The following is a 51,008-nucleotide window of genomic DNA, read 5'->3' as shown; positions in this document are numbered from 1 at the left end:
GAGATTTAAGAAACTAGAAGTTCAGCTGAAACTTGGAGATCAAGTCGGCAATAATTGTTTTGTGTTCTTCCTTAGCTTTTAATTTTCTTGTTACTTTCAGTGGTTAAATTTATTATAATGTTATTTTTTTTTTGCAATTATAAGTGGCTAAACTTTCTTTTTCTAGGATTGCAATTGAACTCACATGTAATTTAAATTTTTAAATCTCTTTCTTACTTATTTTAATGGGACTTGAATTGTTTATTCCAATTTGTTCTTACTGCTTTTAATTGTCTGATCATCAATTAGATTGATCTAGGAACCTAAACAAACTTGAGAAAGAGAGTTTAGAGTAGACTAAAATTGGGATAGCATATGATCAAATTAATTGATTTGCGTATAAGATAGGGATATACTTATAGGCCGTATGTAGCCAGATTAGAGCCTGAACTTAATGAGTCAGTTTTAATTTCAAATCACATAGGGATATAGTGTTTTGGTTAAAATAGATATTTTTATAGGCTGAGTCGGGAGACCTTTATAAATAATTTAGGACTTTAGGTTAGCAATTCAACCCATTAAAATAACTTAAGTAAGAGAAGGAAGATTTAGATAAAGTGTGAGGGATATTGTGATCCTAAGCTTGTTTGATTTGATATTTTCTCAAGTTATTATTACTTCGATTTTTCTTGTTGGTTTTAATTTTAGTTAATTACTTTTAGTTAATTAATAAATTTTGATTGTTTGGATAAGATTGAATTGTTCTAATTTTAATAATTAGTAAAGTTTTAGATCAATTCTCTGTGGGATCGATACCCTGTTTGCTAATATACTATCTATTCGATACGTATACTTGCGTAGTAGAATTTTAAATGACAGCAACCAATAATATAATATAATTGCAGCCAAGATATAAGCAATGAAGCTAGCAGCTAAAATATAAATAGTAAAACACAACCAATATAAAAGCGGTGAAGCTGCGGCTGGAATGCTTTTCATTAAGAAAAAGTAAATCATGTATTTTGCATACAACAAAGAGTGGAGTTAGAATCTCATACATGATACTTCTTTATATATTGAAAATTGATTGGAGCAATGATGGCATTGTTTTTCGAATTTATCAATTTACTATATCCACTCTCACTCACCTCATGAACAATATATGGTCATTCCCATTTTAGGCTAAATTTAAAAGCTAGGGTTCCTCTTCTAATATGCTCAACTGCGTGTAGTACCAGATCACCCTCTTCAAAATTCTTTCTCTTCACTAGCTTGTCATAAGCTCTACTCAACCTCCTTTGATAGTGTCAAACCCTGCTTTGTAAAATAATTATAATGTCATTCACATGCTCGATAGAATGTTTGTATATTTAGGAAGTTCGAGAAATCGTTAAAAGATGATATTGCCCCTAATGGTACTATTGAGTCGATTAAGCCTCGAACTAGTTCAAATAGGAATTTTAAGGTGAAATTAAGAGTTTCACAGTTCAGGGATGACTCAAAATGGTAATTCGGAGTTTGAGGATCAATTCGGAGTCAAATCGAAATTTTCACTATCTAGGGGTAAAATCGTAATTTTTCCACCCACGGATAAATTTTGAGATTTTGAGAGAATTTAGATCACATTTGACAAATTGGAGAATGATATGAGTATAAGGGATGAAAAATATGTCTATGGGCAATTTTTCAGTTTTTGGGGCAAAAACGTAATTTTTCACTTTACGGGGGCAAAAGTGTAATTTTTAAAAATTTACCCCACCAAAACTTTGGAAAAGTCTAGAAATTTCATGGAAGACATGGATAAGTGAAGAGGATTGAGTGGTAGAAAAAGAAAGTAAAAAAGATGGCTAGAAAAATATAAAATAATAAAATATTCAAAAGGTAAAAAAAATAATAATATTTTATTAAGCCTATTAAAAGGCTTGAAAATTCCAGAATTATTCATTGGGAGGGTCAGCCAAAACCAGCAGGAGAGAGAGAGAAATAAGAACAAACCCTAGAGTGAGAAAATTCAAAGAAAAAGTGTGATTTTTCAAGGAATCAAGTGTTTAAAGGTATGATTTTTCAAGCTTAGCTTAAGATTTATCATTTCCATGCATTTCTCCTTATTTTCCATAGTTAAATTATGTGGTTTGGTGATGGATTCAAATCTGATCATATGGGTTTAGAGAGAGAAAGTTGTTAGATTAATTTGATTTTGAACTATGTTAGTGTTTAGTGTTAGTTTAGCATGTTTATGAGTAAAACAACAAGAAAAATATTCATTTTCTCCATGAATTTCTCTAGCCCGAATCTAGCCAATGGTGTGTGAGGATGAGGTTGACTTTATTTTAAGAGAATTAGATGGAAAAATGATGAATTATGAGGTTGAAAATTTAATGGGAATTTTTGGTGCAAAAAATTAAAATTTTTACCCATTAGGGGTAAAAGTGTAATTTATGATCCGAACTGATAAATTGGACCACATTCACAGTCATTGAGGTATTGTGGATATAATTGGATAATTGAAATTGAAATGGATGGACTTGGAGTTGAATTGAAGATTTTAGAAATTTACACTGTGTACAGGCGAGTTAGGTCGGACACTGTGATTAAGCGATTGTCCAAACATTTCACACCCTATCTAGTGCATACGCATGGATAAGAGCCTGAAATAATATATATTGATTTGACACAAATTATTGAATTTTTTGTGTCATGTATTGTGGATAGGTGGTGAGCTATCTGATACGGGTAAAAGACTACACCCGAGGATTGAGAATAAGAGTATATCTACTCCTAGTACAGTGAGTAAACTTACTATCGTCTTAATTATCTAGAGTAGATTTATTTAATTGTGTGATTTTATGGAAAAATGGTTTAATTGGAAAATTATTGTGTTTTATGGGAAAATGAGACTTTATAAAATAATTTTATAAAATTTTTGAAAATTTAATAATGATTTCAAAAATAGAGTAATTGGAGACCTATACTATGATTGTGTTGTTTATCTATGATTTTACATTAAATGGCTTATGATAAATGTGGGTATGACTGGTTATTTTTTGATTTAAAGAATATGTGAACTACTTTGATTTGCCTTGAATGTGTTAAGTGAGCCATGTCATACTGTTGTGATTTTATTGGTGGGTGGATTATAAAGTGGGCACTGCAGTGACGGGGGTTCCGTGGGCCAGCCTAATTAGAGGGGCACGGTTCTCAATTATTAAGCTTACCTCGATTGGAGAGGCGCGTAGGATAACTCTCGAGGTAGGATTTGAGTACACTTCACGTTGGCCACCACGTGAAAGTGGGACTCAGCCAACGCCAAGGAACGGCTGTGTTATCAGAGGTGAAATGTGTTTGTGTGTGTGACAATAAACAGCCTTGGCGGTCTCGGTAAGATGCTTTCGCGAGGTATCCCCGAGAATGGATTTTTGGCAAGGGCCAAGTTTTTGAAAAGTGCATAAGCCATGTTGAGTAATTAGATGAAATCTAATTATTTATATGGGTTGAGATGAATTATTTTAATTGTCTCCTATTACTCGGCTTTAGATTATTTTGATGATGTTTGTCTACTCACTGGGATTTTATAATCTCACCCCTTCTTCCTATACATTTTTCAGGCTCAGAATAGGCAATAGACTATCAATTGCATCGAGAAGTAAATTTCGGAGCTGCATCCTAGAAAGTGTGGTTATGGACTTAAACCTTCTCAATTATTTGGGGGCTCACGTGTCATTGTAATTTAAATTACATACTCCAATTTTCTATATTACAGTATGTATAAATTTATTTTGTTTTTATGTGCAGAAAATTAATTTTTGATGTTTCAAATATATATATATATTGTTTTACATTAAAATAGATTATTTTAATTAATATTTTTATTTTATTTTATTTTTCAAAAAAAAGAAAAGAAAAAAGAGAGAGAGAAATGGAAAAACTGGTACGAAAGCCTTGCGAGGTCTCAAAGGGCATTCGGGGGAAGAATGTCTGTCGAGGCTTCGCGACGGTTGTCATGGGCTCGATGGGAGTTCCGGGTCGTGACACGTTTATTTGCAAGCACATTTTTCTGACTATGTAATCAAGACAATTCGTCTTGATAATGTTAGTGAATTTACATCTCAAACCTTTAAAATTGCATATTAGTTGGAATAACTATTGAAGAACCTGTTGCTTATATTCATACATAAAACGGTCTAGTAGAATTGTTTATTAAACACTTCTAATAGATTGCAAGGCCATTACTTATTAAATTTAAACTTCCAATTTCTATTCGAGGGCATACCATTTTAGATGCAGTAGCATTTGTATGCATCAGGCCAAACGAGTTATTATAAATTCTCCCTTATACGATTGGTTTATGATAAAAAAACAAATATTACTCATTTAAGAATTTTGGGGTGTGTGAGTATATGTTTCAATTGCTTCACCACAATGCACAAAGATGAGTCTTCAAAGGAGATTAGGAATAAATGTTGGATACGAATCTCCATTTGTAATTAAATATTTAGAATTATTAATAGAAGATTTATTCATGGTAAAGTTTGTTGATTATCATTTTGATGAAAAAAATTTTTCAACATTAAAGGGGAAAATAAGCAACTGGAAAAGGAAATTTCTTAGAATGAATTATCATTATCTAGTGTTGATCCTTGCACAAATCAATATGAACTTGAAGTTTAAAAGATATTTTTTTTTTACAAAATATAGTAAATTAGTTACCAAACATATTTACTAACCTAAAGAGAATAATTAAATCTTATATACCAGCTGCAAATGCTCCTAGTAGCATTAATGTCTCTATATGACAAGGCATGCCAAAAACGTGGAAACCAATCAGTTCCAAAGATAAAATTCTCGAAAAAGGAAAAGAGCAAATATTCAAGATAATTAGAAAGAGAAAGTAAAAACTTTAGAAGAAACCCCTGACATAATTGATAAAGGTTTCAAAAGAAATTCAAGTACTTGAAATCATTGAAAATGAAGAGATCTCAATCAATTATATCATGATGGGAAAAGATGAAATTGGAATAAAATAAACATCAATGATATTTTTGTATACAATATAGAGCTCAATACTATAAAACAAAAATGACGATCTTGAACTTATATTTATTGAAGAATGTAGACAAAAAAATGATTGGCCAATGTCGAAAGATACAATTAAGGAGGTATTGAATTTGCTTGCAAAAACATTAAGTTTTTGGACTTGTAGTCCGTACACCAAATTGTATAAAACCAATGGGATATAAATAGGTATTTGTGCAAAAACAAAATGAGAAAAATGAGATTATGAGATATAAAGTATGACTTATCGCATAAGGTTTTACCCAAAGACCTGGTATTAAGTATGAAGAGATATATTCTCTGTGATGGATGCAACAATTCTATATTAACTAGTTTGGCAATAAATGAGAAAATTGAAATGCATCTAATGAATGTAGCTACATCCTATTTATATAGCTCACTTGATAACGATATCTATATGAAAATCCCTGAAAGATTTAAGTTGCCTGAAGCACAAAATTTGAATTCCTAGGAAATTTATTCGATTAAATTAAATAAATCTTTATATGGATTAAAGTCATTAGACACATGTAGTATAATCATTTTAGTAAATATTTGTTGAAGAAAACTATAAAATGATCATATATGACCATGTGTTTTTATAAAAGGATTCATATATGAATTTATGATAATTGTTGTTTATGTTGATGACTTAAACATTATTGAAACTCTTGGAGAGTTATCAAAAGCTGTGGATTACTTAGAGAGAATTTGAAATGAAAGACCTTGAAAAAATAAAGTTTTGTTTGGGTTTTTAGACTAAACACTTGACAAATGAAATTTTTGTCTATCAATCTAATTATAGAGCAAAAGTGTTAAAATGATTTTATATGGATAAAGCATATCCATTGAGTTCACCAATGGTTGAAAGGTCACTAGATGTGAAAAAATCACCCTTTCTAACCTTGTGAGGATAATGAAGAACTTCTTCATGCTGAAGTACAGTATCTTATTACAATTGGAGTACTAATGTATCTTGCTGGCAATACATGACTTGATATATCATTTGCTATAAATTTATTAGCAAGATATAATTTTTTCTCCAATTGAAAGACATTGAAATGGAATTAAACGTATACTTCGATATCTTCGAGGAACAATGGTTATGGGCTTATATTATTTAAATGCATTAAAATCAAATTTGACTGGTTATGCAGATGTAGAATATTCATTTGATCCACACAAGGCTCGATCCTAAACAAGTTTCTTATTCATATGTGGAGGTATGACTATTTCATAGTGTTTTGTAAAACAAACTATAGTTGCTACTTCTTTTAACCATGCAAAAATTTTAGCAATTCAGGAGACAAAGTCTTGAATATGTCTAGTTAAGATCTATAACTCGATATATTCGAAAAATGTGTGGCTTGTCAACTAAGAGGGAAATGCTAACAACATTATATGAGGATGATACTGCTTGTATAAAATAGATAAAGGAAGGATACATTAAAGGCAATAAAACTAAACATATTTCATCAAAATTCTTCTTCGCTCATCATCTTCAAGAAAAAGGTGATATTGGTGTTCAACAAATTCAGCTAAGTGACTGTAAAAGAGGTTCTTGTGATAAGAAGAGGAAGTGTTGCAAATAAGTAAGGGATGTACCAGAAGTGGCAAAGAGGAAGATTGGAGCAATTCTTGTAGTCTTGAGTGTCGTGACAAGTGGAAGAGAACAAGAAGAGAATAGGTGCTCTGAGTGAAAATAAGCTAGAAAGAGAAGCTTTGAGTGAAAGTCAGGTAGTTCTGAAGGTGATAAAAAAGTTCCCCTTTTGAAATGTGAAGCCTTTATATATAGTGTCAAAAGTAACGGTTGCAAGAAAATGCTTTAATACATGTAATAAATGATATTATTAAGGAAAGTGTTAATGTTAGGATCGTTACTAAGAGTTAATGTTGAGTAACAGTTGGAAACTTATTATGTGACTTTTGAGGTAATTATTTATAATAAGATTTATTCTCAAGTAGAAGCTAATAAAGAAGAGCTGTACGTGAATAGGCACAAGAAAAGAAGTTGTACGTGAATAAGTACAAGAGAAGAAGTTGTACATGAACAGGTACAAGAGAAGAAGTTGTACATGAATAGGTACAAGAGAACAAGGAAAAAGTAAGAAACACTTGTACTTCAAGAAAAGGTTAAGAGAGAGACATCTTAACTGCCTCCATATCTGAGACACCAAGCCAAACTCTCCGGAACATCTCCATATGAATGTAACCCATCTGCCACTTATTCCGAATTACTTTCACTATCATCTATGTGAAATTGTTATTTCGAGTGAAGTAGTTCTACTTGTATTAATGGTTCCACATGGAGTAATGCTCCATTTATTCTAGTTGTTCTGCGTGAAGTAGTGCTTCACTTGTAATGGTTGTTTTCATTATTATCTATATAATTTTACGTGATAAAATAATTCTTTAGAGAATAAGTATTAACCAAAATCGACTATCTACATTTTGCCCCCTGCATAAGAATTAATTGCTAAAAATAATTCTTATTTATTAATTTAAAATGTAAAAGTTTTATTTTGTACTATAACGTATTGTATTGTATCACTTTGAGTAGTATCGCCTTAGACAGTAACATCTTAGCCAGTAATGCTTTAGGTAGTAACATGTTACTGTCTTGTGTAAGGTGTAATACCAATATTTTTTGTAATATATGATTGATTATGCAATAATATTTTTTCATATAAAATAAGATTTTCAAGATACAAATGGTAAAAGGAAAGTTAATCTTTTTCTTAAAAACCTTGATTTTGTGTGCTTTATAAATATGAAACTACTATAGACAATTTTCTTCATTCAGATTCAAAGTAAAGGAAAACAAAATTCAGAGCAAAGTTGGTTCTTTTGAGAATCTTTTCAAGCAAGTAAATTTTTCTTCTTCTTGTAATTGATTTTTTTTTAAAAAAAATTGAATTTCTTTTGCTTGTTGCCCCCTGCATGACTTTTTTTTATTGAAATATGAGGAAGAAAAAAATTTTCATGCATGAGATGATACTTCTTTTTTTTTATGTATATATATATATATGTTCAAACAAATAAATATATTATTTGATTTTAGAAGAAAATCACAAAACAAGAATATTTATGTTTCAAAGGAGGACTAACTTGATAAGCAAAAGAAAGAAAAAATCCTGCTTGATACGGGGATTTGTTTCAATCCTTTATTACCTATAAATTATAGTTTATAGCTAAAGCCTAAAAGCAAAAGTGCCAATGGTTGGGATTTTTTTTAATTGATTAATTGATTTTTTTAATTGACTCTTTGTCTGGAAGCTTGTTTTGATATTTCTGTTTGTTTTTGAAACTCACAACTCAGAGTCACAAGCTTTTTGTTCTAAATCTCTTTTTTTTTAAGTATAGTTTATTATTTTATCTTGATGTATAGCATTTAATAAAAAAGAGAAATATTAGAATAAAAGAAGAAAGCAAAGGCTAAAGTGAAAAAAGCAAATAAAAAGTACCACATGTCAACTTTTGATAGAGAGAGAAACGATAGAATAAAAAAACAACTAATAAATAAGTACATAAAAGCTAACACATGTCATCTTTTTGGTTTCTTCTTTTATTTATTAGTAGCATAAGCTGCATGTCTCTCCTTTTTTTTTTTCTTTTATATATAACTTGACTTTGACTTTTGTAGTGTCTTTTGTTTTAGTGTGCTACGAGCCTTTTTCTTAAGAGCTCACGGCTTGAAGCTTGTGGCAAGTGTAGCAAGCTCTTTTAAGTAAAGCTCACGAAAACTTAAAAATTTAGGATCGAGGTACAAAATGACCATTTTACCCTTATCATGAAAATTATCAGTATTTATATCTTCTTCATTTATTTTACCCTTATTCATTTATTCCTTAGGCCTACTTAGACCTTAATAACGTCTGAAAGCCTACTTCTAGAGGCTCACCATGAGAAATGATGAAATTACCCCTAGCTTGTGTTATTGCGTCTACACCTAGTTACGGGCCTATAGAGGTCGAGGTCTCACATCTTCCTTGGAAAATGAGTTAGAAGACATTGCAGCGAAGATAGCTTCACTAAAACAACATGAAGCTAAAGTACGAGAACAATTAGATGTATTTTGCCAATAATAACTTTTTTCTATGGAATATGTAATTTGCTAGTCTTTTGCTTTTCCTTTACTCTTTTTGAAAGCTCATTTGAGCTAGCACTTTGCTATTGATATATCATATTTCTTTTTCTTTTGCAATAATAATAATGCTATAGGCTTGTTGCGTACTTATTCACATTTCATATTATCGTATGGGGCCAAAGGGTAACTCTCAACTTCTTATCAAGGAGATTAACTCTAACTTGACATGAAGGAGATTATTTCATCCCTTTAAATAAGCAAGCGTAAGAGTTGCAGCCAATTTATGAGTATTAAGCAAAGGCCAAAGGTGAGTGATGAAGCTTGCGGCCAATAACATAATATCATTACAACCAAATTATGAGCGATAAAGCTAGCGGTTGAAATGTTAATGGTAAATTATGGTCAAAGATTGAGCAATATAGCTTGCAATTGATAATTCTATTTTATAGAATTATTTTACTCCAATTTTGTTATTAAATATTAGCTAAGTCTTTAATTTTCAATTGTTATTTTTTTTATTTTTAGTAGTTTTTATAATTAGGGTACTTTAAGTTAGTTATTTTAATTTTATGTTTTTCTTGTTAATTTGATTATTATTTATTGGTTTTTATTTGTAGGATTAAAGGTGATTGGGCTTAATTTTGGAAAGTAAGGTGTAGACAGACCCAAAATCTACTTGCATATATTTCGGTATTTTGGCTATATCTCGAGCTACAGAACTCCAAATGATTCAATTCTTCGACCAGTGGAAAGATAAGAGACAGTGCTACAACTTTCATGAAGATTACTTTTCCCATTTCTGCTTCAAAGATAGATAAAATCGTGTTAGAAAATGGCTAGATGTACTGTGCCGGGAATGGAAATTTGTAAAGACTGATAATTGATTTTTGGGCCTTTCATTACACTTTTATGCCCAATTAAACCCTAGTTGAAGGAATTTTACGTTTAGTCTATTAGTATAAATAAGATATGTTTAACAACATTAGAGACAACCTTTGAGAGATTTAAGAAACTAGAAGTTCAGCTGAAACTTGGAGATCAAGTCGGCAATAATTGTTTTGTGTTCTTCCTTAGCTTTTAATTTTCTTGTTACTTTCAGTGGTTAAATTTATTATAATGTTATTTTTTTTTTTGCAATTATAAGTGGCTAAATTTTCTTTTTCTAGGATTGCAATTGAACTCACATGTAATTTAAATTTTTAAATCTCTTTCTTACTTATTTTAATGGGACTTGAATTGTTTATTCCAATTTGTTCTTACTGCTTTTAATTGTCTGATCATCAATTAGATTGATCTAGGAACCTAAACAAACTTGAGAAAGAGAGTTTAGAGTAGACTAAAATTGGGATAGCATATGATCAAATTAATTGATTTGCGTATAGGATAGGGATATACTTATAGGCCGTATGTAGCCAGATTAGAGCCTGAACTTAATGAGTCTGTTTTAATTTCAAATCACATAGGGATATAGTGTTTTGGTTAAAATAGATATTTTTATAGGCTGAGTCGGGAGACCTTTATAAATAATTTAGGACTTTAGGTTAGCAATTCAACCCATTAAAATAACTTAAGTAAGAGAAGTAAGATTTAGATAAAGTGTGAGGGATATTGTGATCCTAAGCTTGTTTGATTTGATATTTTCTCAAGTTATTATTACTTCGATTTTTCTTGTTGGTTTTAATTTTAGTTAATTACTTTTAGTTAATTAATAAATTTTGATTGTTTGGATAAGATTGAATTGTTCTAATTTTAGTAATTAGTAAAGTTTTAGATCAATTCTCTGTGGGATCGATACCCTGTTTGCTAATATACTATCTATTCGATACGTATACTTGCGTAGTAGAATTTTAAATGACAGCAACCATTAATATAATATAATTGCAGCCAAGATATAAGCAATGAAGCTAGCAGCTAAAATATAAATAGTAAAACACAACCAATATAAAAGCGGTGAAGCTGCGGCTGGAATGCTTTTCATTACGAAAAAGTAAATCATGTATTTTGCATACAACAAAGAGTAGAGTTAGAATCTCATACATGATACTTCTTTATATATTGAAAATTGATTGGAGCAATGATGGCATTGTTTTTCGAATTTATCAATTTACTATATCCACTCTCACTCACCTCATGAACAATTTATGGTCATTCCCATTTTAGGCTAAATTTAAAAGCTAGGGTTCCTCTTCTAATATGCTCAACTGCGTGTAGTACCAGATCACCCTCTTCAAAATTCTTTCTCTTCACTAGCTTGTCATAAGCTCTACTCAACCTCCTTTGATAGTGTCAAACCCTGCTTTGTAAAATAATTATAATGTCATTCACATGCTCGATAGAATGTTTGTATATTTAGGAAGTTCGAGAAATCGTTAAAAGATGATATTGCCCCTAATGGTACTATTGAGTCGATTAAGCCTCGAACTAGTTCAAATAGGAATTTTAAGGTGAAATTAAGAGTTTCACAGTTCAGGGATGACTCAAAATGGTAATTCGGAGTTTGAGGATCAATTCGGAGTCAAACCGAAATTTTCACTATCTAGGGGTAAAATCGTAATTTTTCCACCCACGGATAAATTTTGAGATTTTGAGAGAATTTAGATCACATTTGACAAATTGGAGAATGATATGAGTATAAGGGATGAAAAATATGCTATGGGCAATTTTTCAGTTTTTGGGGCAAAAACGTAATTTTTCACTTTACGGGGGCAAAAGTGTAATTTTTAAAAATTTACCCCACCAACACTTTGGAAAAGTCTAGAAATTTCATGGAAGACATGGATAAGTGAAGAGGATTGAGTGGTAGAAAAAGAAAGTCAAAAAGATGGATAGAAAAAAATAAAATAATAAAATATTCAAAAGGTAAATAAAATAATAATATTTTATTGAGCCTATTAAAAGGCTTGAAAATTCCAGAATTATTCATTGGGAGGGTCAGCCAAAACCAGCAGGAGAGAGAGAAAAATAAGAACAAACCCTAGAGTGAGAAAATTCAAAGAAAAAGTGTGATTTTTCAAGGAATCAAGTGTTTAAAGGTATGATTTTTCAAGCTTAGCTTAAGATTTATCATTTCCATGCATTTCTCCTTATTTTCCATGGTTAAATTATGTGTTTTGGTGATGGATTCAAATCTGATCATATGGGTTTAGAGAGAGAAAGTTGTTAGATTAATTTGATTTTGAACTATGTTAGTGTTTAGTGTTAGTTTAGCATGTTTATGAGTAAAACAACAAGAAAAATATTCATTTTCTCCATGAATTTCTCTAGCCCGAATCTAGCCAATGGTGTGTGAGGATGAGGTTGACTTTATTTTAAGAGAATTAGATGGAAAAATGATGAATTATGAGGTTGAAAATTTAATGGGAATTTTTGGTGCAAAAAATTGAAATTTTTACCCATTAGGGGTAAAAGTGTAATTTATGATCCGAACTGATAAATTGGACCACATTCACAGTCATTGAGGTATTGTGGATATAATTGGATAATTGAAATTGAAATGGATGGACTTGGAGTTGAATTGAAGATTTTAGAAATTTACACTGTGTATAGGCGAGTTAGGTCGGACACTGTGATTAAGCGATTGTCCAAACATTTCACACCTTATCTAGTGCATACGCATGGATAAGAGCCTGAAATAATATATATTGATTTGACACAAATTATTGAATTTTTTGTGTCATGTATTGTGGATAGGTGGTGAGCTATCTGATACGGGTAAAAGACTACACCCAAGGACTGAGAATAAGAGTATATCTACTCCTAGTACAGTGAGCAAACTTACTATCGTCTTAATTATCTAGAGTAGATTTATTTAATTGTGTGATTTTATGGAAAAGTGGTTTAATTGGAAAATTATTGTGTTTTATGGGAAAATGAGATTTTATAAAATAATTTTATAAAATTTTTGAAACTTTAATAATGATTTCAAAAATAGAGTAATTGGAGACCTATACTATGATTGTGTTGTTTATCCATGATTTTACATTAAATGGCTTATGATAAATGTGGGTATGACTGGTTATTTTTATGATTTAAAGAATATGTGAACTGCTTTGATTTGCATTGAATGTGTTAAGTGAGTCATGTCATACTATTGTGATTTTATTGGTTGGTGGATTATAAAGTGGGCACTGCAGTGACGGGGGTTCCGTGGGCCAGCCTAATTAGAGGGGCACGGTTCCTAATTATTGAGCTTACCTCGATTGGAGAGGCACGTAGGATAACTCCCGATGTAGGATTTGAGTACACTTCATGCTGGCCACCACGTGAAATTGGGACTCAGCCAACGCCAAGGAACAGCTGTGTTGTCAGAGGTGAAATGTGTTTGTGTGTGTGACAATAAACAGCCTTGGCGGTCTCAGTAAGATGCTTTCGCGAGGTATCCCCGAGAATGGATTTTTGGCAAGGGCCAAGTTTTTGAAAAGTGCATAAGCCATGTTGAGTAATTAGATGAAATCCAATTATTTATATGGGTTGGGATGAATTATTTTAATTGTCTCCTATTACTCGGCTTTAGATTATTTTGATGATGTCTGTCTACTCACTGGGATTTTATAATCTCACGCCTTCTTCCTATACATTTTTCAAGCTCAGGACAATTTGTTGATAGTTGATTGAGACGAGAATTAATCTCGGAGTTGCATCTTAGAAAGTAAGGGTTCGTAGCCCTACATCTTCTTAGTCAGTTGAGGGCCCACGTGTCACTGTAAAAGTAATTTTATTCTTCAGTTATTTAATTTAAAATACGTATGAATATATTTAGCTTTTACACCATGTTTTTGGCGAGTTTTGGTATTTTCGAAGAAAAATGACGAAAATGCCCCTATGAGCCAGAAAGTAATATTTTATTGTTTTGATTTGGAAATGACTTATGATTTTTTTGAAATGTGAGATTTAATAACTGTCGCTCACTGGGGAGATGCAGAAGCTGATGCTAAGCCTTGCGGGGTTTCGATCGGCATTCGGGGTAATGAGTGCCTATCGGGACGTCGCGGCGGTTGTCACGGGCTCGATGGGAGTTTCGGGTCGTGACAGATAGACTGATAAATTCTTCTTTACTCTATCTCTTCTTTCCTGTAGCGCTTTTAATTCTAACATACGTAAATTATCACTATCAAGTTTAGCGTCTAAGGCTAATCTTGCAAACGAAACTAGAATTTTCTCAGGTAGTACTGCCTCTGTTCTATATACTAGTGAAAAAGGAGTTTCCTTCATAGGTCCATGCTTGGAAGTCCTATATGCCCATAATGCTACTGGAAGTGCGTCATGCCACATCTTTGGTCCTTCATGCACCATTTTACTAAGTACTTTGAGTAAAGTCTTGTCAGTAGCTTTAGCTTGACGATTTCCTTTCAAGTAGTAAGGAGTAGACTTCACATGATCCACATCGTAAAGGGTAAATAATTCTCTTACACTGGCATTAAGGAATGGAGTACCATTATGTGAAAGAATACGTCTAGGTATGCCAAACTTGCAAATGATGTTTTCCCTGATGAAATTTGCCCCAGCCGGACCTGTCGCATTCTTCAAAGAAATAGCTTCCACCCATTTAGTAAAGCACTCTATTGCTGTTAATATCCAAGTATATCATTTAGAAGGAGGATTGATAGGTCCAATCAAATCAAATGCCCAACTATGGAATGGCTATGGAGTAATGATGTTATGAGGTTGTACAACCAGAGCATGTATAACATTCCCATAAATCTGACACGGATAACACTTTCTTGCATAATTCATTGCAGCGTTTCCATAGTAAGCTAATAATACCCAAGATCCAAAAGCTTTTGATAAAGCTTCCTTCCACCTTCATGCTCTCCGCTACTACCTACATGCATTTCTTCCAACAATGGATTAACATCAGTTGGTAAAACAGACTTCAATGGTGTTCCTACAAATGAGAGTTTGAACAAGTCATTTCTTTTGAGGAAGAAACGTTGAGTTCTTCTCTTGAGTTGTCTTGCATCTTAAAAGTTAGTTGCTAATATTACATTTTGGAGAAAATCAATATAAGGCCTACGCCAATCATCAGCACTTCCCACAAAATTGCACTCTTGTACATCTAGTGATTTAGAACATCTAGTGCAAGCCTTTTGAAGCTGCAAAGCATCTTTGGACATAGATGGCCAAAAATATCTTGCTCTTTGGAGTAAGCGATGTAAAGGTGGACCTTTCTCCCCACACCATTGTTCATGGGCTATTCTCAATCTTTCTTTTGCCTCTTCCTCAAAAACACATCTTGCTAGAACTCCATTACTTCTTTTGTGGTAATGTGTACCATGAATAAAAAATAGTGCTTCAAGCGCAAAATAGCAGTAGAAGCTAGATTAAGTAGCTGTTCTATGATAGGTTTTTGCCAATCCTCATCCTCATAAATTGGAGGCTGTAATAGCTCAATAGATGGACATGGGATAGTCCTCTTGAGTACAGCTACAGGAATACTTCGTTCTTTCTCCAAAATATGGATTTTAGAAACTAATGTAGCAAGTGCATCTGCATAACGGTTTGTTGTTCTCAAAGTATGTTCACATCTCATCGCTTGAAATTTCTCTAACGAAGACTGAACAAGAGTTTTGTAAAAAGCAAGCATAGGCTCTTTCAAGGAAAACTCACTATTAGTCTGCTTTACAATAAGATTAGAATCTCCATGAATGCAAAGATTGCTTACTCCAATTGTTGCTATCACATATAGCCCCAAAACTAGTGCTTCATACTTAGCTTGATTATTTGTGCATGGAAAATCTAGCTTGAAAGCCAAAGAGATAGTTTTCTACTTGACTCTAAGGAGTTTAATTCTAAACCTAAAATCAAGGAGTTCCCATCTTTACTTGATGCTTTCAAGACACAAAGACCCTTTTTCTCCAAAGAGATGTGACTTCTACTAAAATGAGAGACAGTTAATTCATAACTTTGTATCAAGGAATTATCTTTTCTACCCGGTGAAACGAGAACTATTCTGGCACCTCCTCCAAAATTGTTTGAATAACCATCAAAATATAAACTCTATTCCCCTTCTTCTATATTCACTGCACATACTTCTTCATGAAATTCAACTAGAATGACATCAGGAATAACTTCTTTAAACTGAGATGGAAAATACGCTAACAAATTTGAAAGTGCTTGATACTTGATAGCTTTTGGCTGAACAACTGATTTATCAAATTCTCCCAATAAAAGAAGCCATTTTGCTATTCTTCTAGATAAAGTTGTCTTAGAAAGTAAGAACTTGATGGGTCTAACTTTGTCACAATTATGCGCTTGTGTGCTAAAAAATAATGTTGAACTTTTGAGTTTCGTACACTAAAGCAAGACAGTACTTTTCCACAAGTGGATAGCTCACTTCTGTGTAAGCATCTACTGAGGTACTACACAGGTAAGGCACCACTACAAGTAAGGTACCAATTGAATATGGAGTAGAAGTAAAATACAACATCATTGGTTCTCCTTTGATAGGCATAATCATCATTACTGGAGAAGTAAGAATCTTCTTAATCTTCTTAAATGCTTGTTGTTGTGGTTCACCCCATGTGAATGGAACGCATGTCTTAAGCAAGACTTGGAAAGGCACAATGATTTCTCCTAAAGCTAGAATGAATCTCCTAGTATAAGAGACTTTTCCCAACAAGCTTTTGAGGTATTTTTGATTCACCGGAGATGGCATGGATTGAATAGCCTTTATTTTTGCAGGATCAACATCTATACCTTTTCTGTGAACCACAAAACCCAAGAATTTCCCAACTATTACTCCAAATGCACATTTTAAAGGATTCATGCGGAGATTATACTTTCTACATTGTTCAAATATTCTTTTCAAGCTTTCAAAATGATTAGAAGTCTTCTTGGATTTCACCACTATATCATCCACATAATCTTCCATACAATAATGCATCATGTCACGAAAGATAGCTGTCATGGCACGCTGATAGGTTGCACCTGCATTCTTTAATCTAAATGGCATTACAGTGTAATAGAAATTACCAAATGGAGTTCTGAAAGTCGTTTTCTCTACATCTTCTCAAGCCATCTTTATTTAATTGTAACCACTAAACCCATCCATGAAGGAAAACATCTCATGACTAGCTGTAGCATCCATTAAACTATTAATATTAGGAAGAGGAAAATCATCTTTTGGGCATGCCTTGTTCAAATCTCTGAAATCTACACACACCCGAATTATTCCATTCTTCTTTTTCACAAGAACTACATTTACTAGACAAATAGGATAATGTGTGGGTTTGACGGATCCAACCTTGAGGAGTTTATTAATCTCTTCTTTTATCCGGCTCTCTATCTCATGATGGAATACATGAGCATGTTGTTTCACTAGTTTACTTTGTGGAGAAATGTGTAACTCGTGAGTAATGAGATTCTCATCCAATCTAGGCATCTACTCATAAGTCCAAGCAAACACATCTTGGAATTTTCTCAACAACTCAATTAGCACAACCCTTTGCTCATAAGAAAGACTCTTGTTTATGAAGAGTGGCTTAGTTGTCTCTCTTTCTTTCGCCATATTTATTTCTTCCAACTCATTACCTTGGGGTTTGGGTTGATCTAGGAGTTGTTTCTTCGTAGGTAATACTTCCTGTACTTTTTCCTTATCTGCTTCCACTTGAAAACATGATGGTGATGTATCTGGTGGCTTCCAAAGTCTGGGATTAAGAGAAGATGTTTCCTCAGACCCCACGTCTCATCATAAGTAATACATAATTTTTCATCTTCACGTGCATAGGAAGTTACCTTATTAGACGTTTTTTCTTCATTTATTTCTCTATATGTGGAAGTGTCTCCCTTTTTTCTCTTCCCACCTCGCTTCTTTTTCTTGCCATTACTCTTTGCCCTATTCCCCACATACTCTTCCCATCGCTAAAGTGGAACATCGATAGGTCTAGCAATAGCTGTTTCTCTATCTTCTGCTAGATCTTCAAAGAAAAAAGCCTTTGTATAACTTATCTCATGCCGCTCAAATGAAGCTTTAGTGGCTGGAATGAAAATCTCCTTCCCTTTCCAATGTCCTTTAATACAATGATGGCGTGAAGAAAGAATGATATTACGCATGTGCAGGAATTTTCTTCCATTAGAGCATGATAAGCCACATTTGCAATAATAACATGGAAACATGTCTGATCTTGAATCGGCCCCATTTTGAAGTTCATTGTCACTTGCCTCAAAGTCATAATCTCTTTGTTATCAAAGGAAGTGATAGCCATAAGACGATGTAAACTCTTCAAATCTATGTTTATAGCTTTCAAAGTGGATAGAGGTATGAGGTTCACAAAGAAACCATCATCAATGAATGTTCTTCTAATAGGATATCCATTGATAGTACTTTCCACATAGAGAGGTTTATTATGATAAGGATAAGGTGTACACATGTTTACCTTTGTAAACACAATAGCATTCTGATATGCACCAACTGTCTTCCCCATAGGTCGTCCTACTAGGTTACACTCCCCATACTGTTCTCCAACTATTTGAACTAGTGATATAGCTGCTACTTTCTTTGCTTCTTCTGAAAACCCAAACTAGTCAAAGAGATGCTTGAAACTAGGTGTCTTCATAAGTGAATTAGCAATCAAAGAAGTAACCATAATAGCTTTACTTGTATCATTGAGCTGGGTGTTTGAAGAAGAAGAGTCATCATGGTGATCATGAATTATTGCACTTACTTGCCCTCGAGGATTTGGATGAACAAAAAAAGGGTTATTCTAGACTTTGTTATTTCCAATCAATACCTTTCCTACTTGCACTCGTCGATGGAACATTCTCCGAAGGTTTCTGAATTCAGAAAGTGGATGACTAATTGCTCAATGATAATCACAATATCTTGGATTATCCTTCTCCTCCTCTGTTAGTGGTTGTGGGGTGTAAGGCAAGTTTATCTGTCCATCCCTGACCCATTCTTGGAGAAGAGCTCTCACTCTATCTAGAGGTATTGAGAATGGTGGAGAAGAGTCATTCTCCTTATATGGCCTTCTCCTTAGGACATCTCTTCTAGGGTATAAATTTGTTTAGATTGGACCTTTTCTTTCTCTACGTCCTCCTTGTATGGCATTCACTATTAGGGTGTTCCTTCTACCAAAACCAGTGAGTCATTTCTATCTAAGAACTGTATTATTCGTCCTTTGTGCAGCTTCCACTAGTGTAGCAAAGGTTGGAAAAGGTAGATTTACCAAGTGTAGCCTGTATTCATCAAACATCTCTTGAATCCACACTTTTACCAGCTTTTTCTCCTCATGAGATTCTTGTATGTCCAGTGTTGGCTCCATTAGTTTTTGATGATAATAAAACATTCCCATTCATTTGTGTCTAATATTTCTACTTGAGTGTGCAGGACAAAAATTTGTATGCCAAGAATAAATAAATCATTCAAAGGCACATATAAAAAATCATATGAATAAGGAGCCACAATTGATCAACAAAACAGAAGCCTCTTAGTTAGATAATGAAGGGTATTAATCAACTAAAATTCAAATAAGAAGCTCGTGGGCTCAAGAGGTTTGAGAGACAAAGAAGACTTAGTCGACCAAGAAGTAAGTCAATTGACTAAGAGCCTACTACTAGAAATCTGAACTTCAAGATAGAAATAACTTAATCGACTAAGAAGGAAGTTAGTCGACTAAGTGCTCACTGTCAAAAAATGGGATCAGAAGACAGAGACAACTTAGTCAACTAAGAGCGCAGCTAGTCAACTAAGATCATTCTGTCAGAAAGTTTGAATTAAGTACTAAAAGACAGATTAATGGCTAGAACTACCACCAAACTGTTTCCAACAGTCAAAAACTGCCTAACACCTATTAGAGTTGATTTCTCAAGTATTTAAGAGGCTCCCAACGGCTAGAAAATTAATTAAGGCTTTTAAGAACAAAAAGAGCTCAAAAATTGCAAAAACCTTTAGCATACTTTCTGCACTTCCCTTCTATCCTTGTAAAAGATTCAAGCACTTCACTTTGTACTAATTAGATTAAGTCAGTGATCATAGGTACACCTTTATTTCTCTTCTTCTTATATACTTAGAGTGAGCGAGTCACTCTCAAGGATTTATTTAAGCTTGGATTGCTTGATTGAGTGTATAGGTTCTAACTTAGCCTAGTAAAGTTAGTTGTTGGGTTTTGGTTGATCCCAATAAAAACCATTGTGAAAGGTTTTGGCTGAGCCTGGTAAAAGCCTTTGTAAAGCTTGGTGGAAGCTTTTGAATTTCACTTTTTATAGTGGATTGATTTGGAAAATCCTTGATTGAACAATCAAGGTAGTGGATGTAGGTCTTAGACTGAACCACTATAATTCTAGTGTATTGTCTACTTTGTTTTTGTTTTTACTTTTATTCCTTCTTAAATCATTCCCTCATCTTCCATAGAACAAGTCTTTATTGATCTTAAACTTGTCCTCAACGTAGAGCCAATTTGAGTAAGAGCCAAAAAGTATTATTCACCCCCCTCTAGCACATTTACTTGGGATCAACATTCAGCACCCTTTCTCTAAAGCATTAGATATACTCCATTAAATCCTCCTTAAACTTTTGAAACTCTCTTCCAAGATCAACGAAAGTAACTTTCTCTTGAGTAAATAAGAACTTTTCCCCAAACATCCTACACATCTGATTTCAAGATTGAGTAAAACCAGAAGTGAGGTTAACATACCATGTATAAGCCTTTTCAATGAGAGACTTAGAGAACCCTTTCAACTTCAGGTCATCATCCAATCCAGCAACTTCAAGAGTCTCCACAAATTTCATGACATGTTCTTGTGCATCTCCAATCTTTCCATTGAATTGTTTGAATTTGGGGCTAGTATAGTCCTTAAGGTATGGTTTTGCAACTACACTAGCAGGGTAAGGCAACTTGAGATCAAACTCAGAAAATTCAAGCTCTTATTCTTCTAATCTAATAGCCTTTGGAGCTCTTCCATTGTCACAAATCCTTGAGTAGGAGCAGGTGGGATTACTATAGTAGAGGTAATTATTAGGGTGACTACAGTAGTGGTATTGGTTGGATTAGGGTTTGTAGCAACTACTACATAAGCTGCACTTTTTCCATTTTCTCTATTCCTCTTAGTGTTTGTAACTAGAGAAGTGACTCCATCAGGTGCATTCTCATTAAGGTGCATAAGTTGGGCTTAAAAAGTGGTGGCCATAGAGGATGCAAGTTGAGATATAGTGTCCATCATTCGCCTATTATTGTCCTCCAATGTTTGCATCCTCTATTGAGAAGTTTGGATCATTCTCATCAGATCCTGAATGTAGGAAAGAACAAGTGCATCTTGGTTGCCAGTGGAACGCTCCATCTTTTTCGGTAACAAGAAATTGTAGCAGTAAAAGTCTTACTTAATGCAATCACTCCTCCCCAATGGAGTCACCAAAATGTAAAAGAGGTTCTTGTGATAAGAAAAAGAAGCGTTGCAAACAAGTAAGGGATGTATCGGAGGTGGCGAAGAGGAGAATTGGAGTAGTTCTTGTAGTACTGAGTGTCGTGGCAAGTGAAAAAGAACAAGAAGAGAATAGGTGCTCTGAGTGAGAATAGGCTAGAGAGAGAAGCTTTGAGTGAGAGTCAAGTAGTTCTAAAGGTGAAAAATAAGTCTCCCTTTTGAATTGCGAAGCCTCTATATAGTGCCAAAAGTAACGGTTACAAGAAAATGCTTTAATACACGTAAGAAATGATATTATTAAAGAGAGTGTTAATGTTAGGTAACTTTTACTGAGAGTTAATGTCGAGTAACGGTTAGAAACTTATTATGTGACTATTAAAGTAATTATATTTAATAAGACTTGTTCTCGAGTAGGAGCTAATAAAGAAGAGCTGTACATGAACAAATATAAGAGAAGAAGCTGTACATGAATAGGTACAAGAGAAGAAACTGTACATGAACAGGTACAAGAGAAGAAACTGTATGTGAATGGATACAAGTGAATAAGGTAAAAGTAGGAAACATTTATACTTCAGGAAAATGTTAAGAGAAAGACCTTTTAACTACCTCCATATTTGAGCCACCAAGCTAAACACTCTAGAACATCTTAATATGAAAGTAACCCATGAACCCTACCATCTATTCTGGATTACTTTCATTGTCATCTGTGTGAAATTGTTATTCCATGTGAAGTAGTTATTCTACTTGTATTAATGGTTCCACATGGAGTAATGCTCCATTTATTCTAGCTATTCTGCATGAAGTAGTGCTTCACTTGTAATAGTTGTTTTCATTATTCTCTATATAATGTTACGAGATAAAATAATTCTTTAGAGAATAAGTATTAACCAAAATCGACTATCTACAGTGACAATCTAGTAGATTTGTTCACCGAAGTCATTCTTACTGCAACATTTGAAGTTGGTACAAAGATTGGAATGCATCATTTTAAAAATCTTTATAATGCAGTTATTAGGGAGAGTAAAGTATGCACTGTACTTTTTTCCTTCATCAAGGTTTTTTCCACTGATTTTTTCTTAATAAAGTTTTTAATGAGGTAATATTTCAAAAGCGTATTCTTGAAAAAATTTATATACTTTTTTTTCTTCACTCAAATTTTTTTTCTCATGAGGTTTTTTCCTAATAAAGTTTTAAGGAGGCATATTCTTAATACAATGGACATTAAAGGGAGAGCATTATGAACATATGTGTGAATGCCCATTATATTATGACTCAAGAAGTGCAGATCAAGTTAAACAACCCAACAGGTAAGATACAAGAAATGTAATCTGATTTGAACTCTTAGATAAAATTAGATTAAGATTATGATTCAATGGGTTATTGGCCTATAAATATGCCCTTCATTTCATTGACAAATATACACTTGAATAAGATCTTTTGCTCCCTTTAAATACTCTCTCATATATCTCTTAAAGTTATTCTTTCATTTATATTTCATAACAAGTATTTTATTATTTTCCTTATTTTATTTTTTTTCATTTGTTCTAAGTTATTGTATAATTGATAAAATCATATATGGATTTTAAAAATAAAAAAAATCTCAATCAACTAGTTAACTATATATCAAAGTAATCTCTTAAAATGTTTAATTGATTGTTCTCAATAACAATATAATTAATATGAAACCTTAATGTTATTTACTAATATAAATGTTGCGAGTTATTTTACAATGTGCTTATATTAGCGTATATATAGTAAGATACATAGAAAAAAGTATAAATGTTTTTTACAATTAAAAATCATTCAAATAAAACAATTTTGCCCCGCAGCAATGCACAAGCAAAATTCTAGTACAATATTGAAGTAAACCAACATGAAATCAATTGTTTTTTATTTTTAAATGTAATTTTTTAATCACTTCTAAGATTCAGATTATGTCAATTAACTATTAATTGCAAATTAAAATATAATTTAGAAATGGACCAGACTTGTATTGGATGGCCTGTGTAAAATGCAAAAATGACCAAATCATAGAAAGCAAAATCAACTAGTTTTATTTTATTTTATTTTGTTCTCAATATTGAAGTATACAAGGATAATTATCCAGAGCTGTTTTTTCATCATCCAATTGAAGATGTTTTGGCTACAGGTTGCCAGTGGTAAATCTGTGTAGAGCTATCGACCCGTCAAGGAGCCACCCATGCAAGCTCCTGTCCCATTCATTGCCTCTAAAGACCTATCAAGGGGTGCTGCAGAGGGGTACAACTTCATTGCAAGGATTGGCTTGCATCATTAAGTGAAAGGGTAGAAATTTGAGAAGAGCAAGCTACCCAGAAGGATGTAGGCGCAACTGTATGCCCATATCATATATCCCCATCTCTTACTCATACTAGGACAAGTCATCAGTAATGAAGCAAACCAATAAACAGAAGGACTCGCTGACAAGAATCGTGTTGCTACCTGTCAACCATTAAAACATTTAAATCATGTTCAGTTCTAAACTACCTTTTGCTGAACTAATTAATCCGTTAAAATATGATAAAATAAAGAAAATCTAGAATCAAACAAGTAATGGAAGGTTCAATGATTCGTTTCTCAATCATTGAAATTAATCATGTTGTAGGGAAGAAATTTCCTTTATCATGAATCCTTTTAAACTTCGTTTTCCTTATATAATTCCCAAACCACACCCACCCCAAGTAGACATTAATTCTTAATGCATAAAGGTACAGGACAAAATTCAATATAAAATTATTGACCCCTACTTTGAAGATGAAACAATCTTTGAAAGATAATAATGTTTTGATTCTAGATGACATTGTGGAGTTTTCTATAAGGATTGGAAGTCGATATACTGTGTAAATTAGAATTCTAGATTGGGTGTGCCAAACGATAATGATGTGACAAAATCTTAGGTATATGATTATTGACCTCTACATTGATTTAATTTGCAGACGAATTTATTTTAAGTGTGAAAGATTGTAACACTCTGTACCCTAGCAAGTTACCTAATAAAGATCTCAAGGGTGATGTAAAGGTCAATCAATGTCAAATAAGATGTTTTAGAATATAGAAAGGTGAAAAAAATATTTTCGAATAAAATAATATTTTTTGAATAATACAATATTGAAATAATATTACTTTATTGAAGATTGAATTTAATCATGTTTTCGTAAAGAAGGTGTTAATTGGTTAAGTTTGGCTAAACTAGAGGAGAGAAAGAAAAAATTTTAAGAAAATGGGGCTTTGTTGGGATCCATTTAAATGAGCATGCCAAATGGACATTTTACATAAATATGTGCAAAGGAGTATTAATAAGAGATTTATAAACCTAAAAGAATTGTTGAAGGACATAATTCAAAAGAAAAATCTTGAGGAGTGAAATCATAATTAATGAAGAATTGGAGGATAAAATTGCAATTTATGAAAAGTTTAAGAAACTAAATTGTAGAAGATGAAAAGTTTAGAAAGTTATATAGTAAATGAGGAAAAGTTTGAGGACTTATGTGTAATTTTACCATTTTAAGTTAATTGAACATTTAATGTATATATTTGCATTTTGTAAAGCAAAATGGAAGAGTAATACCGGCCCATACATTAGGAGTTTTGAAGAAAGAATTTGTTTCAGACCATTGGGTGGTTTTACCCATGGTAATCTTTAAAATTCTAATGGCTGAGTGGGACTCGCCACTAAGCCATGAAACTACATGCATAAGGCCATGTGGTGTAAAGAGGCTTACCAAGTGAATAAGGAAAATTATGGTTTGAGAAAACTAGTAAATGATTTTAAGATAAGTAAAGGAAAGTTGTTGCATGGTATTTAAATTGATGTGAAAGAAAAGTGTAATGATTATATTGATGTGAAAGAAAATTAAGCAGGAGGAAGAAATCCTTGGGCTCATAAAACAAAAAAAAATTGAGAGATATTGCAAATGTAAGTGAAATATAAGAGAAATGCAAATAAGATGAAATGAAAAGAAATATTGTATGAATTTCCATTGGGTGGAAGGGATGACAAAAATGGAAAGTGCAATCATTACATAACATATGGTTTGAAAGAAAAAGAAAGGAAATTGAAACTTATTACAAAAGCTTTCCCACCTTGTTATATCCACCATTAGCAAAAAGGAAAAGAAATGCTTGCTTCCAACCTTGTGAAATCCACCCCACTTGAGAGAAAGAATACTTGGCTATTCTTTTCCTCGAGCAACCCAAGAGGTTATTTCACTCTCTCCAAGTTTCCACCATTCTTAATCTCCAAATAAATCTAAGAGCTTTGAGGGTATTCTTCTAGGGTGTTTTGATGGTGTTTGAGTATGGAGAAGAAAAGAGAAGGAAGAAGTTTGGTTAAAGGGGAAGCATGAAGAAAAGAATTGTCATAAATTTGTCAATTTTAGAAAGAACTTATTATCCACTTTTCTTACAACCCGAACTACTCCATCATTCTTATAAGGGTTATATGACTTCATAAGAGTGATTAGGAGATGGAATATTTGTTAAGAAGGTAAAAGTTTCATTTTTTAGTTAAAATACTAAAAAAAAAAAAGTTGAAAGTTTTTATCTGATTTATGGCAGCAAGCAAAACATTCAGTTTAAAGGGCTTGCTAGAGAATGTGGTAATAGCGGTTTAAGCCATGAAGATAAGAGATCTTGAGTTTAAGTGTTAAGTATTTACCATGGTTTCAAATGTTGACAAAAGAATACAACAGCTTCGTTTGAAATAATGAACTTAGTTGAAATGTTGTGTTAGGGAATTGAGAAAACAAAGAAGAAAAGAATTAGCTATTGCATTTTTAAACAAAGGTGCTTAAATTAAAAGATTCAGTTGGTTGCTTTTGGTTTACCAATGTAAGTAGAATATATATGGTAATTTGGAATGCAAAATGCAATATTGACATGTTAGATACAAATAAGTATACATTATTTGGAATTGAGATGGACTATTGAACCTTGTAAAAAAAATGCAAATTTAAAGTGAAGCTTAGAAAGCTTGCTGGAAAAGTGTAAATGAAAGCCAAATTCTTAACACTAAATCAAGCACTCGACCCTTGAATTAGGTGAGCTAAAAAATAAAATATAGTAAAAATTTAAATGTGAAATTCTGTACAAATTCAACATTGGTCTTTTTAAGCTTGTTGGAAGTATTGGAGGGGCAACTAAATACATTAAAGAGAATGGTGAAAGGTTGATTGGTAAATTGGTGAAAATTCCCACCAAAGGAAGTGAGTGAGGCATACTTATTTTAAAGGCTATATTCCTTATACCATATTAAATATATATAAGTTTGTGCATTAAATGCAAATTGTGAAAAGTATGAGTTGGTAGAAATGAGTAGGATGTTTGTGATTGTGTCAAAATTTTATAAATGGATTTCTATACTATATACGTATATATATGGTAAAGGTTGTTTCCCCTTATTTACTCTTTAGCTTAAAAGATGTCTTGCAAGTTGTTTGTAATCGTAGTGCGTTAAAATTGCATATAAATGTGTTTATGAATTGCATTATTTCAATTTATCATATCCATGATCAGCATGTTATTTTCACATACCAAATCGTGCCTTGATAAAATGATTTCGTGTATACATACATACTTTGTTTTTATGAAAATATTATATCACGTCTTGCACAAGATTTTTTGTGCACATAAATGATTTTAGAATGAATTTTATGTATCGGTTATGGAAATTACCCTAAAATGGAACATTGATTTTATCTTTGAAATGAACGTACAGTTTTAAATATTAAACCATGCTTGAAATATATAATTTTTTTATGGAGATTTTGAAGCTTTATTCTTACGAAACAGTTTGAATGCTATACCATGCCTAAAAATTTGTGTTTATGTATTAATTATTTGAATTAAAGGTATGATACCCACTATTTTGACATAAAGTGATTTTATCGTGAAGATTGATGATTTTATGAGTAATACACTTGATGGTAGACCTATTGTCACAACAAGCTGTGTGACCTTTGTGCACAAAGTTATCTATGTAAGGGGAAGAACTCCTAATATAGTATGCTAAATGTAGAGGAAAGAACTCCTAATGTGATAGGCTGAACCTCGTAGCATGTGATGTAAGGACAAGACCCCGAGATTATATTATACGGCCAGACCACAAGCTTCTATGACATGGTTGGGGCCACGGGGTTAGCATAGTTGGCTATATTTATTATGTAGGAGAGGGCTCGAGAACTTGAGTCATAGTCGAGATTGGTTCTCCATTATTTGGTTTTAAATTTAATTATGGCATGGTTATGGATTATATAACCATTTTCTACAAGGCAAGGGATTGCTGCATACACGGAAAAACTTATATATTCCAATTGGTTTACACACTTACAAATGATTGTTGTGTTCTTGTCATGTAAATTGGTTTTTATAATCTAAGCTAACATATGATTTGGAATAATGCTGCATACATAATGGTTTTAAAGGTGTATGTTATATGTTGCAATAGCATAAAAATGATTTTATTATGATGTAAGGTAAAGTTGTATAAGCAAATAGTATTTAATTAATAATCGCTATATTCAATAATAATATCTAAAATTTTTGGGGTTGTATTACAACTCGAAAAACCTAATTATAATGTATGGAACTCCCCACAATCATTTATAGTAATTCCGAGGCACCACCCACATCGACCCCATGATCACAATAATGTTCAACAATTCTTATCCTCATGGATATCAATTTATGCCTCCCTTAACACTCATATTCGTAATCCTCAAACCAATCATGCCAATTATTATTCATTCCAATACTTTAATAGGAATTTAGTGATAGACGCTCCTTATTGCCCATAATAAAGGTCCAATACAATCCAACTCCTTCCCATCAACAGCCATGGGTTAAAGTTAATGCTTTAAAAAATGAATAAACTATTATGGATGGACCTATTAGTCGCACTCCACCCTCTTCGACCTTAGTCGTAAGAGTATATCATTACATTAAGATTTCATTAGGAGCGTCTCGCTCTGAGATCTTTCCAACGGTGGCTTGTGTGTTGGGTGGCATCATTCCCGGACAAGAGTGTCACCAATATTTTTACTTTATTTATGAAAGTAAGGTGGCTTTCTAGATGAATAGGAAATCTATGTAGTCTCTTGTCTATTATTTGTATTGTAATCACAAATCATAAACAAGATTCTACATGAACTCCAACAACTTCACTAATAGACAGGAATTCTTAAGACTCGACTAAACTTGAGACTCTAATACCAACATTGTAACGACTAGTTTCCACAATCGGTACCAACGCTCGAGTCTTGCAAGTAAATTCGTCAAGTCCTAAGCCAACCTTAATTTAAACTTTTCTTATCAATTACCGAACATTCAATCACTAGTCTTAAAACTTTAAGTATGTTTACTTAAATCAATATGATTCAAGATAATAAAGTATAATCGTGTTCTTCTCTATGTGATGTATATCAATCGTAGTCATGAATGTCATAACACTTGATTAATTGCAACCATAAGATATTCTTTATTAACTATAACCAGATTTGAGTAATTGTCACACTTCATTTAACACGTGTATACTTAGAAACATCCTTGTTTTTACATCTTTTTAAAAAATATACATAACCTTGGTACTTAGAATTCATTTCTCATCATTTACTTAGACATAGCTAACCCAAGCACATAATAGATTCAAAGACCTCTAGCAACGAAATGACATAAAAGGTACTACAAGATGCCATTACGTACACCATGGTAAGAGAATAACCTCGAAACGAATGCACACAATTGAGCACTTATTTGCAAAATAAAATAGTGGGGTGAATCGCACAAAATCAGTGATCATCGACTTAGTGAACAAGGTGAGGACGGAAAACAAACATAAAGGAAGAACATTTGAATAAAAATCAAAGTAGTGACAAATAACTCAGTAATCAAATGAGACAACCTTGCAAATATAAAACAATATATGATTATGCAACATTATATCGTAATAAAATCATCTTTATACTTATAAACAAGTAATATGCACTTTTGAAAACCATTATGTATATATAGCATTAACCCAAATCAAATATTAGCTTAGATAATGAAAATGATGAACTTGGCAAGAACACAATGGTTTTCAAGTGTGTAACTAATTGGAAAATATAAGCTTTTCCGCGTATATAACAATCACTTGCCATATGAAAAAAACAATTACATAAACATAACCATACCGTAACTGAAATCCAAACCAAGTACAAGAAAACTAATCTCGAATAGGTCTTAAGCCTGTGGATCCTCTCTCATGTAATATGTATTCCTAAATATGCTAACCCATGACCATAGCCACATCATAAAAATTTGTGGTCTCGCCATATAATATAAACTTGGGTTTTTTGCCCTATGTCATATGCTTCAGGGTACTTCTCCTTACATTCAACTTACTATATTAGGGTTCTCCCCTTACATTCAACTTACTACATCAAGAGTTCTTCCCCTTACATAGATCATGCTAGCCAATGGATAATTTGTGCATAAAGGTCACATAATTTGATCTAACAATAGGCCTACTATCGAATGTCTCATTCATAAAATCATCAATCTCCGCATTAAAACCAAGTTATACCAAGACAGTAAATAGCATACCTTTAATTCAAATAATTAATACATAAACACATTTTACTTACACATGGCATAGCATTCAAGCACTGTGTTGTTTTGCAAGAATAACGCTTCGAAATCTCCATAAAAATTATATATTTCAAGCATGATTGAATATCCAAAATCGTACAGTCATTTAAAGGATAAAATCAATGTCCCATTTTAAAGTAATTTCCGTGAGCAATACATAAAATCCATATCAAAACTATTTATGTGCACGAAAAATCTTATGCAAGACATGATGTAATATCATCATAAAAACCAAGTATGTATGTATACACGAAATCATTTTATTGAAACATGATTTGGTATGTGAAAACAACATGCTTGATTGTGGATATAATAAGTTGAAACAATGCAGTTCATAAACGCATTTATATGCAATTTCAACACATCACGATCACAAACATGAAATTTCCATTTATGCGTTTATTGAGTTGGAATTGAGTTGGATTATTTCAAATTTATGTAGTTCATAAACGCATTTATATGCAATTTCAACACACCACGATCACAAAAATAATATAAATTGCATATAAATTTCAACATGCCACGATCAGAAACATAAACACATAAATTTATATTATTTTTCCAAAATTTAATAATCCAACTCAATTCCAAATAATTTATACTTGTTTGTGCCTAACATGTCAATATTGTAGTTTACATTCCAAATCACCATATATATTCTACTTACATTGGTGAGCCATAAGCACCCAATTGAATCTTTTAATTCCAACACCTTTGTTCAAAAATGCAACAGCTAATTCTTCTCTCTTTTTTTTTTCTCAAGTCCTTAACATATAACATTTCGACCAAGTTGCTATATTCTTTTGTCAGCATTAGAAACCAAAGTAAATACTTAACACTTAAACTCAAAATCTTTTACCTTCATGGCTCAAACCGTTATTACCACAACCTCCAGCAAGCCCTCCAAACGGAACCTTTCGCTTAATGCCATAAATCAAATTAAAACTTTCAATTGTTTGTTATGTATTTTAAATAAAAAATGAAACCTTTACCTCCTTAACAAATATTTTAGCTCTTAATCACTCTTTATGTCCATAGAACCCTTGTAAGAATAATGGAGTAGTTTGGGTTGTAAGAAAAAAAAGACAATTAGTTCTTTCTAAAAATGGCAAATTGATTGACAATTCTTTTCTCCATGCTTCCTCTTCAATCAAACTTCTTCTTTTTTCTTTTCTTCTCCATACTCAAACACCATCAAAAAGCCCTAGAAGAATGCCCTCAAAGCTTTTGGATTTATCTTGAAGTCAAGAATGGTGGAAACTTGTTGAGAGTGAAATAACTTATCAAGTTACTCAAGGAAAAGAATAGCTAAGTATTTTTACTCTCAAGGGTGGAGTGAATTCCATAAGGTAAAAAGCAAGCATTTCTTTTCTATTTTGCTAATGGCGGATGTAACAAGGTAGGAACGCTTTCAAAATAAATTTTCAATTTCTTTTCTTTTTCTTTCAAACCAAATGCTATGTAAATATTGCACTTTTCCTTTTTGCCACCACCTCGACCCAATGGAAATTCATGCAACATTTCTTTTCATTTTAATTTCATTTTATCTTCATCATTTTCATTTCATCTCATTTGCATTTCTCTTACATTTCACCTACATTTCACTTACATTTGCAATTTCTCTCTTTTTTTTTTCCTTGTATGGGCGAATTCCCAAGGATTTCTTCCTTTTGGCTTAATTTTCTTTCACATCAATGTAATCATTACTCTTTTCTTCCACATCAATTCAAATACCATGTAAACAACTTTCATTTACTTGTCTTAAAACCACGTACTAGTTTTCTCAAACTATGATTTTCCTAATTCACTTGATAAGCTTCTTTACACCACATAACTTTATGCATGTAAGTTTACGGCTTATTCGCAAGTCCCACTTAGCCATTCGAATTTCAAATATTACCATGGGTAAAACCACCCCATGGTCTTAAACAAATTTTTTCACCAAAATTCCTAATGCATGGGCAACTATTACCCTTCCATAATGCAAATATATTCATTAAATATTCACTCAACTTAAAATGACGAAATTACACATAAATCCTCAAACTTTTCCTCATTTACTATTTAACCCTCTAAACTTTTTATCCTCTATAATTTAGTCTCTTAAACTTTTCATAAATTTCCATTTGATCCTCCAACGTTTCAGTAATTATAATTCACCTCTCAACGTTTTTCTTCTTTTCAAGTAAGTCCTTTAACAATTCTTTTAACTTTATAAATCTCCTATTAATCTTCCTTTGCACATATTTATGCAAAATGTCCATTTTGCATATCACCAATTTATATTTATATTTTATTTTATAACGAAACATGAGCCCCACCAATATTTCATTTCCTTAAAACTTTTTTTTTTTTACTCTCCCCTACTTTTGCCAAACTTAACCAATTAACACCTCCTTTACAAAATATGATTAAATTCGACTTTCAACAAAGTAGCATTATTTTAATATTATTTTATTTTAAAAAATTCTTCTCTTTTTTCTATGCTCCAAAATATCTTATTTGACCTCAATTGACCTTTACATCACCCTTGAGGTCTTTATTAATTAGCTTACTAGGATATGGGGTGTTACAATAGAAGCTTTTAAAGATTTGAGAACAATTTCATTTGTGAAAACAAAAAATAAAAAATAAAAAAGCTTAAAAACAAATTTGTTATTCTACCATGCATCAATATTGAAATTGTCACTGAACTTCAATTGCATTAAATTTTGCCACCATATTTAATTTTCAGACAGAACTAATGAAGATGGAATATTTCATTATTGTAGTTAAATTTTATCAACAATTTCCATAAAATATTTCATCTCTATTATTTTTTGTTCAAAAATTAAAGTATAACTTAACCTTATTCAATTCAATCAAAGTACAATAACAAAACTCAACATTGATCAATAACATAACGGCAAATTTGGTCTTAATGCCAAAAACAATGTTGTAAGGAACAAAGTTCAAATTGGCTAAAAAATGCCTTTAACTTCAACAATTCAACTCAACTAAGAGTTGATACACATGCATTTTGTTTATAGTAATAATAATAAAAGAAAGAAAAACTAAGCACTAAAGGAACCACTTGATACCATCAGTTGTCCAAAAATTGCTTAGCAACTTGGAAGGCAACTGGAAGATCTCCAAGAGAAGCAGGAGATAAGATGGAGAAAAGTTGGTTTTGTTGGGATGAATAGCCATAAATGAAATATATATATAAACAAACTTTTAAGTACAAATTACACAACCACAACACAAATTGTTTACTCTAGAACTAGCTTTCTCTTGATAAGACATTTTCAAATTAAGTAGTTCAATTTATATAATTATTATAGAATAATATAATGTATGAAAATACACAAAAACCAAAATGCATATTTCACTATGAATTTAATTAAATCAATCAATTTTGTAAATGACAACATATATCATAGTACTCCAAAGAATAAATTTCTTTCACACAACTTCAAAAAATAGAAATACAATTTTCATTCATGTATAATATAAAACACAAATAAATCATAAATTAGTTAATTCTCTTGCATTCGAGTAAAATTAAATAAAGCATTTTCATTTTTTTACCAACTTTAAAATTAGCAATACTTTTTCAAGTTTTGTATTTTTATTTTGATAACATTTATTTACTATTTTGATCTTCTCACAATTGTAAAATACACTTGGTGTATGTGGTGATGTAATAAACATGTTTGAAATTTATAGAAAGCATTGCTAATTTTGAAGTTGCTAAAATAGTAAAAATAATAAATAATTAATTTTACTTGAACACAAGAAAATTACCTAATTTAAGAATTATTTGTATTTTAAATTACATATGAATGAAAAATGCCTTTTAATTTTTAAAAATGTATAAAATAATTTTATTTTTTGAAATTATGTGATATATGTTGTCATTTATAAAATTGAGTTATTTAATTAAAATTTAAAATATATAGTAAAGTACGTTGGTCTTTGTTCTTTCATATATAGTCCTACACTTTCGAAACTATATAAACTAAACTATTTAACTTGAAGTAGTGATGGATAAAAATCCTATCAAGGGGAAGCCAATGTTTAGAGGAAACAAGTTTTCCTGCACTTGTGTCAATTAATATATATATAGGAGGGACTCACTTACACCTGTGCAACAATCTTTCCATTACACCCTTTCATATCTCTTTGTACAATTTATATTTTGATAATCCAACCATTATATTCCATACTCTATATTCATATCAATCACACATGTCAAATTTCAAATTAACTGAACCTATTTAACTAAATTTATGGCAATATCAAATTTTAATTGTTAAATATATAATATGAAAGACAATGCCTTCATCCATGTGATACAGCTATCAAATAAATTTGAAAACCTTACATGCATCAAAAAAAAAAAAAGTGATTGGATTGTTAAATCCAACAATTGGTTCGTTAAACCACTAGCTACACCAGAAATTTACAAAAAGGTATAAATTATCAATTGTTACATCAATGAAATTGGACATCTCCCTGCCCCTCTCTCTGTATATACATACATACGTACGTACGTACGTACATACAGTTATATACATATATATATGTAGACATACAAACACACACACATAACACCCCTACTTTGTAAAGAATCTATTTCAACTACATGAACCAGTGCCATGTCTCAATGGAGCAACCTTACTATTGCACTGAAGAAAACATAGACATAAGTAATATTTCCACAGAATTTGGAGGGACAATCAAGCTTTATCCTAGGATTTAAATTAACAGTGTTGAACATGACCTCCTTGAGTCCATTAAGGATTCTAAACAAATATGACAGACCAAAAGTGGTTTATTCCAAGTATCATTGATTCACCATGACATTTCAGACATAAGTCCCACCAAAAGAGTAAACATACCATTGGAGTTTCAACAACAATCTTAGTCCCTAGTGAATCTAAAAGAGGTGGGAAGGGGGAAGGAAAGAATTGAAGAAAAAGGTTGATCTAATGCTTGCAAAAATGTTACTAAATTTTTGTAAACATAGTGTGGTCTTAAGCAGTTTCAAGGAAGCAAGGAAAAAAGAATGAAACTGACCTGGACATGCATGACAAAAAATGCTGTAGCTACCATGAAGCTCAAGTGCAGGATAAATGGGAGAATAGAAGCAGATGCATATCCTAGCTTCTCTGATGATCCATGATCTATTATGAACTCAGCAGCACCCCTTCCTTGGCTTGTTATCTTCCTCAATTTAAGATTATGATTTTCTGTCACAAAGATAACAATTGCTTCAACAGGTGGTGTAACTGTTCCAACAATTTTTTTAATATACTATCTTTCAAGGAAGATAGTTAAAGGTTGAGTACACATACAAAAACAAACAGGCATGCTTAACATAGTACTAAAATAACCACTAAGTGTGAAAGTCATCAAAACCTAGGTCAAATCAACAACCATGCAGTGACATAAGTTGCAGCATCCACAATCGACCAGCCATTTTGTTCTTGGAAGTAATACCTTGCCTCCTAGAAGAATATTTCTCTGAAATTTGGGGGCCGTTGGATCTGTGAGATTTCTTTAAGGAAAAAATTGCAGCCATGGAACTTTTTTCCTCAACTGAAGCTCGAAAACCCAATGATAAAACGATTTCAGGTCGTGACTTCACATAATAGATAATCGAGCAAACTGCCAAAGACAATATTGGAGATGCCAGTAGAAAGTTTGGCAATTGTTTTAATTGGAAGTATCTCAAGAACCCCATTCCCCTGGCATGAAAAATAAAAAATGTGAAAAGATGTAAAGTATAAAAGCATGCATCTGAAAAGCAATCACATCAAAATCCGAATCTGAATCAATTTTGAAAGTAAAATAGTAGATGCCAAAGATAAATTATTGGTTTCCATAAGCAGGATTATTTAAATTAGCAACTAGAAAACCTGAGAATTATTAACATCTCATGCATGAATAAAATGGAATGAATGGAATACTATGACCAACTGCAAAAGAACTTACCAGTAATAACTTTGAATGTAATTGTATAGCAAAGGTATTCTTGCTTTACACCAAGGCCTCATTTCATCTGAAGAACGTTCGAGACATATATTGTAGTAGCCATATGCTTGAAAAGTAATAAACGGAACAAAAATGCATATACAGCGCAGTGCTCCACTTATAAGAATCCACAATGCCAACTAGCATGGAAATAGAAAATTAATTATGAAACCATCCATTCCCATAAACTAGTTACAACTTTGAAGCAGAATTGTATACTAGACATAAAAAACAAGATTTTTACCAATTTGCTCAATATCAACGGACGAGGGATTAAGTAACTATTATTGCTACTTTGACATTTCTGATATGATCCACACTCATTGAGGACAAAATTAAGGAAACATGTTACACATGTCAATAGAAGACCTACAAATGCCCTGGTTGGAACATGTGATCAAAAGGAAGATATTCATGTCACAAGGACAAGAAGACCAAAGAGAACATGTTTGAAAACCTAAAATGTCCTCATTTTCACTGTACTTACAATTTGATCTTAAATTGCACAGACTAATGCAATATAATACATAGAGTCAATCATAATTAGTAGGAAAAAGATTTATTTATTTTTTATTGTTTATTTGTATTTTGAGGCATTTTATTTTGCTAAAGACTAAAGCGTGTGAAAAAAAAGTTGGCAACTTCACATGCACAAAGTCCATATTTTCTTCTTAATCTGCATACAAAGTCAATATGCGCATGGAGTTAAAATTTAGCGAAGCATATAGAACAACCAACAGATGAAGACAGTAGTGTTAAAAAATCAACTTTAAAATGAGAAAATAAAATATTTCTAGTAAATGCATTAAAGAGTTACTATAAAGCATCAAAAATAAAACTGTTGGAAGTTAAATTTTAAAAGAGATCCATCTCTAATAGCTTAAACTTTTGAGATAATTGGTCACCTAACTATCTCATTATTATGGTACTAGAGCTGAGGTCTCAAGTTCGAATCCTATAATCATCAGCCCCTTTTCATTAATTCCTCACCTACTAAGAGGCTTTGTGTGCAATGCTTCTTCAGTTCGCACTTTTCTTCTAAACTTGAGCCCACATGCATAGCCCATTAAACATTCATTCAACTTGCACATGAGGAGACGTGTTAAAACTTAAATAAGAGTTTGTCTTTGGTCACCTAACTATCTTATTAACGAAAGTAGATAACTATCTTATTAACAAAAGTAGATAACTATCTTATTAACAAAAATAGATAAGAGCTTAATTCCAATCCCAATAGCTCACTACTAGCAAGTATTGTGGTTGTCCAACTTTAACTTCCTGTCACTGAATGATTGAAATGAACATTGCTTGTTTAAGTAGGTTGGTAAATCGTTTAGTACTTTTCAATCAATGGACTCATGAAATGTAGAATGTGAACTTCTAGGGCACCTATGGCTAGGTTCCTACATGGTCGTGCAGTCAGAATTAAAATAAGAAAAATGATAAGAAAAAAAAGCATGTTTGCATATAAGCTCAGAGATATATTGACTAAGTGTCAGCTACAGAGAACCTTCGAATTAAGATGTTAAGGATTAATGTCCATTCCATTTATTGAAGGTCAATAAATCCAATATTTGATGCTGATTAATAAGTCTAGAAGCAATTGCCATTATGTTGAAAACTATAGTAGTATCAATGTGCAAAATTATCTTACTTTCTCAAAAAGAACTGCACAGTATTATATGAATCTCCAACATCTATGCCTCATCTACACCTATTGTCCATGTTGAGGACATATTTCTTTCCAAAAAATCAAATGCACTTGTTACACACAGAGAAAATTGGTAAAATACATTGATCAAACAGGATAAATGAAGGAAGTTCAAATATAGTCCTTTCAACTTTGCTTAAATGAAGAAGCCTTGCAGGAAAATAAGCACTGACTGCAAATAGAGCATGGTAACCAAAGAAAACACAAACTTACAAAAGCACGCTTTTTCAGGAACGCAGCATCATAAGCCTGATGCATTGTCTGAAAACCAAAATAACCAGCATTGAGCACTCCATTAGATCTTGCAAAACCAGAAAGAGCAAGCCAAAACACAGCAATATTATTTGCACGAGATTTTAAATAGTACAATCCACCAACTGAAAATAGAGCATACAAGCTCTCTGAATATCTGCAATCACAAACATTCAGAAAAGAGAATCCACAATTAAGTTCACCCTTTGAAAATCGATGTAAGAACAAAGAAATGAGAGCTGTACATTGATGAGTAAAATATGGATGCTGGATTGAAGCAAAACAAAACAGAAGCCTGCAGTGCTGCATTAGGGTCCTTCAAAACAATAACCGAAAGCCTGTTAGAGAAAGAAGCATGAGAACAGCAATCATAAGTTTTAAAGCAAAACATTATCATTCTCTACGAATGTAGAATACAAAGCAACAATAGAAGACAAAGTAATAACAATTTTGACAACAATATCTGATCATAAAAAAAAGGGCTTAATGCCACAACAGAAAGTGTTATAATTCATCGATTTTAAGATAAAAAAAATAATAGAAAAGCTAGTACTTACACATTACAATAGTTAAATCATAATTGCAGTAGATACCCATATTTCGCACCATTCCAATTACCAAACATATATGTACTATTTGATATATACTAAAATTTTTTTGATCATAATTGTAATTTTTACTTATAATATATAACCTCATAAACAAAAAGAAAAAGAGAAAAATGCCAGCTCCACCACTTCAAAGTCACAGTTACAGAGGGGAAGTACGAAGTGATCAAAGCAATGCTGTTCAGGATGGCTTCTATTAATATGTTAGTCAAATCCTCATAAGTCTGCACTATATTAAAACATTTAAGTGGCCAAAGTTAAAGCTTGGTATGGCCAATGAGAGTTCTCATTGAGGAATAATAGAACCACTATGAATAAGAGCCTGATGGCTAAGCTACAAAATCACAGGGTCCAAGTTCAAACAAGCACAGGCTTTTTGGGTAGAAAATTCTGGCACTTCAATAACAGCAACCATCATCTAGGACGGATTTTTGCTTTCTTAAAATTTGGGTAAAAGAAGTTGCGGCCATGTTATCAAACTATTTATTTTTGTGTAAGTTCCAAAGTCAATTTCCATTAATCTTTCAGGAAAACAACACAATGTTTACATTTATACTACATTAATTCTCACCATTACACAAGAGTCAGAAACTGAGTTCTATAGCCACCTACAAATCGCCTGTCTACTCCAATTTGTGAATTTAGAAACACCCAAAAATTTCAAAGATGCAAACGTTAATTATCAGTTACATATTTCTTGATTATAAAGTAAAAAACTATAAGAGATGCTATAGACACAGACACAATCTAAAATTGCAAATTAAAGCGCTATTATTATGGCATTAAATCTAACATTTAGTGGAACCTGAGCATTTTGCTCAACGGTGGGTGCATGTATGACATATCCCTTTGAATCCTCTTTCCCCCAAAATTGTATTTGATAAAAAAATTATTTATTGGTACCTCTCAAATCAATAATAAAATAAAAAGAATACCCAAACATTTTGGGTATCAAATAGCTGGAAAAATTCACCTGTAAAAGTAAATTGCGGCGAAAATAAATGCAACATTGCTAATAACATAACCAGACAATGCCAAAACCGCCCTATGACCAATCAACAAAACCACCGGCGCAAAAACTGCAATGTAACAGAAAATAAATCAAAAAAGAAAGTCAATAATTACAATCCTATTCTTCACATTTGTAATGAATTATCGAACCTGTGCGTGATAAGATAAAAATGCACGCCGGCAATAAGGGCAGAAACGCATAGGACTGCTCGTACTCATACCCGCACTGAGCGATCCGCACAAAGTAAACGCTGTCCCAGACGATGCCGTTTTCGATGGCGGAGGCGAGGGAGGGGAGGAGAGGTGGAGGAGGGGGGGAGGGAGAAGGGTTGTTGAGGCAGGCGGGGTTGAGGGGCGCGGAGGTGTCGTATGGAGTGAGAAGCGTCCGCCAGAGGAGGGTTAGGATTAATAGGAGAAGCCTTGAAAGGATTGCGGACTTCAAGACTTTGGTTTGGTGGGAATTGTTCAGCAGTTGTTCTGATGGGGGTTTGGAGGGTGATGCCATTTTCGCATTTGGAAAGGGACTGAGTGAAGAAATGGGAGAGATTTTGGTTTTGAACAAGGCGCAAATTTTCCTCCAAACTAAGGTCCCTACACTCTCACAACATAATAAACCCAGGCAACGTTTTAAATTGAACTAATATGAGTATGCCATTAATGATTTCTTTATCCAAATAAAATATATTATGAATTATAATGAATGAATTAATGAATTTTTTAGACTGAGATTTTAATAAATATATATTAATATTAATTAATAACTAATATTTAAACGATATAAGCTCAAAATTGTGATTTTTTATACAACATAAACACTAAAATTATTATTTTTAATTTATTGTTGGTAAATGGTGATAGAGTTAATGTATGTCCTATAACAAATCCGTTGGATATAGAGATGTATTATTGTTATATTTTACATTACATTTATTAATAAATTCTTTCTTAATCTATAAGTTCATACATAATTGTTTTTATTTATTTATAAAGATAAATTTCATGGAATAAATATGCTTTGCAAAATAAATTATGAAGTGTTGTAATTATAAGATCCTCGTTCACGTCAAAGCATTATTTCTAAAGTCTTCCTAATCGATGCTTTATCAAGTCAGCATATTGATAATATTGAAAGATGGACATATGTTATTTTTAGAAACGTTAGCTCAAAAAGTGAATATCCAAGAGAGGGATGAATTGGACACTAAATATTTTGAAAAATGAAAATCAACTAGGTGTAGTCAACTATAGTGAAGTAATAGTTGATCGTTTATTTAAAAAATATTTTCCAAATGTAGATCAAATAAAAACAACTTGAGAAGAATTGTTCAAGAAATCTTTTCAACAAGAAATAGACAAGTAGTAAGGGTTGAAAAAGATTTAATGAACAAGCAAATCAATATGTGAAAAATGAAGATGAAAAATACAAGCAATTAATGAAATGGATTGTCTTGAGATGAGATGTAGCAAAACAAGGTTATAATAAGAATGAAGAGACTAAGTAAAATCAAACCTTTTACAAAATAAATCACCTACTTACGTCAAAAACAAACTAAATGATTTTTCTACAACAAGTTTTCAAAAATAAATCACAATGCATAAAATTAAATCAAGATACAAGAATTTTATAGTGGTTCGATTTTTTAAAAGTGCCTACATCTACTCTCTTGCTCACCAAAGTATTTCAAATCCACTAAAGAAAATGTACTTTTTATAGGATCAAGTATTAAACCCTCAAAATGGCTTTTTACCGAGAGCAATCATAACCCTTACAAATACCTTTTATCGAGAACAAGTACAACCTATGGTTTTTAATGGACTCAACCACAAACCTTACCAATGCCTTTAGTGGAGCAAGCACAACCCATGGTTTTTAACGGGGCTCAACCACAAATCCACAATAATTTTTCAAGGATGAGTTAGAACATTTACAAGAAATAGCAATATTGTCTTTAAAAAGTGAATTTTGCTAGTTTGGTACAATGGAAGAAGAATGTCTAACAATAGATAAAAAGATTGGATAAAAAATTGAAGTGTAAGCACAAAGAACGTTTAACTCAAGTAGGCTTGTTTTTGCTTGGTTTTCTCTATTTTCTTTTCAAAACCATGATCTTCAAGAGTTTGGCCCTTTTTCTTTCTTCTTCCTCACCTTGAAATGCTTCTAAATGGTCTTTTTTATAGTTGAAGAAGTATTGGAGCTATTGGAGGCCATTAAAGCAGGAAACTAGCCATTTTCCTTTTGAATTTTATGTCCAATAGTCATCTTTAGTTGAGTATGAAAGTTTGTATTTTTTACATTAGAGCTTGGAAGGTCGACTATAACTTTGTCAAGGTCAACTATGGCTTCTTAAATCCTTGATTTTTGCATGTATTATGTCTCAATGTCGACTATAGCTTCGTCAGGGTTGAATATGGCTTTTTATCTTCATGATTTTTCATCCATCTTGCCACAGGGTCAACTATGCATTCTATACTTCACACTTTTTCAACTATTCTTTGACCATTCTACCATTGGATCAACTTGCCTTGCTTTAGGATCAATTCTTGCCTTTAGATCTTCAATTCCTATATCAATTTAGCATGTAACTTTGGCCATATTTTCCTTGTGATCAAAATTTGAGTTGAGAATGAACTTCTTGGCTTGAAACAAACTTGATGTTGTGAAGATCAATGAGCTTCTCATTTTGTGCATCTATCTTGCAACTTAGACATCTTAAGAGTGAACATTAAAGAGAATAAAAACACTCATGCAATTAAATCAGACAAGCTTGTAATTTCAAGAATTCATGCACTTAAATAATCAAAACTATAGTCATTTTCAAGCTAATAGTTATCTTTCTAAATTGAGAAGTAAGCTTGGATTTCATATGTTGAAGTATGAAAATGCTTAAATAAACATGTGGGTGCTTTTATATGAGCAAGTTCACTAAACATAAGGTTATCTTGTATGTGAAGGGTTATACATTGATACTATCTTGTGTAGTCCTAGCCAAAGATGTCAAAATGAAATTGATTTTTTGTATAACATGAAGCATATGGAAATAAATGAATGATCAACATATATAGGATTCACCACCTTAAGTGATTTTAAGGGAAATATCCTTGACATGTTTTAACTCAGAAGAAAATCCTTGGCAAAGGTAGAATTAGATTCAAAAATGAATTTTTAAATTTCATTAAAAGAGATGATTACTAGTTTCAAGAGCTAACATAGTCAAGATATATATAAAGCACACACTGTACCATGCATTATGTCTTGATGAGATATTAGTTGATTAAAAGATTGAATTACACGACAAAACTATGCATTGAAGGGTTAAGTCGAATCACATTGACTCTTCTTAACATTTGAGTGGTCATGAAACATTTCTAAATGTCAATTATGATATATAAATGTGAATTAATCAATTCAAAGTTGATTACGAATGCAAATGAATTTGACTCATCCAATCCTATTTGGCTTAGGATTATAATTCATATTTTATTGTCATCATGTTAAGAACCTAATGCATCACATCATTAAGAGTGATTATGTGGGAAATCAAAATGGGGAATTAAGTTAGACTTAATTACAAAGAAATTTGGAACGCCAAGTATTTAAATGAAAATGTTTAATTAAATTGGAGTAATTTTATAAATAGCATAAAAGTTATGCAAATCATATTAGGGTTAGGATTAGTGTAATTGCATATAAATAAGAATATTTAGGCTACACATCAATACACATGAAGAGCACAAAAGCTTTTAACATCCTTAAAAAGTGAAACCCAAAGCCCCCTAGCTAACTAGTCCATCGACCTAGACTTTCCCCTTTCTCTTAGAGATTTTCCAACCTCCAACTTACTGCTTGTGTGGATTGCCATTAGAGGTTGGACATTTAGATAACTTGTGGTTTACAACAAACCTTGCTCCTTGGTGCTAGGAGGATTTTGACCTTGTGAATTCAACTTCTAAGTTTAAAGGCATACAATCTTCCTACTCATTGTTAGCGTTATCTATGTTAAATAAACCAAAGTTTGATCTTAAAATTAGGAAAAAAGCTTTAAATTATGTTGTGTTATGCTCTTGATGCTTGATAACTCTATTATATAGAGTTATTTTGAAACATTTTGGGGGTTTAAGTAGTTAGATCTTTGAGATTTTAGGTTCAAACCATAGCATTTTAGGTGTTTTTCTTGTTTAAATTTGATTACATGTTGAGTAGTTAATTTAAGTTATTTTAGTTAAATTTTATGTTATTTTGTGTTAAATTACTTTAAAAGTAGTTATTGCTAATTTCTCTTATTGCTTTTGTAGGAAATTTGATGAAAAAGGCTCATTTGATGAAAATCAATGCAAGTATGGTGATGGCTTCATTCATATATGTTTCGGTATTTTGACCATATCTCTCTCTACAAAACTCCAAATGAGGTGGTTCTTAGAACTCTAGAATTTTAAAAAGAAGGACTACAATGTTTATTTTTACCAATTTGCCCAATTCTGATCGGATCATGGTCAAAATATTTGTCTAAGTCGGAGCACTGTAGCAATACTCATAGACTAAACATGATGTAGTATTTGGAGTATATCTTTCAATCTAGGAGTCCAATTAATGTGATTCTTAATTCATTGGAAAGCTAAGAGACAGGGCTAAGACTTTTATGTTTACCACTTTGCCCAGTTGGGAACACATCAAGGTGAAACTCACATTTGAATTTGATAGACTACCATAGTATTGGGAGAACAAGGCTGCAACATTAATGAAAAAAAGCACACATGCAATTTTCCAGAGAGCTCAGCATCGCGGCGCTAAGCGATTTTTAAAAACTAAAAAAAATTTGATGGGATTTTGGAAATTAGGTTATTTAGAGCCTATTTAAGGGACCTTTTTCAAAGATTTTAAGGAAGAGGCAACAAGCAACTATACTGCAGATTTGAAGCAAATAACAAAACAAGAAAATAAGAGAATTTGAGGGAGAATCAAGATCACAAAGCTCCAACTATTAGTTTTCTCTCTTTACTTTTGTGTTTTTCTTATTTCCTTTGACTTGGAGTAATGGCTAAATTTCTTTGGATGAAATTTTATTAGATATTATGAACTAATCTATTTTTCTAGGATTGCAATTGAACTCACATGTAATCTAAATTTTTAATCTCTTTCTTGCTTATCTTTAATGGGATTTGAATTGTTTATTCCAATTTGTTCTTAATGCTTTTAATTGCTTGATCATCAATTAAATTGATTTAGGAACCTAAACAAACTTGGAAAAGGAAGTTTAGTGTAGACTAAATTTGGATAGCATATGATCATATTAATTGATTTACGTATAGGATAGGGATATACCTATAGGCCTTATGTAACCAGATTAGAGCCTGAACTTAATGAGTCTGTTTTAATTTCAAATCACATTGAGATATAGTGTTTTGGTTAAAGTAGATATTTTTATAAAATGAGTCGGGAGACCCTTATAAATAATTAAAGACTCTAGGTTAGCAATTTAACCTATTGAAATAAGTTAAGTAAGAGAGTTAACATATAGATGAAGTGTGAGGGATATTATAATCCTAGGCTTGTTTGATTTGATTTTTAGTCAAGTTATTATTACATTGATTTTTCTTTTTAGTTTAAATTTTGGTTAATTAGCTTTAGTTAGTTAATTAATTTTGATTGTTTGGATAAGATTAAATTGTTATAATTTTAGTACTTAGTAAAATTTTAGATCAATTCTCTATGGGATCGATACTTTGCTTGCTTCTATACTATCTATTCGATACGTATACTTGCATAGTAGAATTTTAACTGACAAGTTTTTGGTGCCATTGCCGAGGAATTGTTTCTAGAATTTTTAGTAACACTAATACCAAGCAAATTAGTCTTAATTCAAATTTTTTTATTTTCAGGTACTTTTGGTTAAGGTGATGAATTATTGTAACTATCAGTAAACATCTGAACAATTTGTGCCAAGAAGGGTTGCTAGTGATTATGAATTAGCTATCAGTGCTTTGGCCATCAACGTAGATGCTTTGTCTCAAAAAATTGATACTTAAGATGTTAATGTTTTTCAAAGTCCTTTTGTGGCATGAGAGCTTTGTGGAGATATGCATTTAACTTATTGTTGTCCAACCTATTATGAATCAATGCAATTTGATGGAGGATTCAATGGGTAGCAAAAAAATTCATACTCCAACAGTTACAACTCATGGTTAAATCACCCAAATTTTTCATGGAGTAATGATCTGGGTCCTACAAATTCATCACAACCTGTTTTCCAGCATGATTTCCAGTCACAAGTTAGAGCCCCTATACTTGAGAAAAAGCTAACTTTGGAGGATATGTTGATGCAATTTATGACAAAAAATGATGCCATCATTCAAAGTCAAGCAGAATCAATTCGAAATCTTGAGACTCAATTAGGCCAACTTTTAATTACATCAACAATAGGCTTCAAGAAGTTTTACGAAATGACATTGAGCCTAATCTTAAAAAAGAAGAATATGGTAAGCATCTTGATGAGGTAAATGGCAAAAATGTGGTAGATGACGGAGATAAAGTAAATCTAGGTAATATTTCCAACAATCAAGTTCAAGATGAAAAAATTAAGCAAGAGGAGGAAGTATCTACACTACCACAAGTCAAGCCATATGTGCCTCCCATTCCTTTTCTAAATATAGTTGTAAGTTACCTAAAGAGGATGTTGATATGGAAAATCCAAAAAACTCCTTGAAACTTGTTTGGTTCAAGTTGCAACAACTAAGGACCAAAATGAAGAACTTACAAATGTTGCATATGTTTTGAAGGCTACACCAAAAGTGCATTACCCAAGAAGAACTCAATTTGAGAAGTTGGGTAAAAGTCAGCCTATTCCACCATCTTAGGTTGAGCAAGCACCAAATCTTGAGTTCAAGCCACTACAACCTTATCTTAGAAGGAGACTACTTTCACATCTCAAGCTTTTTCCATGCAAACTCAAACCTTCTTAAAGGGTGAATGAAGACCTCAACCAAAGTCAAGCTAGTGACTATAAAGAAGCGCTTCTTAAGAGGCAACCTAAGCTTTTGAAACTCATATTTTCTTATTTAAGTTATTTTTATTTTTATTTTGTTTATTTATATGTCTACTTTAATCTTTATTTTTTTTTACAGTAAAAAGAAAGGGCTCCTACAAGCATTGATGATAATGAAGATAAAGAGGAAGATTGGAGTTTCTTCGGATTTATCTAACCACCAAAGGAGTATTCTTTACCTTTCCTTTATTTTTTCTAACATTGAGGATGATGTTTAGTTTAAGTTTGAGGGGGTGAATTTATTTATTTTTTTGTGGTGAATATTAGGTGGAAGTTTTGGATTTAATTTTAATTATTTGTATGCTTTTAGGATTAGTTATCATTTACCTTGTTTATGATTTTTCCCTATCCTAGGATGATATTTTGATTATCTTGTGATTCTTAGCTTTTGGGAAACATATGGTTATGATTTAATTTTGTGTAATATTCTTGTGTTAGCATTATTTTAGAATGTGACTTCTAGTAATTTGAGCACTATATTCCTTTACTTAGAATTTTTATGTGATTTAGAGAGAGTTTATGTTGATGAAAAAGTATAGTGAAGTCAAGAATTCTAGAATGTGTTTTATTCTCTTTCGAGATGAAATCTTAAATAATACTTAAGATATAAAGTGATTTAGGCCATCTTTGGATTGTTTGAACCTTTTTGAGCTTACCTTGTTATATTTATCCTTAGTCATCATTTTTTAGCCTAATTTACCTTTTCTTTATAAATGCACAATTGTGTTAGCCTTAACTTGTCTATTTAAATCCAATATTTTAAACCTTTCACCCTTTAAGTATTTTAATATTTCTAGGGAATGGTTTGAGCTTAAAGATAAATTGAGGGAGAAAGGTGAAAGAAAAAGCAAAAAAAAAAAGAGGCGATGGTTGTTATAAAAATTACCCCTTGTTTATAATTGTCAAAAATAAGTTTGAGGGTGTAAAAAAGAAAAGAAAAGAAATAAAGTGTGTTGTACAAAGGAAAGTTTGCTTTAAGTTTGGGGGTGCTATATAAAAAAATTTGAGCTCTTTATATGTCCTAGATTGATTAAGTGCTTGGGGTGAATTTAAGACTAAATATATCCTTTATCATACCTTAACCCTAGCCTTACATTATAACCTAAATAAAGACCTATTGATCCTTGAATAAGTGTTATTCTACATTAGTGGAAAAAGAGATGAAAAACAAACTTATGGGATCCTAGTACTAACCTATGTTTAAATTTGGCATAAACTAATCTGAATTGCATGATTTTTTTGTAAAAGATTATACACACACACATGAAGTCCATTTGAAAAATAAGTTTTCACTTGAATTGATGCATGGCTTTAAAGATTAGCTGTTTTTTACCTTAAGCTTGAATTGGGATAATTTCTGAAGGAAAACTTGGGAAATCATGATTTGGTAATTCTATCTCTTGTTCAAGTATTTTTATGTTCAGTTTTCGTTTCGTTATTTGCTTTTGCTCAAGGGCTAGCAAAATCTTAAGTTTAAGAGTGTGATAACTCTATTATATAGAGTTATTTTGACACATTTTAAGGGTTTAAGTAGTTAGATGTTTGAGATTTTAGGTTCAGACCGTAACATTTTAGGTGTTTTTCTTATTTAAGTTTGATTACATGTTGAGTAGTTAATTTAAGTTATTTTAGTTAAATTTTATTTTATTTTGTTTTAAATTACTTTAAGAGTAGTTATTGCTAATTTCTCTTATTACTTTTGTAGGAAATTTGATGAAAAAGGCTCATTTGATGAAAATCAGTGCAAGTATGGTGATGGCTTCATTCGTATAAGTTTTGGTATTTTGACCATATCTCTCTCTACAAAACTCTAAATGAGGTGATTCTTAGACCACTAAAATTTTAAGAAAAAGGGCTACAACGTTTATGTTTACCAATTCGCCCAGTTCTGATCGGATCGTGGTTAAGATATTTGTCTAATTTAGAACATTGTAGCAGTACGCATTGACTAAACATGATGTAGTATTTGGAGTATATCTTTCAATCCAGAAATCCATTTGATGTGATTCTTATCCGTTGGAAAGCTAAGAGACAGGACCAAACTTTTATGTTTACCACTTTGCCCAGTTCGGAACATATTAGGGTACAATTCATGTTTACAGTTGATAAACCGCCACAGCGTTGGGAGAACAAGGCTGTAGCATTGATGAAAGGAAGCACACATACAATTTTCCAGATAGCTTAGTGCCACAGTGCTAGAGAAGTAGTGCCACAGCATTGGGCAATTTTCCAAAAATAAAAAAAGTTGACAGGATTTTGAAAATTAGGTTATTTTGAGCCTATTTAAAGTACCTTTTTCAGAGATTTTAAAGAAGAGGCAACAAGCAACTATTCTGAAGATTTGGAGTCAAGAACAAAGTAAGAAAATAAGAGAATTGAAGGGCGAATCAAGATCACAAACCTCCAACTATTAGTTTTCTCTCTTTACTTTTGTGTTTTTCTTATTTCCTTTGACTTGGATTAATAGCTAAATTTCTTTGGATGAAGTTTTTATTAAATATTATGAATTAATATATTTTTCTAGGATTGCAATTGAACTCACATGTAATTTAAATTTTTAATCTCTTTCTTGCTTATCTTTAACGGGATTTGAATTGTTTATTCCAAGTTGTTCTTAATACTTTTAATTGCTTGATCAACAATTAAATTGATTTAAGAACCTAAACAAACTTGGGAAAGAGAGTTTAGTGTAGGCAAAAATTAGGATAACATAGATCATATTAATTGATTTGCGTATAGGATAGGGATATACCTATAGGCTTTATGTAACCAAATTAGAGCCTAAACTTAATGAGTCTGTTTTAATTTCAATTCACATTGGGATATAGTGTTTTAGTTAATGTAAATATTTTTATAAGATGAGTCGGAAGACCCTTGTAAATAATTGAGGGCTTTAGATTAGCAATTTATCCCATTGAAATAAGTTAAGGAAGAGAGTTAAGATTTAGATGAAGTGTGAGGGACATTGTAATCCTAGGCTTTTTTGATTTGATTTTTAGTCAAGTTATTATTATTTTGATTTTTCTTTTTAGTTTAAATTTTGGTTAATTAGTTTAAGTTAATTAATTAATTTTGATTGTTTGGATAAGATTAAATTGTTATAATTTTAGTAGTTAGTAAAATTTTAGATCAATTCTCTGTGAGATCGATACTTTGCTTGCTTATATACTATCTATTCAATACATATACTTGTGCAGTAAAATTTTAACTAGCATGCTTGCATGATTCTAAATAGTAGTAACAAAGCCTCCTTTGTGATTGTTTAATGTTGATTACATGTATAATTGTTATTGATATCAAAAATGTTGATTCGAACGCAACATTATTTGGGAACTTTTTAAACTATTTTTAAATAAAGTTTTCAAAACTTGTAAAACATGTTGAGATATAATTCGATTTTTTTTTGTTTGTTTGTGTGCCATAATGTATGCAAAGTTATGCATAAGATGCAAAACTTTGTTGCACATCATGGCAACAAAAAGGCATTGTTTTTTTGTACTTTTGGTGGCTATTTTTGGGTATAAAATTGAAGGAACGAGTGATGCAATTTTTGCAATATGAGTTCTAAAAATTATAGGAGGAAGGTGTCCATGGAATTGTTCATGAATAGCAACAACCATGGCCTAGGTTTCGACCTCAAAAGGCATATAGCAAGTTGCTACATAAGGGAATTGTTCCCCATGTGTGTCACGTCCTAAACAGCACCTATAAGATGCAACAGTAGTTGGAAATAGCCTCCGTCATCTACCCTTCAAGGCTACAACCTTAAGGAAATTGTTTCCAAAGGTTGCAACATAGAGGCAAACACACAATGGCAACCTTAAATAGTCTTAACTCAGAGTTGGACTTGTATTTGGCTTGTGCAAACAAATTTCTAATTAGATTAGGACATCTAAAATTATAAAAACTCTTGGACAAGTTATACTCCTAATGGGATTAAGACTCCTAAACTGTTTGAGATTCTTACGCAAAATAAACTCCACATAGAGTTAGACTCTTAAATTGTTTAAGATTGTAAGGCAAGTAAAATTCTTGATAAAATTAGGACTACCAATCGATTAAGACTTGTAATTAGATTAAAACTCCTTAGGGAATTAAAATTCCTAAATTGTTTAGAATTCTAATACAAGTCAAACTCTTAATTATATTAGGATATCCTAATCAAATTGGACATAAAATTGGATTTAAACACCTAATAAAAGTAGGTTTTACTAAATAGTATAAGACTTAATTAAAATGGATTAATATTT

General features: G+C 31.9%; 1 protein-coding gene across 1 annotated transcript; it reads right to left on the bottom strand.

The window, feature by feature from the left end:
• Positions 1 to 23,506: 23,506 nt before the first annotated feature.
• LOC18589629 (transferases, transferring hexosyl groups) lies at positions 23,507 to 40,332 on the bottom strand. Its single transcript, XM_007014678.3, has 8 exons — positions 39,869 to 40,332; positions 39,681 to 39,786; positions 38,345 to 38,437; positions 38,061 to 38,256; positions 36,098 to 36,276; positions 35,603 to 35,850; positions 35,180 to 35,352; positions 23,507 to 23,935 (listed from the first exon to the last, which is right to left on the bottom strand). The coding sequence occupies exons 1-8, from the start codon at positions 40,221 to 40,223 to the stop codon at positions 23,768 to 23,770; spliced, it is 1,518 nt and encodes a 505-aa protein (XP_007014740.3). The 5' UTR covers positions 40,224 to 40,332; the 3' UTR covers positions 23,507 to 23,767.
• Between the last annotated feature and the right edge of the window lie 10,676 nt (positions 40,333 to 51,008).

Source organism: Theobroma cacao, chromosome 9, assembly GCF_053813885.1.
Source record: "Theobroma cacao isolate CCN51 chromosome 9, ASM5381388v1, whole genome shotgun sequence".
NCBI lineage: Eukaryota > Viridiplantae > Streptophyta > Magnoliopsida > Malvales > Malvaceae > Theobroma > Theobroma cacao.
Note: the sequence above shows the minus strand (reverse complement) of the source record. Positions and strands in the feature narration are given on the sequence as shown.

Coding starts and splice junctions, on each gene's coding strand:
- LOC18589629 (XM_007014678.3), bottom strand. CDS start 40,223: ATGGCATCACCCTCCAAACCCCCATCAGAACAACTGCTGAACAATTCC. Junction 35,353..35,602: donor ATATTCTTCTAGGAGGCAAG/GTATTACTTCCA, acceptor TCTTTGTGACAG/AAAATCATAATCTTAAATTG. Junction 23,936..35,179: donor TTTTTGTCATGCATGTCCAG/GTCAGTTTCATT, acceptor AATGGTTGACAG/GTAGCAACACGATTCTTGTC.